The 56,722-nt window shown below is 43.5% G+C and overlaps 4 protein-coding genes and 2 pseudogenes across 4 annotated transcripts; all 6 read right to left on the bottom strand.

Annotated features, from left to right (window-relative positions):
• Positions 1-5,742: 5,742 nt before the first annotated feature.
• On the bottom strand, positions 5,743-6,796 carry LOC148755830 (olfactory receptor 2AT4-like; annotated as a pseudogene).
• Positions 6,797-16,525: 9,729 nt separating this feature from the next.
• Positions 16,526-17,579, bottom strand: LOC109444810 (olfactory receptor 2AT4-like). The gene has a single exon (XM_019726482.3). The coding sequence runs from the start codon at positions 17,543-17,545 to the stop codon at positions 16,574-16,576; it is 972 nt and encodes a 323-aa protein (XP_019582041.3). The 5' UTR covers positions 17,546-17,579; the 3' UTR covers positions 16,526-16,573.
• A 7,757-nt stretch (positions 17,580-25,336) lies between these two features.
• On the bottom strand, positions 25,337-27,164 carry LOC148755829 (olfactory receptor 2AT4-like; annotated as a pseudogene).
• Positions 27,165-36,480: 9,316 nt separating this feature from the next.
• LOC148755828 (olfactory receptor 2AT4) lies at positions 36,481-37,469 on the bottom strand. The gene has a single exon (XM_088789946.1). It carries the CDS (start codon positions 37,450-37,452, stop codon positions 36,481-36,483), a length of 972 nt encoding a protein of 323 aa, XP_088646072.1. The 5' UTR covers positions 37,453-37,469.
• A 6,977-nt stretch (positions 37,470-44,446) lies between these two features.
• On the bottom strand, positions 44,447-48,928 carry LOC109444815 (olfactory receptor 2AT4-like). The gene has a single exon (XM_074335764.2). It carries the CDS (start codon positions 46,950-46,952, stop codon positions 45,990-45,992), a length of 963 nt encoding a protein of 320 aa, XP_074191865.2. The 5' UTR covers positions 46,953-48,928; the 3' UTR covers positions 44,447-45,989.
• Positions 48,929-51,262: 2,334 nt separating this feature from the next.
• Positions 51,263-53,245, bottom strand: LOC141572439 (olfactory receptor 2AT4-like). The gene has a single exon (XM_074337129.2). The coding sequence runs from the start codon at positions 52,568-52,570 to the stop codon at positions 51,743-51,745; it is 828 nt and encodes a 275-aa protein (XP_074193230.2). The 5' UTR covers positions 52,571-53,245; the 3' UTR covers positions 51,263-51,742.
• Between the last annotated feature and the right edge of the window lie 3,477 nt (positions 53,246-56,722).

Genomic DNA, 56,722 nt, shown 5'->3' with positions numbered 1-56,722 from the left:
AAAAATATTAATGCTTTTTTACAATAGTAACACAAATGATGTTTATACTGTCAAAAATGACTGCCGTGTTTATTGAAAAAATTAAAAATTTGAATGAAAGACATAGAAGAAGATTTGAGCAAATAAGGAGTTTATCAAATAAGTGTGAGGGGTAGCATAATGCAAAAATTTATTGCTACATTTTTCAGGTAGCGATAATATTCCAAAATTTAAATGGAAGAATAAAGACAAACAAATAGGTAAGTAAATTTAATATGTATATAAAAGGTGAGAGGGTTCCTGAATTGGATAGGTAAAAAGATATGCTGCAAAGCTATAACAATAAAATAATATGGTGTTGGCATAGCTATAGGCAAATAGATAATAGAACAAAATAGATAACTCAGAAGTAGACAAGGTGTACAGGAATTTGAAATTGATAAAAATGCACTATAAAACAATGAGGAAAGGTAGATTTTTTAAGATGGGTTTGAGAAAAAAATGGCTTCCCATATGAAGAAAAATAAAACAGAATTCCTACCTTACATGTTAAACAGAGAGGAATTTCACATGGATTTAAGATATAAATGTGACGATAAAACTAAGAAGCTAGTGAAAGAAAATGTTGGGAAGACCTCAACAGTGAAACAGTGGTAAGAAAAGGCTACAAACTCACATACCAAAAGGGAAAAATATGTGATGAATTTGAGTATATCAAAATTAAGAATTTCTTTTTGGTGAAGGACAGATTACAAGTTTGGAAACATATTTGCAATATTTTAAGTTGCCAAGGAACAAACATAGAGAAGTTGTGAAAGCAATAAAATAATACAGGAAATCCAGAGTAAAAGAGTAAAGGTCCTCCATGAGTAATTCACATAAGGGGAACTACTGGCCTAGCAAGTATTTACAGAGATGATCCAGTAGTCATCAGAGAGACGTAAATTAAACAGACTGAGGTACCATTTTAGCCTGATAAGGATGGAAAAAAATGAGAAACTTGGGTAATACCAAATGTTGGTAAAGATGTGGGGAGATGGGAACTATATAGTCCATTACTGCTGGGAGTGTAAAGGATACAACCATTCTAGGAAACAATATCAAAATCCAGTCAATTCTTGTTATTTGTGGGAGTTACGTTCTAAAGAGTCACTGTGAGCACTGAATTAGCGGATACTGAATCATTCAGTCAGGTTCTTGTGAGCCTTTGGTCACAACATTTTCATTCAGCTGATCAAATACATAACTTGTTTTGTGTGTTTTTCTGTTTAAAGTCACATTATTTAATATATATTGTTGATTCAGCAATACTGAACGTGGCCAACAGCACTCATGCCTGAATGAAACTTATCTAACACATATGTTTTCTCCATAAGGCGGATCACAGATTTCGTGCTTAGGAGCCCTAAATGACACTTCAACACTATGCTTGGGTACCATTTTAAGCAGCAAAATTACAAAAAAAGAAAAAAGAAAAAAAAAAAAAGCTCAAAAATGGCACTAGATAGATCACGGAAAGGACACTCATCTATAGTATGAGCTGAAACAAGAAGGCAAAGTGTTGCCTTGTTAGATTTCAGCTGGGAGCCTGCACGTGGGTAACTCAGATATTTTGCTGCTCTGGGCATGTCCGTGAGTGACTCTGAAAATGCCATGAGTATTGTTTTTGGGGTTGATGAATAAGCAAATTTTCAAATACAGAATCTGCAAATAATGAGGAGGGATTATGTGTAGCTAAAGTTTATGCATGTCCTATGACTAACCTGACTCCTTTTTATATATATTCTAGGGAAAATCCTCCCTGGGTCCATAAAAGGACATACCCAAGGACATTTATGAAGTCATGTGATAGCAAAAAGTTGGAGGCAATTTAGGTGTCTTCTACTAGGAGAAGAGAAAAATAGATGTGATGAAATAATACTATGGAATATTATACATCAATTGGAACCAATGAAACTAGATGTATCAATCGCAACGTAGATCTAAAACACAGCACTGAGTGGAAAATGTAAGAAATTAACAGAGGTGTGTAACATAATTATTTCTGTAAATCAAAAGTGTGCATATATGCATAAAACAGCACTACATATTTTACAAAAATATGCATAGATTCATGGACATACACCCAACACATCAGAATTGGTGCTCAAGTGGGAAAGGGGAACAGGAGGGTAATTGGGAGAGGGTTACAGGTAAAGAGGAAGAATGAATAAAACAAGCAAGGAGCTTGCACAGACTAATGCACATAACGCGCTCAGAGCTCGCTTCTCCTAAGGTCCCCAAATTAAAAAGTGCCCTGATGGGAGAATTACCTGTACGCAGTGCTGAGGGACACATATGAATGGCATTTCAGTGTGAGGTGCCAGGGCAGGCTCCTCCCAGGAGATGATATTTCAGGAGAAGCCTGAGTAAGATATCAGCTGAAACAGACGAAAAGGAAGAGGATTTCAGGAAGAGAGAAGAGTGAGCTGTTGATGAGAATGAGAACTTGGTGTATTTGCAAAACTGAAAAAAGTTCAGAATTGCCAGCAGAGAGGCAATGGCAAGATTTGACGTGAAAGAGATAATTTAGGACCAGATCACAGCCTTTCATGTATGTTGAGGGTGGTAAGGTGACCAGATTTGTGTGTCAGAAAGCCCATTCAGGCCACTATGGAATGGAGGGCAGGGGGACACAGGCAGAGGGACCAGTGGAGCACCTGCTGTGCTCATTCAGGAGAGAGAAGGTGGTGACATCTGCACTAGGGTCAATGAGGTGGGGATGGAGAGGAGCGGATGCAGTTTAGAGATAGTTGAGAGATGAAATTACCTGCTCTCACTCAAATCGTCACAACAACCACGTGATGCACATAGGGAAATGACTCCTCTAAGTGTACCAGGCTTCGAATGCCTGCCCTCCCACCCCACTTTTTAAGGCAAACTGTTCCACTAGTTCTTGTGTCCCTGTTAAACCATGTGATTAAACTCTGTATATCTCCTTCCGGTGACAGCTAATTGGTCCAGAGCTGGGCATCTGACAAAAGGACAGCCAGCGCCTAGGCTACTCAGGGACTTATGACGTATGGCCTGGTTTGAAACTATTTTTTATTGTGGTAAAATATACATAACATAAAATTTACCATTTTAAACTGGTAAATTAAGTCCACTATACACACAGTCTGTTCACTACGTTGTGCGACCATTGCCACTGTCCATTTCCAGAACTTTTTCATCATTCAAAATAGACACTCTGTACACATAAAACAGTAACTCTCCCTTTCCTCCTCCCCACGTTCTGTCTTTATAATTTGATTATTCCAGTACCTCACATAGGTGGAATCACACAATATTTGTCCTTTGGTGACTGTTTCACTTAGCATAATGTCTTTGAGGTTTACCCATGTTGTAATGAGTCAGAATTTCATTCCCTTTTTTTTTTTTTTTAGGAGGGTGCAGCTCACAGTGGCCCATGCGGGGATAGAACTGGCAACTTTGGTGGTATTAGCACCACGTTCTAACCAACTGAGCTAATTGGCCACCCCAGAATTTCATTCCTTTTTAATTATATATTATATATTATATATTATATATTATATATTATATATTATATATTATATATTATATATTATATATTATATATTATATATTATATATTATATATTATATATATATAATCTCACATTTTGTTTATTTGCATATCTGTTGATGGACATTTGGGTTGTTTCCTGCTTTTGGCTATTGTGGATAATGCTGCTATAAACATAGGTGTACAAATATCTCTTAGGGCCCTCCTTTCAATTCTTATGAATATATACCATATACCCAGAAGTGGAATTGATGGATCATTTGGTAATTTTATGTTTAATTTTCTGAAGAGCCACCATATTGTTTTCCACAGTGCCTGTACCATTTTTTTTCAAGGGTTCCAATTTCTCTGCATCCTCACCAATGCTCGTTATTTTTCATTTTTGATAATAGCCATCCCAATGGGTGTGAAGTGGTATCTCATTATGGTTTTGATTTGCCTGATGGCTAATGATTGATGCTGAGCATCTTTTCATGTGCTTATTTGCTGTTTGTATCTCTTCTTCAGAGAAATGTCTATTCAAGTCTTTTGCCCATCTTTTAATTGGGTTCTTTGGTTCTTTTTGTTGCTGAGTTGTAGGAGATTTTTAATATATTCTGGGTATTAATCCATTATCAGATATATGATTTGCAAATATTATTTCCCATTCTGTGGGTTGTCTTTTCACTCTCTTAATGGTGTCCTTTGATGCACAAAAGTTGAAGCTATTTTTTAAGTTGGGAGATACAGAGAGACTGTGCCAATTTATTGTTGTTATTTCATCTCCATTAATGAAAAATGTTTAGGCAGAGCCACAAGGAAATAGTGAGTGGGGGTGGAACTAGCCTGGGATTCCGTATCACTGTGATCCACTCTCTACATGCTTAATTCATTGTTCCATCTGGAAGGGGAACTGAAGATGAAAGAATGTCATAAGGTTCATCCAGAGACACAGGAAACCAAAGCCCTGAATGGATCCTGAAACTGACACTGAAAGAGAAGTTGCACAAAACAGAACTTCAGTGGTGACGTGGGGATACTTCGGCAGTTATTTATCAGGTGGTAGTGGAGTAGAGAAAAAACAAAAAATTCCTCTCCAAGTCCTTAGGTTAAGTTCTAATAGCTCATGAAACTCAGAGGCAAGGTAATTTATTAAGGTCCCCTTTAGACCTTGAGAATTGTGGTCCTACTGAGGTCTAGATGTCAATTTCAAGCACTGAGGAATAGAAGCACTGCAGATTCAGTAAGGTTTAGACAGAAGAACATGAGTCCCAATTCCAGTTGCCCAGTGTCAGTACACAAGGAAACCTTCTATCATTCTGCTTCAGGAAGCCCTTTCTGACTATAACTGAGGATCTCTAAGACTGCTAAAAGCTGAGTCCAGGAACAAACCCTACCTTTTGTTGAATTGCATCATCAATTGAATTTTCATCTACATTGGGTTTATGCATTGGGAAAATGGTTCAAGTTAATGCTCTGGTTGGCGAAACCTTAGACCCGAGGAACTGGAGTGGGAATATCTGTGATGGGCCAGAGATGAAGCTATCGATCCCCGGGTTTTCCCCAAACACTTTTCACTGTACGTTCTATATGTCCCTGGATGGACCAACCCCACAGGTGTTCAAGAGGAAATGTGGCATAAGGGAAGAAAAGACAGAGCCTGGGCTGGCCACTAGGCCAGAAAGAAGAATTCCTAGGACTGTATTTTGAGAAAGAGTAGAGGTCATGGACACAGCATCCTCCTGATAAGGGGAAATTTCTCTACTTAGCTCCCCATTGTCATGGGTGGAAAAACTATGGTGTGACTGAGAATGAATGCTTTGTTGCCCACATGGGTTTGGTAAGGGACACCACTTACCTAAGCGTAAACTTGAAGAAGGGTATGCTCTTTAACGACATCATGAGGGTATAGAGACCAGAGGTAAATTTTCTGTGTAACAGGTATAGAAATATTGGTAGTGGCCATGAATTTTTCACGCAGCAAGGATTGAAATGGTAGCAGTGTCAGACGTTTTCTAAGTAGCTGTTCTAGCAAAAAGGGCAAGACTTATTCCCATTTATGTGTCAGCAGTCCAGGAAAAACCTAGAAATATTGGAAGAAGAGACATAAGGGAAAAGGCTGAATTTCTTCCTGGTCAAATACTTGGAGTCTCTGAGAATAAAAATCCTTTGAATTCATGGAAATGTGAACACAATTGTATTCATAGTCTTGTGAAATTTGGGATTCATAACTTAAAAATTAAATAGAAAAATATTATCCATTTTGTCTGTGAATTAGGGAAGAAAATCATTATTTTATCACAGTGGAGGAATACCTAAAACTATATTTTGAGAATTATTATTCTAACTCTCTGGCTGCCTGAATTCTCCATTTCCCCCTCTATTATTATTGGTGTTTGTGAGTAGACCAGTTACATCTATGAATCAAGGTTTCCTAGCATTCTTTGGGCCCCGGGGATGTGCCATTTCAGTGATGGCTGCTTTGACGTCCTTGTTCCTCAGCGTGTAGATCAGAGGGGTGAGGACAGGTGTGAGAATGGAGAACCACGTTGCCCATGACGTGGAAGTCCAGGGGCAGGTCAGCTCTATAGGCCACGTAGCCTATGGCAATGGATGAGTAGTAGGTGCCAACCACCAGGAGGTGGGAGCTGCAGGCGGAGAAGGCTTTTGAGCGCCCTTCTTGGGAGCTGATACGAAGCACTGAGGCCAGGATGTGGGCATAGGAGAGAAGCACCAGGAGAAGGGGCAGGAAGGACACCACCATGGCGATGCAGAAGCCCATGAGGGTCTGGGGTGTGGGGTCAGAGCAGGAGGCCTGGACCACGGCCAAGCGGTCACAGAAGCAGTTATAGATGTTAGCAGTGCTATCAAAAGCCATGTGGGAGGTCTGCACCACCACAAGTACATGGGCTTGTGGAGGCTGGGCTCTGCCACCACAGCCACCAGGATGAGGGTGGTACCCACCAGGATGAGCAGTAGAAGAGAAGAAAGACAGGAAGGTAGGAAGGAAGAGGGATTCTGGCAGAGAGGGGAAGCTGTACGGTAGAAGATGACCAAGTAGTCCTCTGATCTGCTACAGGCTGCAGTCTGCATGGCAGCTTAAGCTGGATGCCCAGTGGGTGGGTAGTGAAAACATCCGGGAACCGGGCATATCTGGAAACAGAACAATCAGTGATTGGGGAATGAGAATTACATAACGATCACAGTATAATTAATGTAGCCACATTTATTTACCATCAGGTTTACAAGAGAGATGACAGGCCCTGTCCTCATCCTATCCCTATTCCCTCTTTCCTTTTTTAATCAAATATGCAAAAATTACCAACGATACACAAAACCATGTGTTACATGCTCAGTATGTCCTAGACAAGTTCAATAAGACAGACAAGGTCTCCAACCTCATGTAGCTGAAATTCTGGGGGTAGAGAAAGACAGGAAGCAATGAATCATGACTTACTTAATTGCAATTGTGTTAAGTGTTGTGGAAGAGTTTCTGTGGCTCCTCTTTCCCGTCTCCCATGTGATCCTTTTGGGGGTATCAGATCTTAAACCAGCCTCTAAACTCCTTTCTCTTTTGGCATTTACTTTAAGTTTTTTTAAAGCAACATCTTTGTCACCACATTACTAGGGCAGGTGGATTTCTCCAAGGTTTACAGCAACATGCTGTCTTCCCACCATAATTATTAACCAGGGAACGACTCTTTTCGCTCTTGTTTTCTTGGTGCAGTGGTACTGTTTGTCTCCATCTAAGTTGAGTACTCTGCATCCCCTCTCTGGATGTGGGGCTCTGTGTCATGTTAAAGTGAAGGGAGTGACACTGAAAATGTTGTTGGAGGGAAGAGTTATTCCTGGCTGGAGTCTGAACTGATAATGAATTCTCCCACCATGGGGTAGCAACAGAGAATCCAAGACAGTATGTGTGTTACTCTATTGAACTTGCCTCCTTCATGGCTGTGGCTGTTTAAGCAGACACTCTTGTTGAACCACTGCATGCCCAGCAGTCTTCTGAAGTCCCTGGTCAGAAGTTGTCATGTGATCTGGGCAGGCCTGGGAGGTTAATAGAAAATAATCAAAGTGAATCACAGAGGACAAAAATAATTAGGAAAAAAAAGCACAAAAGCTGGGCATTTTAATGATGATGTGTCTTGGTGTTGGCCTTTTTGGGTTCGTCTTGTTTGGGACTCTCTGTGCTTTATGGGTTTGTATATGTATTTCCTTCGCCAAGTTAGGGAAGTTTTCTGTCATTATTTCTTCAAATAGGTTTTCAATTCCTTGTTCTCTCTCTTCTCCTTCTGGTACCCCTATAATGCAATTGTTGGTATGCTTGATGTTGTCCCAGAGGTCCCTTAAATGCTCCTCAATTTTTTGAATTCTTTTTTGTTTTGCTGTTGTGGTGAGTATTTTCTGCTACCTTATTTTCTACGTGCTGGTTGGATCCTCTGCTTCATGTAATCTACTGATGATTCCCTGTAACATATTTTTCATTTCCATTATTGTAGTCTTTATTTCCGACTGGTTCTTTCTCATGTTTTCCATCTCCATTTTGATGTTTCATATATCTTTGTTAGAGTTCTCCGTGAAATCAGTAAGCATCCTTATAACCAGTGTTTGGAACTCTGTGTCTGATAGATTGTTTGTCTCTATTTTGTTGACTTCTTTTTCTGGAGCTTTTTTCTGTTCTTTTATTTGATACATGTTTCTTTGTCTCCCCATTTTGGCTGCTTCCCTGTATTAAGTAGGGATGCTATGTCTTCTGGTCTTAGTAGAGTAGAGGGTATGCTGTGGGTTTCAGTGGCACAGTCTTTCTGGTCACCTGAGCCACACACTCCCAGTGTGTCCCTTGTGTGGGTTGTGTGTGCCCTCCTCTTATAGTTGAGACGTGGTTGATAATTGCACATCAATGTGAGGGACTGACCCTTGGGATCCCTCGTTGTGAGGACTGGCCTTCACTACAGTGGAAGGGTTGTTGTGGAGGGGCTGACCCTACAGAGCAGGATCTGACTCAGCAGGATTCTGGTGCCTGACCAATCCGCCGCTTGGGTGTGTCATTCTTGGAGGCAGCTGGGTGATGCTCCAGTTCATTTTGAAGCTTGCCACTGGGGGCACCAGCCCCAGGACCACCTTGGAGGGGATGTGCTATAGGTCAAGTTCAGCTTCAGCCAGTGCCCCACCCAGGGCCACCAGGCAGAATCCGCAAAGAAATCTGCAGCTGGCTGCCACCCTTGCCAGAGATTGGATGTACCTTGAGAGGCCAAGCTGCAAACCAAGGCTGACTGCCACTAGTGTCAAGCTTAGGGCTCCCCAGCCAAAGGTACAAGACATGCTCAAGCCAGATGCTGCTTGTCTTGCTTCCGCAAACATTTGAGAGGCCCTAGGAAAATCTTCTGCATGAACTAAGGCAGGTAATTTGTACAAAAAAGCCACTGGAAGCGGCTTGAGTGTGCCCGAATGTTGGGCAGGGTGGGGTCTCGAATAGCCAGGGTGTGGCAAACGAACAGCAGAGATTCAGATATGGCGGCAGCCTGTGTCACACTCAGGGAAGGGGAAGAGCTCAAGAAAGAAACAATGGCCTCCACCAACTCCTCCGTCCAGGAGAAAGCTGCCGTCCCAAGCCAGACAACTCAGTTTCCCACCATATGTCCCTGCTGCCTCTCCCGCTGCTGCCCCCGCACTGGTACTCAGAGTCAGTGATTCCATTTGTGGGTAAGTCCATGCACCACCCCTTCAAGAGGAGCACCTGGGAGTGCAGCCACATTCTGTCTCACTCAGTCACAATCTCTGCTAGCTTTCACAACCAGAAATTATGAGAACTTCTCTCCCTGGGACTGGGACTCTGGGCTCCTCTGGACTTCTCGCTCCTCTGCGGGGTGGGTGGAGGACCGCCACAAACGAAATATCCCTCCCGATCTTTAATGGTCACACGCAGGTATTGGACCAGCCCGTTCTGCATTTCTGCCACTCCGGCCGGTCTGGAGGTGGTTTCTTCTGCACATCCTTAGTTGTATGGCTTTGGTTCAGCAGGATTTTAGGTGATTCTCAATGATGGTGTTTTTGTAGTTTAGTTGTAATTTTGATGTGGTTGTGAGAGAAGGTAAGCACAGTGTTTACCTACTGCACCATCTTGGTATTCCCCCTCTAATTGCGTTATTGTTGATCTCTGCCTTTATGTCAGTGAATTTTGTTATATATATATATATATATATATATATATATATATATATATATATGTGTGTGTGTGTGTGTGTGTGTGTGTGTGTGTGTGTGTGTGTGTGTGTGTATGGGAGTTCCTATGTTGGGTGCACAAATGTTCACTAGGGTGATGTCCTCTTGTTGGATTGATCCCTTTATTATTGGGTAATGTCCTTCTTTGTCTCTTATTACAGTCTTTGTTTTAAAGTCTACTTTGTCCAATATAAGTATTGCTATCCCAGCTTTCTTCTCATTTCCATTTGTGTGAAATATCTTTTTTCATCCCTTTACTTTCAGTCTACACATATGTATGTCTTTGGATCGAGGTGGGTCTCTTGTAGACAGTATATGGTTCTTGTTTTCTTATCTACTTAGCTACCCTATGGCTTTTGATTGGAACATTTAATACATTTACATTTAATGTTATTATTGATAGGTACACAATTATTGCCATTTTGTCGTTCATACTTTTGATCTTTGTTTGTTTGTCTTCTCCTTCTGCTTAAAGAAGTTCTTTTCACATTTCTTGTAGTACTGGCTTGGTAGTAATGAACTCCTTTAGCTTTTTCTTGTCTGGGAAACTCTTTATCTTCCTTCAATTTTAAATGATGGATTTGCTATGCAGAGTAGTCTTGGTTGTAGGCCCTTGTTTTTCATTACTTTGAATATTTCCTGCCCATGCCTTCTGACCTGCAAAGTTTCTGCTGAGAAATCAACTATGCGATAGGAGCACAAAGCTATATGTAATTGGTTGCTGCCTGTGCTGGACCTGAAGGCCTGTGGGGAAAGCGTCACTGTGAACAGAGGCTGGCTGCCGCTAGTATTGTGCCTGGGGATGTTTAGCAAAAAGTCCAGGGCCGCCTAGGCCTGTTGCCACCTGTCAGCTGCCCGTAAGGCTCAGCTGTTGAAAGAAGCTCCTTAGGTATGTATACTGGGCTGATTGACCTGGTATTGAGCATGTCCCTGGTGATGCAGCACTACCTGGGTAGGGCGGGGTCCCAGGGAGTCATGAGGCATTGCCAGTGCTTCGGCAACACTAAACTTGGCCTGCATGGGAGCCCCTCCCAAGAGATACAGAAACAACAAACCCAGAGGCCAGCTTCAGACCACACCAGAGCACTACCTGGTTAGCCCACAAGCAGCACACCCAAAGGATGGTCTCAATAGGCACAAGAGCCTGAAGGGGCAAATCCCCCTCTGTGAGGTCAACCCACACACAGCAGCTCATACACTGTGGGCATAGCCAATCCTCACAGTCAGTCAGCCTGAGAGTCAATCCAACGTGATGTGCCAAAAGCGATCAAGGCTCAACTACAACAGGAGAACACACACAACACACTCAAGGGACACTCCTGGAGCACATGTACAGGAAATCAGGAGGACTGTGCCATTGGACCACACAGGAAGCATAATAAATAAGGCCACCCAGCAAAGAGTGAGAGACATAGGAGATCTACCTGGAAACAAACACAGACAGGCAACCAGAATGAGGAAACAAGGAAACACGTCCCAAATAAAAGAACAGGAGAAACCTCCAGAAATACAACTAAATGTTAAAGGTTAAAGACAAAGAGAGAATCTTAAAAGCAGCAAGAGAAAGGCAACTAGTGACTTACAAGAGAGCTCCCATAAGACTATCAGCTGATTTAATTATAACGTGTCTTGGTGTGCGTCTGTTTGGGTTCATCTTGTTTAGGACTCTCTGCACTTCCTGGGCTTGTATGTCTATTTCCTCGACCAGGTTAGGAAAGCTCTCAGTCATTATTTCTTCAAATAGCTCTCAATCCCTTGCTCCCTCTCTTCTCCTTCTGGTTCTCCTATGATGTGAATGTTGTTACAGTTGATGCTGTCCCACAGGTCCGTAAACTGTCTTTGTTTTATTTTATTCTTTTTTTTCTTTTATTGTTCCAATTGAGTGTTTTCTACTATCTTGTCTTCTAAATTGCTCATTCAATCCTCTGCTTCGTCTAATCTGCTGTTGATTTCTTTGAGTGTATTCTTCATTTCAGTTATTACATTCTTTATTCCTGACTGGTTATTTTTTTTTTACAGTTTCTATGTCCTTCTTTATGCTTACTATCTCTTTGTTGAAATTCTCACTAAGTTCATTAAGCATTCTTATGACCATTGTGTTGAACTCTATCACTGGTAGGTTGAACTACCACTACACACTCATTAGAATGTCTAGGATTAAAAAGACTGACAATATCAAATGATGATGAGCATGTGGAGCAACTGGAATGATAATACATTGCTTGTGGAAATATAATGCTTTGAAAGCAGTTGCAGAATGACTTTTGAATTAAACAAACACTTACCACATGACCCAGCAATTCCACTCTTAGTATTTCCTAACAGAAATGAAAGCATATCTTCTCACATATGCATCAAATTGTTCTTCAAAACTTTATTTATAATAGCCCCAACTGGGAACAACTCAAATGACCATCAATCAGTGAATAAATATGTTGTATATCCATACCTTGAAATACAATGAAATAATTCTAGTAATAAAAATCATGAAGTATTGACACATGCAACAACATGGATGTCTATTGAAAACATACTGAGCAGAATCCAGACACAAAAGAGTACATATTGTATGATTCCACTTATATGAAACTCTTGAAAAGAGAAATCTAATCTGTAACTACAGAGAGCAGATGAGAGGTTGTCTGGAGCCTGAGTTGAGAAGGGAAATTGACTGGAAATGGGAATAAATAAAATTTTGGGTTGATGTACATAGTCTATTTCTTGATTGTGGTGTTTGTTCCATATGTATATACTTTTGCTAAAACCCATCAAATTGTATACTTAAAATAGGTGCGTTCTATTACATGAATATATTACCTCAATAAAATTGATTTTTAAAAAATTACATGTACAGGGGAGGAAAAGAGGCTAAAACAAAGAAGTTATGGGTATTTTTCGCCTGGGTTATTGAATGGCAATGGATAGAGTCAATGAGACTCCAGGGATGAAATGCTAGTAAGCTAAGAGTATGTGGTAATGAGATAACATATTTGGCTATTTCCTGTGGTCTCTGGGATTATATTCCTACCAAGCAAAGGCCAAGCCTTAATGAACTTGGTAGCTATTGCCTAGAAAAATTTTAAGGGAATAAAGAATGTATTCATAGATGTGAGAGTTGATTATTTCTTATAGAGTGTGATTGAAAATCTCCACTATTAGATTGGCCACCAGGAAGTAAGTAAGAAACTATAGAGCTGTCATGGAATGCTATAACAGGAGAACAGATGACCATTCCAGAAAGAGATCACAAGCATTGTCAAATTGCATCCTGAGTTCATTCCCCAAATGCAGTGTGTTTTATAGTCAGTGTTAATTTCTTAATTGGCAATCTGACCATTGGAATATGGATATCCAAGTAGAGTTAGAGGAGTTGAGAACACCTGACACAGGCAGCCTGTCTGAAACGTATCCTACTCTGGCTCTCCCAACTCACACACTGGATAAACATGTAATGCTTCTCCTTAGGAGGCCATTTCAGGTGCTATGATTGTAATACAAAGGTGAGGGGGTGACGATGTGCAAAGAAATTTCATGGAAGAAAGGTGCCCGTTGCCCAATTTTAAGAGTTTACTTTTTATCAAGGTCTGTGACATGGGCCATTAAGGAAACAACAGTGGCCATCTAGTTTTTCCAGCACCATTTCTTAAAAAAACATTCTTTCCTGAGTGAAGATTCTTGGTATCTTTGCTGAAACTTGGTAAGTTATATTAATAACCAGTTATATTAAGACCAGAAAAGGTAGATTTCAGAACAAAGGAATTATTAAGTATAAAGTGGAACATGAGCTAATCATACAGGATTCAATTATCCAAGAGGACATAACAATCCTAACTATATCTGCTCCTACCAACAGAGCTTCCAAGTACATGAGGCAACAACTGATGAAACTGAGTTAGGAATAGACAAGTCCACAGTTATAGTTGAAGGCTTCAATATCCCTCCTCTCACTAATGGACTGAATAAGCAGACAGAAAATCAGTTAGATTAGAAGTGTTAACAGCACTATCAAGTAATTAGACCGAATGACGTTTATAGAAGAACTCTTCACATAATAGCAGAATTACACCTTCAAGTGCACCTGGAACATTCACCAAGAGAGAAAATATTCACTAACATAGAACCATTAAATAAAAGAGTAGAAATCACACAAAGTATATTCTCAAACCATATAGGATAAACTAGAAAACAGTAACAGAAAGATGTTGGGAAACTCCTCCAAATATTTTGAAATTAAACGAAACATTCTGAATAACTCATGGGCCAATTAGGAAGTCTCAAGGGACATTAAAAACACATTTTCAATGGAAAGAAAAGGAAAATATAACACATCAAAAATTGTAGGAAATTGCTAACACAGTAGTTACATGGAAATTTATAGAGTTAAATACTTATGTATTAGAAAAGAAGAAAAGTCATATCAACAATTTAATCTTCGGCATTAAAAAACTAGAAAAAGGGGCCGGCCTGGTGGCTCAGGCGGTTAGAGCTCCATGCTCCTAACTCCGAAGGCTGCCGGTTCGATTCCCACATGGGCCAGTGGGCTCTCAACCACAAGGTTGCCAGTTCAATTCCTCGACTCCTGCAAGGGATGGTGGGCATCGTGCCCTGCAACTAAGATTGAACATGGCACTTTGAACTGAGCTGCCACTGAGCTCCCGGATGGCTCAGTTGGTTGGAGTGCGTCCTCTCAACCACAAGGTTGCTGGTTCAACTCCTCCAAGGGATGGTGGGCTGCGACCCCCGCAACTAGCAAGGGCAACTGGACCTGGAGCTGAGCTGCGCCCTCCACAACTAAGACTGAAAGGACAACTTGAAGCTGGACGGCACCCTCCACAACTAAGATTGAAAGGACAACAACTTGACTGGAAAAACATCTTGGAAGTACACACTGTTCCCCAATAAAGTCCTGTTCCCTTTCCCCAATAAAAAAAATCTTAAAAAACAAAAATAAAAACCTAGAAAAAAGAGATCAAGTTAGGCCAAAAGTGTGTAAAAGCAAGATTATTACAAATATCAGAGCGGAAATCAATACAATGAAATAGAAGAACAACTGAGAAGAATCAATGAAACTAAATGCTGATTCTTTGAAAAATCAATAAAATTGATAAACCTATGGCCACTTTGACAAAGAAAAAAATAGAAGACACATTACTAATATCAGGAATGAAAGAGGGGATATCCCAGACATTACAAGGATAATAAGGGAACACTGCAAACAATTCCATGTTCATAAATTCTAATATTTGGATGAAATGGACAAATTCCTTGAGAAGCACATACTACCAAAACTCATTCAAGAATAAATAGATAATGTTAAAACTGCTATATCTATGAAAGAAATTCATTTTGTACTTAAAATTTTTTTCCCTAAAAGAAAATTTTAGACACAGATTGTTTCACAAGAAAATTCTACCAAATATTAAAGGAAGAAATACAATGTTCTATACAATGTTTTCCAGAATATAGAAAAGGAGGGAAAACTTCCCAACTCATTTTATGAGAGCAGCCAGCATTACCCTAATACCAAACCACACAAAAAGTTACAAGAAAGCTACCGAACTATATCCCTCATGAATGTTGATGCAGAAATCCTAAAAAAAAATTTATAAATCAAACCCAGCAATATTTAAAAAGGATAATACATCACAACTAACTGGAGTTCATCCCAGGAATACAAAATTTGTTCAATGTTAAAAAAATCGATCAATTAAAAACCCATCATATTACCAGAGAAAAAGAAAAATGTACTTAAATATAAACGTAACAAAATATGTGCAAGAGCTATAGGCTAAAAACTACAAAACTCTGATGAATAAAATCAAAGCAATGTTAAATGAATGGCGAGATATACCATGTTGATGGAGGGGAGGACTCAATATTGTTAAAATGCCAATTGTCCCAAATTTGATCTGTAGATTCATCACAATCCTAATTAACACCGCAGCAAGTTGGTTCAAAAATTTATATCAGCAACTAGAATAGCCAAAACAATTCTAAACGAGAGTAACACAGTTGGAGCATTCACACAACCCAATTTCAACACTAACTATAAAGTTATAGCAATCAAGACAAGTGGTATTATCGAAAAGATAACATATAAACAGTGGGACAGAATACAGAGCCCAGAAATAGACACAAATATAGTTAACTGATATTTGATGAAAGTGTAAAGGCAAACTCATAGATAAGAATAGACTTTATAGCAAGTAGTGCTGGAACAACTGGCTGTGTATATGCAAAAAAATTTTAAAAAATGAATCTCAACCTATACCTCATTCCTTATCCAAAAATTAACTCAAAATTGGAACAAGGATGTTAATGGCACTACAGTGTAGTTTTGATTTTTAGTCTTTTTTACAGTAGATTGAATATCTTTCATTGTAAAAAGGACCATTACGTTTTTCTGTCTCTTTACATAGTTTGTCTATTTTTTATTGGAATGTTAGACTTATTTTTCTAAATTTTTAGGACTCTATATGTTATGACCATTTATGTTTTCCTTGTGATATGAGTCTTGTTGTTTGTTTGTTTTCTGACTTTGCTTATAAAAGATTTTTGCCATAAAGATATTTTTTTAGAGAGGGTTTCTTGAATTAGTAAGTAGTGAAATTGTTTGTGCAATTTAAGATTTCCTATAAAGGTCAACCTATTCCATTGCACCAGGGGAAAAGCTCTGGACCCAAATGTGAGAATCATTGTTGGAACGGTCCACTCAATTTTCTTTTGCCACTCTATATTCATTAATTTATTCATTAATCAATATTTATTCAGTTCCTAATCTATGCTGGGCACTGTTATTTGGTGTCCTGAGAGCAGAATTAGCTGCATCTAAAGGCCAAGGGCTCCTATCCCAGATGAGCTCTTGAGACGTGCGATTTTGGTAATGGCTGCTTTGACATCCTTGTTTCTCAGAGTGTAAATGAGGGGGTTGAGGATGGGTGTGAGAATAGCATACGCTACATTACCCATGACGTGGAAGTCAGGGGGCAGGTCAGCTCTATAGGCCACGTAGGCTATGGCAATGGATGAGTAGTAGGTGCCAACCACCAGGAGGTGGGAGCTGCAGGTGGAGAAAGCTTTTGAGCGCCCTTCTCGGGAGCGGATGCGAAGCACCGAGGCCAGGATGTGGGCATAGGAGAGAAGCACCAGGAGAAGGGGCAGGAAGGACACCACCATGGCGATGCAGAAGCCCATGAGGGTCTGGGGTGTGGGGTCAGTGCAGGAGGCCTGAACAAGAACCAGATGATCACAGAAGCAATGGTAGATGTGATTAATGTTGTTATATGCCATCTGGGAGATCTGCACTGCTGCTGGGATGGGCAGGAGGAGGGCAGTGAGCCAGGCACCGGCTGCCAGTGCAGCGTTGGTCAGTGGGGTCATGAGGACGGGGTAGTGCAGTGGGCGGCAGATGGCCACATAGCGGTCATAGGCCATGACCACCAGGATGAAGGCTTCAGAGCATGTGAAACTTTGGAAGAGGTACATCTGCAATAGGCAGGCAGGGAAACTGAGGAAGTGGTCCCCAAGCAGGAATAGGGACAGCATCTTGGGGACAGTGGTCGTGGTAAAGAGGATGTCCAGAGCAGAGAGGTTGGTTAGAAAGAAGTACATGGGCTTGTGGAGGTTGGGCTCCGCCACCACAGCCACCAGGATGAGGGTGTTGCCCATAAGGATGAGAAGATAGAAGAGGAGGAAAATAAAAAACACAGGGAGAAAGAGGGCCTCTGGCAGAGAGGGGATGCCCACCAGGTAGAAGACCGGTGAGCCATCTACTGATCCGTTACAGGTTGTGGCCTCCATAGTGAGTCGGAGCTGGATTTCTGGGAGATAGGCAGCTGGAACATCTGGACACTGGGGATATCTGGAAACCATAGAAACAAAGGATTTTGGAATGAGATTCTATGATGTTTACTCTATAGTTCATATAAGCATAATGACTTCAAACCACCTCTAGCGGACTGAAGATGGGCTGTGTCATTCACTTTCATCATGTGAACCCCAAATTCCTACCTTTCTCCTTTGGTCAAATATTAGTTATTCATTAACTGATAATCTGCCAAATGGAAGTCATTATGCTGCACTCAGGTGATACAGTGATGAAAGTGAAGAAGGCGGGCAAAGTTCCCGTCTTCTTAGAGTTTGCATTTTACTGGCACAAATCAGATCTAAACAGGTGATTATTGAATTGCGATGGTGACAAGTGCTTTGGGAAGCTTTCCACTGGTCTTCACCCTAGCTGCTCTTCCTGCTCAGTACATGTTCCTGATAACCACTAGCCTGTGGCCGTCCCTAGTCCCAGCTAAGAAGGTTCTACAGTCATCTGGAACCGTAGGAGTCTTGTGAGTCGTTGTTGCCACAGAGGAACAGTTTTCCTGTGACAAGTGCCCAAGGCAAAAGCCCCTGTCCCAGAGGTTGTTCTCTCTTTGGTAAGGAAGGGGAGATGTGTGCTTCTGTTCTCAGAACAGGAAATCTTCAAGGGAGGGAGAACAATGACCTCCCTAATATGTTGGGGCTGTGCCTCTGAAGAAGCAATTCAGGAGCAAGTCCATGGTCACGTTTGTATCGTTGCCTCTTCAACCCTCATGATTCTAAGTGTACTCCCTCCCTGGTTTTTCCACAAATGTCGTGTTTCTCTTCTGATAAAACATGTCTCATGCCATTAAGCATAAAAATACCAAACCTGGACCTTTCCAGCCAGCCTTTATCTGTACAGACAGAAAGGGCAAAGGCTTGCCCGAGATCACACGACCTGTCAGTCACAGAGCCCTGCCCAAGTCCAGGCCTCTGACTCCCAGACTGGGGCGCTTTCTCTATATCATGTTCCCTAGAGAATCTGGAAGTGTCAGTTTTCATGTGGGGAGAGATTGGATTAAAGATTCTCATCTTTTTCTCTATTTCTAAGTTGACATTGTCAGAAACCACCATAACTTTCTATTTGTTCTTTGGTTTCTTAAGTGTGGTGGGTGGCCTCGTTCCTGTTAGGGAGTGGAGGCTAGTAAAATTTCTCTCTGAACGCCACATGGAATAGACCACTTCAGTGAAAGAAAAGTGTTCTAGAGGACAGCCCCCATTACCCAGGCAGGAAAGCAAAACTGTTGCACCTCAACTGAAAGGAGTTAACCCTCCGCTAACCAGGTTCCACCTACCTAGGCCAATCTCCAGGTTTCACTCATGCTCAAAGTGAGGAAAACTACAGTGTCCTGCATGTTGTTAGAGCTCAGAGAAGCCAGTTTTAGATTAAATGTCACTGAGTGAAGCTGAGTTGGGGTGTGAGGGGCAGAAATTCAGAACCAGCAAGTCCAACTGTACCTTCCTCCTCCTTCCTCTGCCCCACATCCACTCAGCATCTGGGGAGACAGATGCTAAGTCAGAAGTCCAGAAATAAAGTGCCTTCTCAAGGTCACACAACAAGTTCATGGCAGAGGTGGGTCTTGAATCCAGTGTCCTGGCTCCAACCCAGTGCTCATAAGAATTTTTGAGTGAAGATGATTCCCTGGCCTGCCATTCAAAACCCACCTTCTTGCAGCCTTATTTCTCTGTAGTCAAAGGGCAACTCCATGCTCTGGCCTTGTTCCTCTGCCAAACTCAGCCCCAAAATTCTATCCCCCAAGGGGCCTTCGTTGCACTTGGCTGGCCCAGGGGCCTCTTTTGTGGGCTCTCCCAGTTCCTGTGCATTCCTTTGTCATCACTATGGCCATACTGGGTTGTCCCTGTCTATTTATGCGTCTATGGCTCCACCAGACTGAGAGCACTCGCAGGCTTGTCCTGGGGCCTGATCGGTGCTATTTAACGAGGCACCCCCACTCTTCCCAGGGCCTCAGTGCTCCAAAGACAGGAGCCAGAATGCAGCTTTCCCCACTGGCTTGTTTTGTTGCTGAATTAAAAAACTGGAATGAAGGGGTCATTGGCAATTAACTAGTTTTTTTATTTTATTTATTTTTTGTCTTTTTAAATAACCTTTATTAAAACTTGAACAGGTCTAAGGACTTAGAATTGTAACAACAACTTGTTATTGATAAGTTGAGTATTGGGCATAATTTTAATAGAACTCTTATAGTTCATTTTGATCAATGTGTCATCTATTATTTTTGTAAACAATATTAAAATATATATGCTCCTTTTTTTATTAGTTTCAGGTGCACAAAACAATGTAAAAGACCTTTATCATTTATATCCCTCACACTGTGTCAACTCCATCACCCCATGGCAATTAATTAGTTTTAGCCTAAACCCTCTCTTATACAGGTGGGGGACACAAATGGGGGCTCAGAAATGGGCTGTGATTTGCCCAAGGTCACACAGCACGTGGGCCACAGCACCAGAACCAGACTGTCATCAGGGCTGGATCGTCATCTAGAGCCCAGGATAGCTCAGCGATGAGCCCAGGCTGCCCCACCTACTTGGAGCCACGGGCAGACCCGTCGCTGAGGTTGATGTGCTCCTCCCCACGGCACCAAGCACTTCCCTTCCCTTAACTTTTATTTTGGCAGAGTAGCCGCAGGCACCCGACAAAGCATGTGCTCCAGGTGCCATCCAGACAGGAGCCCTGAAACATGCTTCTGAAAGAATTCAGTGTTTGACACTTTTAAAAAGCATCGATGTAGCATCCTTGTGAAAATCAGAAATTCCCTGGACTTCTTTATGTTGATTTTCTGGTTTAGATGAACTAACTTTATTTTGAATACGTATTACAGGGATGTGTGTAATGCTTAAGGTACTACAGGTATTGTTAGGAGACAGTTTCCTTGGTCAGGATTATCTACCGGCCGGTTACAGGGCTGGTGGGGACAGAGAAGGACAGAAAGAACAATTACCTGACTGTCCTACCTGAGGCCACACTTCACGTTATCATCTCTCATCATCCAACCTACCAGGGAGTGGTTGTGCCCCTTCGACAAATCAGAAAATGAAGGTCAGAGAAGGACAAGCTCTTGTTCCAGGCCATGGCTGGTGAGGGATGAGAGCAGAAGTTGTTTTGGATTCAGCTGGCTGCAAAGGACTGAACCCCCCTGGCTACCAACAGTCCTGGCTCCTGGACCAGCTCTGCCGCTCAGTTACTGTGGCTTTGGGCCACTGAACCTCAGTTTTCCCATCTGTAAAATGAGGGCTTTTAAAGACATGATCTCCATCAGCTCAATGAAAATTTCTGAGTGTCCCCTCTGTGTTTGGCCCAGTGAGGCGTCAGAGATGAATGTCTTATGGCCCAACCCTTTTAGGAGAGAGAGCGAGGGCTCTCCCATTTCTCAAGCCCCTATTACATGCTTGGTTCCTTACAGTCATCGTGTCATTACACTTCACTACAACTCCCAAATCCATGCCATTCTCCCATGATATTTCCACTCTGCTGTTTGTTTGCATAGAAAAGGAGCAAGACATGTGTGAATTACAGAGTTTGGGTTCATTAGCTTTGGAGTCAGAAAGACCTGGGTTTCCATTCTGGTTCCATCCATCACGCTCCACTTTCCCTTTCTGAACTGCAGTTCCCTCATCTGTGACTCAGAACATTGACAGAGACCTCATTCAATGCTCCCCTTTTCTGTCCTGTTGTAGGCCTCGCCTCCTGGTGAGCAACTCGCTTATCAGAGCATCAGCCTCCTGCTTGTGACTGCACAACCCTTCCCGTCCTGCAAGGGTGTCTGTCCCGTGGTCATGCAGACTGTGTGTGCACACTGGGACTCTGACACTCACACATCCGGTGTGTGATCCCAGGCACCTCGCCGCGACTCTCCATGCCCCTGGCCTCCCTGAGCTGCCTGCCCACACCAGCCTTTGCCTGCTTCCAGGCTCTCCCTCCCTGCCCAGCTCACCTGCCAAGCCCATCCACCTTGGTGTCGTCTCTGGAGTCAACACACTTGGTTGGCTCTGGGGGAAGAGCCAGGTAGGGACTGAGACGGCCCATTAAACCCTGGAGCCTGGGCCTGCAAGGGCCCTCTCCCTCAAGTTGGCGCCCCCACGGGGTCTCCCGCCCGCCAGCTGGGGACAGCTTCCTGGGGTGGAGCTGGGGATTTGGCCCTGGGCTTTGCAGATAATGAAAGCAGCATCATTAACAACCCTCACGGGTCCCAGAACTTTATCACCAATGGGGCAGTTGGATTCCTGTTTTCCCATCTGGTCTCACGACAACCAGGGAAGACAAGCAGAGTCAGGATGGTTCTAACTACTTGACGTTTGAGGAAACCAAGCTTTAATGAAGTGAAGTGACTTTTCCATGGTCACATGAATGGGGGTGGCAGAGCTGGGATTTAGACCCAACGCTCCAATCCCAGTTCAGCGGTTCAGCAGCACATTGTCTAATGGCTGAGACCTGAGTTCTTTCAGTTATGTGACCTTGGACAAATCCCAGGACCTCACGGAGCCTCCTTTTCTTATCTGTAAAAACGGGATACCAATACTCCTTAGCTCATGGGCCACTGGGAAGGCTAGGTGCTTGGCCCAGTGTCTCCCACAGAGCAAACATTCAATGAGTGACAACTATTATTTTAATAAACCCAGGTGGTAAAACCCTAGACATGATTGGGTATGCTACTGCTGTTGTGCAATGAGGAACTTGCAAAGGTTCCGTGGAACGATTGTGAGCTGGAGGTCTGTGCCCCAGCCCCAGGCAGGGCCAAAGCCGCGTCAGAGACCATCCCTGCCTCATGCCAATGCTCTCCTTCCACTCCAGAGCTCTCTATATCTGACTTTGTGTAAGATTTTAAACAATGTAAAACATTTCACAAGTAATGAGTAGATCTTATTCTAAAATACTTAAATCAATACAGAGCTTTAGTGAGTAAAGAGTAAAAGTTTTCTTCACCCCAGCCCTTTCCCGCATTTCTCTTTCCCTCCCCAGAGGTGATCACTGTTACTGATTTGGTGTGTTCTTTCCAGGCCTTCGCTAAACATGCACATGTGCACTGGCGCATGACTCTGTATGTGTGTGTGTGTGTGTGTGTGTGTGTGTGTGTGTGTGTGTGTTCTTTTAACATGAATTGAATCCTTTTGCACTCATTGCATCACTTATATTCTAACTTCATAAGTCGTGGACTCTTTCTATGTCTGATCCACTTCATTCTTTTATCTGGTATCTGGGGTTTCATCGTATGGATAATACAGTGCTTGTCTAATCATTTCCCTGCTGATGGACATTTAAGTTGCATCCAATTATTGCTATTATGAATAATATGGTAACTAACACTTTTAAACATGCTTTTTGGGGTACATGTGCCCGGATATTTCTCTGAGATAGACAGATCCTTAGAAGCAGAAGTTGTGGGCCAAGCAGTCAGCACCTTTTTGACTGGAATAGGGTGTGCACGTGCAGGGAGCGACGCAGCTTTGGGCCTCGAGTCTTGAGAACACGGGCCCACAGCAATGGCTGAGCTGACGGTGCTACACGAGTGCCCCCTGCTGCGCCCAGAACCAGAGGAAACCGTGCGTGTGCCGTTCGGTCCAGCCCGCAGAGAAGACTTCCATCCTAGAGCTCTACTGACTGTACACTTACAAACGGCAGGGTGCAAGGTGACTAGGCCATTGGTGACGGAGGACAAAACTTCATGGAAACCAAAAAATGGTACCCCCTCCTGATCTAATAAACATGATGGAGTCGAAGATGGTTTTGAAGGTTTCTTTCAAGGAGCTACAATAGGTGGAGGCAACAGGAATAGAGGCTAAAATTCACTAAAAATGCCTTGTTTCATGATTTTGACTTAAATTGATCATAATTGTGACTTTATGAAGATTCTCATTACTCTTTGCTGAAATATTCACTCTCTGCTAACTCCTTTGCTTAAAGGTCCATTTAAGCTCTGCATCTTTATCACAATTTTCTAAGGAAGATTTTCTTCCCTTTAATATGTGCCACAAAAAGGTCACTGCCTGCTCCATTCACTTTTCGGAGAATGGTTTTCCTGTCTGCCTGTTTTCGGTGGTGGTGATGGTGGGAGCGGCTATCCCTGACCCCTTTTTGACCCACGTGAAACTTGAAAGGGACTGAGTGTTAAAGTCCTTTGGTTTCATTGAGTGTAAATTCCATTTTTGGATGCTAAAAATCAGTCTCTCCTGACAGGTAGCAATAGGATGCCACACCACATCCTGTCAGCACTAGAATGAAACCTCTCCTCCAATGGAAGCAGCTCAGGGTTTCTGTTCAATGAGTCCAGAATCCAAACAAACAGTACCAGGAGCCATAGGTCAAAATATTTATGGCAGCCATGTTTACCTTGAATTAAATATCACCCTCTGTGCTCCCACCTGGCCCTGTGCTTCTCTCAGAAACAACACTCGAAACACTGCCTATTTCTGCCCATGTCTGTCTCCCTCACTAGACTGTGAACAAATTGAAGGCAGAGACTAGCCTGATTTATCTCCGTGTCTCTAGCTTCTACTGCATGGTCTAGCACCTCCCAAACACTCAGTAAAGGCTTCTCAAATGAATGACCAAATGGGGAAAATTCTATTTAGCAGCTTGATGCTTACTGCGAATGTGAAAACCACCACAATCCACTGTACCCATGGGAATACTTGGACCAAGCACAGAACTACTGTTGCAGACTGTGCCCAATGGAATGATGCCTTGTAAGAGTTTATTATGGAATATTATATTCACATGAAGCGAAACCGTATAAAGCCTAAATACACAGTTTAATTGTAAAGGAAACCCATGTCACATCATCAGGGGAGAATGAAACATGACAACACTTCATAAGGCCCTGGGTGCCCCTCCCTGATTACAACCCTCTCCCTCTCCTACAGAAATCACCATGATTCTGGCTTTTATAATACATATGCCTTCTGTTTTCTCCATAGTTTATGACAGCTGTGTGCGTGGATAAAATATATAGTTTAGCGTTGCCTGTCTTGAACCTTTCTATCACTAGAATCATGCTGTGTATATTCATTTAAGTCTTGATGTTTTTGCTCAGCACGATGTGAGATTCCTCCATGTTGTTCCATGTACTTGTAATTCCTTCATATTTCATGTGTGTGTACTGTTAACCTTTTACAAACATGTCACAAATTAGAGAAACGCTGCTGTTCTAGATCGTAGAGTATGTGTGTCTTCAACAGTATAAAATAGTGATAAGTGTTTTCCAAAATATTTGCAGCAGTGAACATTCCCCGTCAATGTATAAGAGTTCTGACGACCCACATCCTTGCCAACCCCAAATTAGAATATCAGAATTTAACATTCTAGCCAGTGGAATTGGCTTCTAGTGGTTTCTATTGTTATTGTAATTTGCGTTTCTTTTACTAAAGAGGTTGAGCACTTTTTCCTCTATTTATTAGACATTCATTTATTCTCTTTGTGAACTATTTTGCTCATTTTTCTAATGGCTTGACTCTCTTTTCTAATTGATATCAAGTAATTCTTTATATAGTCTAGCCATGAATCCTGAGTCCTTCAATTGGTTAAATGCATTGAAATATTACTTCTTTTGTTCTGTAGCTTTGTTTTCCCCTCTTTTTATGGTGTCTTTTCATGAATGGAAATTCTACATTTTAATGCAGGCAAACTTTTTTTAAAATTAAAGTTTATTGGGGTAGAATGGTTAGTAAAGTTACATAGGTTCAGATGTACAATTCTGTAACACATCATCTGCATATCACACTGTGGGTTCACCACCCAGAGTCCATGCTCCTTCCATCACCACATATTTGATCCCTTCTACTCTAAAACAGGCAAATTTATACTTTCTTTCTCTAGGTTTAGATCTTTTAAAAAGTCTTCTTTAAGAAATATTTCCTCATCTCAGGATCAGGACTATAGTTTCATATATAGTTTTATAATTATGCCTTTCATATTTAGGCCTTTAATGAGATTGATTTTTGTTTTCTTGAGGTAAGGGAAATTTCATTTTTTGATCTATAGATACCTGATAGTACCAATACCACTTATTATGTGTCCATTTCCACACTGATCTGCAGTGTCATTGCCCATATATATCAATTGTCCATATATTGAAGGGTCTGTTTCCGGACTCTGTTCTGTTTCATTGATCTCTATGTCTATCTGTGTCTTAATAACTAACCTCTCTGTGCTCTCAACTTTATTATCATTTATACTTATTAATATCGAAATATCCATTTGCCACTTTTAAGAAGATACTTTTATATTTTACCTGACATTTAAGTCAGTCTAATTGGTTTCTAGTGGTATCTAGTGATATCTATTGTTATTGTGATTTGCGTTTCTATTGCTAAAGAGGTTGAACACTTTTTCCAGTACTTACTGGACATTTGTATTTCTTTCCCTAGAAGGGTTGATTTAATAACCTAGCCAATTATTAATGAAAATGGAAGTCCCAATGGCATATTTTTGGCCCAGCTGTAAGTCATTCTTTCCCTCAGAACACTTGCTGATGTCATTCTCTGCACACTGGTATTCTGGGAGCAGAATTAAATACATCAAAGGACCAGAATGCCCTTGGCCCTGGGGACGTGCCATTTCGGTGATGGCTGCTTTGACATCCTTGTTCCTCAGAGTGTAGATCAGAGGGGTGAGGACAGGTGTGAGAATGGAGAACACCACATGGCCCATGATGTGGAAATCCAGGGGCAGGTCAGCTCTATAGGCCACGTAGGCTATGGCAATGGATGAGTAGTAGGTGCCAACCACCAGGAGGTGGGAGCTGCAGGTGGAGAAGGCTTTTGAGCGCCCTTCTCGGGAGCTGATGCAAAGCACCGAGGCGAGGATGTGGGCATAGGAGAGAAGCACCAGGAGAAGGGGCAGGAAGTACACCACCATGGCGATGCAGAAGTCCATGAGGGTCTGGGGCATGGGGTCAGAGCAGGAGGGCTGGACCACGGCCAAGTGGTCACAGAAGCAGTTATAGATGTGAGCGGCGCTATCAAAAGCCATGTGGGAGGTCTGCACCACTGCCGGGATGGGCAGGAGGAGGGCGGTGAGCCAGGCACCGGCTGCCAGTGCAGCGTTGGTCTGTGGGGTCATGAGGACGGGGTAGTGCAGTGGGCGGCAGATGGCCACGTAGCGGTCATAGGCCATGACCACCAGGATAAAGGCTTCAGAGCAGGAGAAGCTGTGGAAGAGGTACATCTGCAGGAAGCAAGCAGGGAAGCTGAGAGTGTGGTCCCTAAGTAAGTGTAGGGATAGCATCTTAGGGACAGTGGACGTGGTAAAGAGGATGTCCAGGGCTGAGAGATTGATCAGGAAGAAGTACATGGGCCTGTGGAGGGTGGACTCTGCCACCACAGCCACCAGGATGAGGGTGTTGCCCACCAGGATGAGCAGTAGAAGAGGAGAAAGACAGGAAGGTAGGAAGGAAGGGGGATTCTGGCAGAGAGGGGAAGCCGTACGGTAGAAGATGACCAAGAAAGTAGTCCTCTGATCTGCTACAGGCTGCAGTCTGCATGGCGGCTTAAGCTGGATGCCCAGTGGGTGGGTAGTGAAAACATCCGGGAACAGGGCATATCTGGAAAACAGAACAATCAGTGATTGGGGAGTGAGTATTGCATAACGACCACTGTATAATTAATGTAGCCACATTTATTTACCATCAGGTTTACAAGAGAGATGACAGGCCCTGTCCTCATCCTATCCCTATTCCCTCTTTCCTTTTTTAAACAAATATGCAAAAATTACCAACGACACACAAAACCATGTGTTACATGTTCAGTATGTACTAGACAAGTTCAACAAGACAGACAAGGTCTCCAACCTCATGTAGCTGAAATTCTGGGGGTAGAGAAAGACAGGACGCAATGAATCACGACTTATTTAATTGCAATTGTGTTAAGTGTTGTGGAAGGGTTTCTGCGGCTCCTCTTTCCCGTGTCCCATGTGATCCTTTTGGGGGTATCAGATCTTAAACCAGCCTCTAAACTCCTTTCTTTTTTGGCATTTACTTTAAGTTTTTTAAAGCAACATCTTTGTCACCACGTTACTAGGGCAGGTGGATTTCTCCAAGGTTTACAGCAACATGCTGTCTCCCCACCATAATTATTAACCAGGGAACGACTCTTTTCACTCTTGTTTTCTTGGTGCAGTGGTACTGTTTGTCTCCATCTAAGTTGAGTACTCTGTATCCCCTCTCTGGATGTGGGGCTCTGTGTCATGTTAAAGTGAAGGGAGTGACACTGAAAATGTTGTTGGAGGGAAGAGTTATTCCTGGCTGGAGTCTGAACTGATAATGAATTCTCCCACGATGGGGTAGCAACAGAGAATCCAAGACAGTATGTGTGTTACTCTATTGAACTTGCCTCCTTCATGGCTGTGGCTGTTTAAGCAGACACTCTTGTTGAACCACTGCATGCCCAGCAGTCTTCTGAAGTCCCTGGTCAGAAGTTGTCATGTGATCTGGGCAGGCCTGGGAGGTTAATAGAAAATAATCAATCACAGAGGACGAAAATAATTAGAAAAAAAACACACAAAAGCTGGGCATTTTAATGATGATGTGTCTTGGTGTTGGCCTTTTTGGGTTCGTCTTGTTTGGGACTCTCTGTGCTTTATGGGTTTGTATATGTATTTCCTTCGCCAAGTTAGGGAAGTTTTCTGTCATTATTTCTTCAAATGGGTTTTCAATTCCTTGCTCTTTCTCTTCGCCTTCTGGTACCCCTATAATGCAATTGTTGGTACGCTTGATGTTGTCCCAGAGGCCCCTTAAATGCTCCTCAATTTTTTGAATTCTTTTTTCTTTTGCTGTTGTGGTGAGTGTTTTCTGCTACCTTATTTTCTACATTGCTGGTTGGATCCTCTGCTTCATGTAATCTACTGATGATTCCCTGTAGTATATTTTTCATTTCCATTATTGTATTCTTTTTTTATGACTGGTTCTTTCTCATGTTTTCCATCTCCATTTTGATGTTTCATATATCTTTGTTAGAGTTCTCCGTGAAATCAGTAAGCATCCTTATAACCAGTGTTTGGAACTCTGTGTCTGATAGATTGTTTGTCTCCATTTTGTTGACTTCTTTTTCTGGAGCTTTTTTCTGTTCTTTTATTTGATACATGTTTCTTTGTCTCCCCATTTTGGCTGCTTCCCTGTATTAAGTAGGGCTGCTATGTCTTCTGGTCTTAGTAGAGTAGAGGGTGTGCTGTGGGTTTCAGTGGCACAGTCTTTCTGGTCACCTGAGCCACGCACTCCCAGTGTGTCCCTTGTGTGGGTTGTGTGTGCCCTCCTCTTATAGTTGAGACTTGGTTGATAATTGGACATCAGTGTGAGGGACTGACCCTTGGGACCCCTGGTTGTGCGGAGTGGCCTTCACTACAGTGGAAGGGTTGTTGTGGAGGGGCTGACCCTACAGAGCAGGATCTGCCTCAGCAGGATTCTGGTGCCTGACCAATCTGCCGCTTGGGTGTGTCATTCTTGGAGGCGGCTGGGTGATGCTCCAGTTCATTTTGAAGCTTGCCACTGGGGGCACCAGCCCCACGACCACCTTGGAGGGGATGTGCTATAGGTCAAGTTCAGCTGCAGCCAGTGCCCCACCCAGGGCCACCAGGCAGGAGCCGCAAAGAAATCTGCAGCTGGCTGCCACCCTTGCCAGAGCTTGGATGTACCTTGAGAGGCCAAGCTGCAAACCAAGGCTGACTGCCACTAGTGTCAAGCTTAGGGCTCCCCAGCCAAAGGTACAAGACATGCTCAAGCCAGATGCTGCTTGTCTTGCTTCCGCAAACATTTGAGAGTCCCTGGGAAAATCTTCTGCATGAACTAAGGCAGGTAATTTATACAAAAAAAAGGCACTGGAAGCGGCTTGAGTATGCCTGAATGTTGGGCAGGGTGGGGTCTCGAATAGCCAGGGTGTGGCAAACGAACAGCAGAGACTCAGATATGGCGGCAGCCTGTGTCACACTCAGGGAAGGGGAAGAGCTCAAGAAAGAAACAATGGCCTCCACCAACTCCTCCATCCAGGAGAAAGCTGCCGTCCCAAGCCAGACAACTCAGTTTCCCACCATATGTCCCTGCTGCCTCTCCCGCTGCTGCCCCCGCACTGGTACTCAGAGCCAGTGATTCCATTTGTGGGTAAGTCCATGCACCATCCCTTCAAGAGGAGCACCTGGGAGTGCAGCCACATTCTGTCTCACTCAGTCACAATCTCTGCTAGTTTTCACAACCAGAAATTATGGGAACTTCTCTCCCTGGGACTGGGACTCTGGGCTGGGACTTCTCGCTCCTCTGCGGGGTGGGTGGGGGACCGCCACAAACGAAATATCCCTCCCGATCTTTAATGGTCACACGCAGGTATTGGACCAGCCCGTTCTTCATTTCTGCCGCTCCTGCCAGTCTGGAGGTGGCTTCTTCTACACCTCCTTAGGTGTATGGCTTTGGTTCAGCAGGATTTTAGGTGATTCTCAATGATGGTATTTTTGTAGTTTAGTTGTAATTTTGATGTGGTTGTGAGAGAAGGTAAGCACAGTGTTTACCTACTGCACCATCTTGGTATTCCCCCTCTAATTGCATTACTGTTGATCTCTGCCTTTATGTCAGTGAATTTTGTTTTATATATATGTGTGTGTGTGTGTGTGTGTGTGTGTGTGTGTGTGTGTGTGTGTGCTCCTATGTTGGGTGCACAAATGTTCACTAGGGTGATGTCCTCTTGCTGGATTGATCCCTTTATTATTGTGTAATGTTCTTCTTTGTCTCTTATTACAGTCTTTGTTTTAAAGTCTATTTTGTCCAATATAAGTATTGCTATCCCAGCTTTCTTCTCATTTCCATTTGTGTGAAATATCTTTTTTCATCCCTTTACTTTCAGTCTACACATACGTATGTCTTTGGATCGAGGTGGGTCTCTTGTAGACAGTATACGGTTCTTGTTTTCTTATCTATTCAGCTACCCTATGGCTTTTGATTGGAGCATTTAATACATTTACATTTAATGTTATTATTGATAGGTACACAATTATTGCCATTTTGTTGTTCATACTTTTGATCTTTGTTTGTTTGTCTTCTCCTGCTTAATGAAGTTCTTTTCACATTTCTTGTAGTACTGGCTTGGTAGTAATGAACTCCTTTAGCTTTTTCTTGTCTGGGAAACTCTTTATCTCTCCTTCAATTTTAAATGATGGATTTGCTATGCAGAGTAGTCTTAGTTGTAGGCCCTTGTTTTTCATTACTTTGAATATTTCCTGCCCATCCCTTCTGACCTGCAAAGTTTCTGTTGAGAAATCAACTATGCGATAGGGGCACAAAGCTATATGTAATTGGTTGCTGCCTGTGCTGGACCTGAAGGCTTGTGGGGAAAGCGTCACTGTGAACAGAGGCTGGCTGCCACTAGTATTGTGCCTGGGCATGTTTAGCAAAAATCCCAGGGCCATCTAGGCCTGTTGCCACCTTTCAGCTGCCCGTAAGGCTCAGCGGTTGAAAGAAACTCCTTAGGTATGTATACTGAGCTGGTTGACCTGGTATTGAGCATGTCCCTGGTGATGCAGCACTACCTGGGTAGGGCGGGGTCCCAGGGAGTCATGAGGCATTGCCAGTGCTTCGGCAACACTAAACTTGGCCTGCATGGGAGCCCCTCCCAAGAGATACAGAAACAGCAAACCCAGAGGCCAGCTTCAGACCACACCAGAGCACTACCTGGTTAGCCCACAAGCAGCACACCCAAAGGATGGTCTCAATAGGCACAAGAGCATGAAGGGGCAAATCCCCCTCTGTGAGATCAACCCACACACAGCAGCTCATACACTGTGGGCATAGCCAATCCTCACAGTCAGTCAGCCTGAGAGTCAATCCAACGTGATGTGCCAAAAGCGATCAAGGCTCAACTACAACGGGAGAACACACACAACACACTCAAGGGACACTCCTGGAGCACATGTACAGGAAATCAGGAGGACTGTGCCATTGGACCACACAGGACGCATACTAAATAAGGCCACCCAGCAAAGAGTGAGAGACATAGGAGATCTACCTGGAAACAAACACAGACAGGCAGCCAGAATGAGGAAACAAGGAAACATGTCCCAAATAAAAGAACAGGAGAAACTTCCAGAAATACAACTAAATTTAAAGGTTAAAGACAAAGAGAGAATCTTAAAAGCAGCAAGAGAAAGGCAACTAGTGACTTACAAGAGAGCTCCCATAAGACTATCAGCTGATTTAATTATAATGTGTCTTGGTGTGCGTCTGTTTGGGTTCATCTTGTTTAGGACTCTCTGCACTTCCTGGGCTTGTATGTCTATTTCCTCGACCAGGTTAGGAATGCTCTCAGTCATTATTTCTTCAAATAGCTTCTCAATCCCTTGCTCCCTCTCTTCTCCTTCTGGTTCTCCTATGATGTGAATATTGTTACAGTTGATGCTGTCCCACAGGTCCCTAAACTGTCTTTGTTTTATATTATTCTTTTTTTTCCTTTTGTTGTTCCTATTTAGTGTTTTCTGCTCCTTGTCTTCTAAATTGCTCATTCAATCCTCTGCTTCATCTAATCTGCTGTTGATTTCTTTGAGTGTATTCTTCATTTCAGTTATTACATTCTTTATTCCTGACTGGTTATTTTTTTTACAGTTTCTATGTCCTTCTTTATGCTTACTATCTCTTTGTTGAAATTCTCACTAAGTTCATTAAGCATTTTTATGACCATTGTGTTGAACTCTATCTCTGGTAGGTTGAACTACCACTACACACTCATTAGAATGTCTAGGATTAAAAAGACTGACAATATCAAATGATGATGAGCATGTGGAGCAACTGGAATGATAATACATTGCTTGTGGAAATATTATGCTTTGAAAGCAGTTGCAGAATGACTTTTGAATTAAACAAACACTTACCACATGACCCAGCAATTCCACTCTTAGTATTTCCTAACAGAAATGAAAGCATATCTGCTCACATATGCATCAAATTGTTCTTCAAAACTTTATTTATAATAGCCCCAACTGGGAACAACTCAAATGACCATCAATCAGTGAATAAATATGTTGTATATCCATACCTTGAAATACAATGAAATAATTCTAGTAATAAAAATCATGAAGTATTGACACATGCAACAACATGGATGTCTATTGAAAACATACTGAGCAGAATCCAGACACAAAATAATACATATTGTATGATTCCACTTATATGAAACTCTTGAAAAGGTAAATCTAATCTGTAACTACAGAGAGCAGATGAGAGGTTATCTGGAGCCTGAGTTGAGAAGGGAAATTGACTGGAAATGGGCATAAATAAAATTTTGGGATTGATGTAAATAGTCTATTTCTTGATTGTGGTGTTGGTTCCATATGTATATACTTTTGTTAAAACTCATCAAATTGTATACTTAAAATAGGTGCATTATATTACTTGAATATTTTACCTCAATAAAGTTGATTAAAAGAAAAACTGCATGTATATGGGAGGAATAAAGGGTAAAACAAAGAAGTTATGGGTATTTTTCGTCTGGATTATTGAATGGCCATGGATAGAGTTAATGAGACTCCAGGGATGGAATGCTAGTAAGCTAAGACTATGTGGTAATGAGATAACAGATTTGGCTATTTCCTGTGGTCTCTGGGATTATATTACTACCAAGCAAAGGCCAAGCCTTAATGAACTTGGTAGCTATTGCCTAGAAAAATTTTAAGGGAATAAAGAATGTATTCATAGAGGTGAGAGTTGATTATTTCTTATAGAGTGTGATTGAAAAGCTCCACTATTAGATTGGCCACCAGGAAGTAAGTAAGAAACTATAGAGCTGTCATGGAATGCTATAACAGGAGAACAGATGACCAATCCAGAAAGAGATCACAAGCATTGTCAAATTGCATCCTGAGTTCATTCCCCAAATGCAGTGTGTTTTATAGTCAGTGTTAATTTCTTAATTGGCAATCTGACAATTGGAATATGGATATCCAAGTAGAGTTAGAGGAGTTGAGAACACCTGACACAGGCAGCCTGTCTGAAATGTATCCTACTCTGGCTCTCCCAACTCACATACTGGATAAACATGTAATGTTTTTCCTTAGGAGGCCATTTCAGGTGCTATGATTGTAATACAAAGGTGAGGGGGTGACGATGTGCAAATAAATTTCATGGAAGAAAGGTGCCCGTTGCCCCATTTTAAGAGTTTACTTTTTATCAAAGTCTGTAACATGGGCCATTAAGGAAACAACAGTGGCCATCTAGTTTTTCCAGCACCATTTCTTAAAAAACCATTCTTTCCTGAGTGAAGATTCTTGGTACCTTTGTTGAAACTTGGTAAGTTATATTAATAAACAGTTATATTAAGACCAGAAAAGGCAGATTTCAGAACAAAGGAATTATTAGGTATAAAGTGGAACATGAGATAATCATACAAGATTCAATTATCCAAGAGGACATAACAATCCTAAATATATCTGCTCCTACCAACAGAGCTTCCAAGTACATGAGGCAACAACTGATGAAACTGAGGGAGAAATAGACAAATCCGCAGTTATACTTGAGACTTCAATATCCTTCCTCTCAGTAACGGAATGAATAAGTAGACAGAAAATCAGTTAGGTTAGAAGTGTTAACAGCACTATCAAATAATTAGACCGAATGACGTTTATAGAAGAACTCTTCACATAATAGCAGAATTACACCTTCAAGTGCACCTGGAACATTCACCAAGAGAGAAAATATTCACCAACATAGAGCCATTAAATAAAAGAGTAAAAATCACACAAAGTATATTCTCAAACCATATAGGATAAACTAGAAAACAATAACAGAAAGATGTTGGGAAACTCCTCCAAATATTTTGAAATTAAACGAAACATTTTAAATAACACATGGGCCAATTAGGAAGTCTCAAGGGACATTAAAAACACATTTTCAATGGAAAGAAAAGGAAAATATAACACATCAAAAATTGTAGGAAATTGTTAACACAGTAGAAAAATGGAAATTTATAGAGTTAAATACTTATGTATTAGAAAAGAAGAAAAATCATATCAACAATTTAATCTTCCACATTAAGAAACTAGAAAAATACATCAAGTTAGACCAAAATGTGTAAAAGCAAGAATTACAAACATCAGAGAAGAAATCAATACAATTGAAAACAGGAAACAACTGAGAAGAATTAATGAAATCCGGGTTCTTTGAAAAATCAGTAAAATTGATAAACCTATGGCCACACTGTCAAAGAAAAAATTAGAAGACACATTACCAATATCAGGAATGAAAGAGGGGATAGCCCAGACATTACAAGGATACTAAAGGAACACTGCAAACAATTTCATGCCCACAAATTCTATAATTTGGATGAAATGGACAAATTTCTTGAGAAGCACAAATTACCAAAACTCATTCAAGAATAAATAGATAATGTTAAAACTGCTGTATCTATTAAAGAAATTGATGTCATACTTAAAAATTTCCCTAAAAGAAAATTTTAGACACAGATGGTTTCACAGGAAAATTCTACCAAATATTAAAGGAAGAAATAACAATGTTCTATACAATGTTTTCCAGAATATAGAAAAGGAGGGAAAACTTCCCAACTCATTTTATGAGAGCAGCCAGGATTACCCTAATATCAAACCAGACAAAAAAATTACAAGAAAACCAACGAACTACATCCCTTATGAATGTTGTTGCAGAAATCCTAAACAAAATATTCATAAATCAAATCCAGCAATATTTAAAAAGGATAATACATCACAACCAACTGGAGTTCATCCCAGGAATACAAAATTTGTTCAATGTTAAAAAAATCGATCAATTAAAAACCCATCATATTATCAGAGTAAAAGAAAAATGTACTTAAATATAAACCTAACAAAATATGTGCAAGATCTGTAGGCTAAAAACTACAAAACGCTCATGAATAAAATCAAAGCAATGTTAAATGAATGGCGAGATATACCATGTTGATGGAGGGGAGGACTCAATATTGTTAAAATGCCAATTGTCCCAAATTTGATCTGTAGATTCATCACAATCCTAATTAACACCCCAGCAAGTTGGTTCAAAAATTTATATCAGCAACTAGAATAGCCAAAACAATTCTAAACGAGAGTAACACAGTTGGAGGATTCACACAACCCAATTTCAACACTAACTATAAAATTATAGCAATCAAGACAAGTGGTATTATTGAAAAGATAACATATAAACAGTGGGACAGAATAGAGCCCAGAAATACACACAAATATAGTCAACTGATATTTGATGAAAGTGTAAAGGCAAACTCATAGATAAGAATAGACGTTATAGCAAGTAGTGCTGGAACAACTGGATGTGTATATGCAAAAAAATTAAAAAATGAATCTCAACCTATACCTCACACCTTATCCAAAAATTAACTCAAAATTAGAAGAAGGATGTTAATAGCACATAAGCGTAGTTTTGATTTTTAGTCTTTTTGTACAGTAGACTGAATATCTTTTCGTTGTAAAAAGGACCATTACGTTTTTCTGTCTCTTTACATAGTTTGTCTATTTTTATATTGCAATGTTAGACTTATTTTTCTAAATTTTTAGGACTGTATATGTTATGACCATTTGCCCTTTCCCTGTGATATGAGTCTTGTTGTTTGTTTGTTTTCTGACTTTGCTTATAAAAGATATTTGCCATAAGATATTTTTTAAGAGAGGGTATCTTGAATTAGTAAGTAGTTAAATTATTTGTGCAATTTAAGAATAGGTTGATAAAGGTCAACCTATTCCATTGCACCAGGGGAAAAGCTCTGGATCCAAATGTGAGAATCATTGTTGGAACGGTCCACTCAATTTTCTTTTGCCACTCTATATTCATTAATTTATTCATTCAACAATATTTATTCAGTTCCTAATCTATGCTGGGCACTGTTATTTGGTGTCCTGAGAGCAGAATTAGCTGCATCTAAAGGCAAAGGGCTCCTATCCCAGATGAGCACTTGAGACGTGCGATTTTGGTAATGGCTGCTTTGACATCCTTGTTTCTCAGAGTGTAAATGAGGGGGTTGAGGATGGGTGTGAGAATAGCATACGCTACATTACCCATGACGTGGAAGTCAGGGGGCAGGTCCGCTCTATAGGCCACATAGGCTATGGCAATGGATGAGTAGTAGGTGCCAACCACCAGGAGGTGGGAGCTGCAGGTGGAGAACGCTTTTGAGCGCCCTTCTCGGGAGCGGATGCGAAGCACCGAGGCCAGGATGTGGGCATAGGAGAGAAGCACCAGGAGAAGGGGCAGGAAGGACACCACCATGGCGATGCAGAAGCCCATGAGTGTCTGGGGCGTGGGGTCAGAGCAGGAGGCCTGAACAAGAACCAGATGATCACAGAAGCAATGGTAGATGTGGTTAATGTTGTTATATGCCATCTGGGAGGTCTTCACCACTGGTGGGATGGGCAGGAGGAGGGCGGTGAGCCAGGCACCGGCTGCCAGTGCAGCGTTGGTCAGTGGGGTCATGAGGACGGGGTAGTGCAGTGGGCGGCAGATGGCCACATAGCGGTCATAGGCCATGACCACCAGGATGAAGGCTTCAGAGCATGTGAAGCTTTGGAAGAGGTACATCTGCAGGAAGCAGGCAGGGAAACTGAGGAAGCGGTCCCCAAGCAGGAATAGGGACAGCATCTTGGGGACAGTGGTCGTGGTAAAGAGGATGTCCAGAGCAGAGAGGTTGGTTAGAAAGAAGTACATGGGCTTGTGGAGGTTGGGCTCCGCCACCACAGCCACCAGGATGAGGGTGTTGCCCATAAGGATGAGAAGATAGAAGAGGAGGAAAATAAAAAACACAGGGAGAAAGAGGGCCTCTGGCAGAGAGGGGATGCCCACCAGGTAGAAGACCGGTGAGCCATCTACTGATCCATTACAGGTTGTGGCCTCCATAGTGAGTCGGAGCTGGATTTCTGGGAGATAGGCAGCTGGAACATCTGGACACTGGGGATATCTGGAAACCATAGAAACAAAGGATTTTGGAATGAGATTCTATGATGTTTACTCTATAGTTCATATAAGCGTAATGACTTCAAACCAACTCTAGCGGACTGAAGATGGGCTGTGTCATTCACTTTCATCATGTGAACCCCAAATTCCTACCTTTCCTTTTTTGTCAAATATTAGTTATTCATTTACTCATAATCTACCATATGGAAGTCATTATGCAGCACTCAGGTGATACAGTGATGAAAGTGAAGAAGGCGGGCAAAGTTCCCGTCTTCTTAGAGTTTGCATTTTACTGGCACAAATCAGATCTAAACACTGATTATTGAATTGCGATGGTGACAAGTGCTTTGGGAAGCTTTCCACTGGTCTTCACCCTAGCTGCTATTCCTGCTCAGTACATGTTCCTGATAACCACTAGCCTGTGGCCCTCCCTAGTCCCAGCTAAGAAGGTTCTACAGTCATCTGGAACCATAGGAGTCTTGTGAGTCGTTGTTGCCACAGAGGAACAGTTTTCCTGTGACAAGTGCCCAAGGCAAAAGCCCCTGTCCCAGAGGTTGTTCTCCCTTTGGTAAGGAAGGGGAGATGTGTGCTTCTGTTCTCAGAACAGGAAGTCTTCAAGGGAGGGAGAACAATGACCTCCCTAATATGTTGGGGCTGTGCCTCTGAAGAAGCAATTCAGGAGCAAGTCCATGGTCACGTTTGTATGGTTGCCTCTTTAACCCTCATGATTCTAAGTGTACTCCCTCCCTGGTTTTTCTAGAAATGTCGTGTTTCTCTTTTGATAAAACATGTCTCATGCCATTAAGCATAAAAATACCAAACCTGGACCTTTCCAGCCAGCCTTTATCTGTACAGACAGAAAGGGCAAAGGCTTGCCCGAGATCACACGACCTGTCAGTCACAGAACCATACCCGAGCCCAGGCCTCTGACTCCCAGACTGGGGCGCTTTCTCTGTATCATGTTCCCTGGAGAATCTGGAAGCGTCAATTTTCATGTGGGGAGAGATTGGATTAAAGATTCTCATCTTTTTCTCTATTTCTAAGTTGACATTGTCAGAAACCACCATAACTTTCTATTTGTTCTTTGGTTTCTTAAGTGTGGTGGGTGGCCTCGTTCCTGTTAGGGAGTGGAGGCTAGTAAAATTTCTTTGTGAACAGCCACTCGGAACAGATCACTTCACTGAAAGAAAAGAAAAGTGTTCTAGAGGACAGCCCCCATTACCCAGGCAGGAAAGCAAAACTGTTGCACCTCAACTGAAAGGAGTTAACCCTCCGCTAACCAGGTTCCACCTACCTAGGCCAATCTCCAGGTTTCACTCATGCTCAAAGTGAGGAAAACTACAGTGTCCTGCATGTTGTTAGAGCTCAGAGAAGCCAGTTTTAGATTAAATGTCACTGAGTGAAGCTGAGTTGGGGTGTGAGGGGCAGAAATTCAGAACCAGCAAGTCCAACTGTACCTTCCTCCTCCTTCCTCTGCCCCACATCCACTCAGCATCTGGGGAGACAGATGCTAAGTCAGAAGTCCAGAAATAAAGTGCCTTCTCAAGGTCACACAACAAGTTCATGGCAGAGGTGGGTCTTGAATCCAGTGTCCTGGCTCCAACCCAGTGCTCATAACAATTTTTGAGTGAAGATGATTCCCTGGCCTGCCATTCAAAGCCCACCTTCTTGCAGCCTTATTTCTCTGTAGTCAAAGGGCAACTCCATGCTCTGGCCTTGTTCTTCTGCCAAACTCAGCCCAAAAATTCTATCTCCCAAGGGTCCTTCGTTGCACTTGCCTGCCGAGGGGCCTCTTTTGTGGGCTCTCCCAGTTCCTGTGCTTTCCTTTGTCATCACTATGGCCATACTGGGTTGTCCCTGTCTATTTATGCATCTATGGCTCCACCAGACTGAGAGCACTCGCAGGCTTGTCCTGGGGCCTGATCGGTGCTATTTAACGAGGCACCCCCACTCTTCCCAGGGCCTCAGTGCTCCAAAGACAGGAGCCAGAATGCAGCTTTCCCCACTGGCTTGTTTTGTTGCTGAATTATAAAACTGGAATGAAGGGGTCATTGGCAATTAACTAGTTTTATTTATTTACTTATTTTTTGTCTTTTTAAATAACCTTTATTAAAACTTGAACAGGTCTAAGGACTTAGAATTGTAACAACAACTTGTTATTGATAAGTTGAGTATTGGGCAAAATTTTAATAGAACTCTTATAGCTGATTTTGATCAATATGTCATCTATTATTTTTGTAAACCATATTAAAATATATATGCTCTTTTTTTAATTAGTTTCAGGTGCACAAAACAATGTAAAAGACCTTTATCATTTATATCCTTCACACTGTGTCAACTCCATCACCCCATGGCAATTAATTAGTTTTAGCCTAAACCCTCTCTTATACAGGTGGGGGACACAAATGGGGGCTCAGAAATGGGCTGTGATTTGCCCAAGGTCACACAGCACGTGGGCCACAGCACCAGAACCAGACTGTCAGCAGGGCTGGATCGTCATCTAGAGCCCAGGATCGCTCAGCGATGAGCCCAGGCTGCCCCACCTACTTGGAGCCACGGGCAGACCCGTCGCTGAGGTTGATGTGCTCATCCCCACGGCACCAAGGACTTCCCTTCCCTTAACTTTTATTTTGGCAGAGTAGCCGCAGGCACCCGACAAAGCATGTGCTCCGGGCGCCATCCAGACAGGAGCCCTGAAACATGCTTCTGAAAGAATTCAGTGTTTGACACTTTTAAAAAGCATCGATGTAGCATCCTTGTGAAAATCAGAAATTCCCTGGACTTCTTTATGTTGATTTTCTGGTTTAGATGAACTAACTTTATTTTGAATACGTATTACAGGGATGTGTATAATGCTTAAGGTACTATAGGTATTGTTAGGAGACAGTTTCCTTGGTCAGGATTATGTACCGGCCGGTTACAGGGCTGGTGGGGACAGAGAAGGACAGAAAGAACAATTACCTGACTGTCCAACCTGAGGCCACACTTCACGCTATCATCTCTCATCATCCAACCTACCAGGGAGTGGTTGTGCCCCTTCGACAAATCAGAAAATGAAGGTCAGAGAAGGACAAGCCCTTGTTCCAGGCCATGGCTGGTGAGGGATGAGAGCAGAGGTTGTTTTGGATTCAGCTGGCTGCAAAGGACTGAACCCCGCCGGCAACCAACAGTCCTAGCTCCTGGACCAGCTCTGTGCTCAGTTACTGTGGCTTTGGGCCACTGAACCTCAGTTTTCCCATCTGTAAAATGAGGGCTTTGAAAGACATGTCCCCTCTGTGTTTGGCCCAGTGAGGGGTCAGAGATGGATGTCTTATGGTCCAACCCTTTTAGGAGAGAGAGCGAGGGCTCTCCCATTTCTCAAGCCCCTATTACATGCTTGGTTCCTTACAGTCATCGTGTCATTACACTGCACTACAACTCCCAAATCCATGCCATTCTCATGACAGTTCCACTCTGCTGTTTGTTTGCATAGAAAAGGAGCAAGACATGTGTGAATTACAGAGTTTGGGTTCATTAGCTTTGGAGTCAGAAAGACCTGGGTTTCCATTCTGGTTCCATCCATCACGCTCCACTTTCCCTTTCTGAACTGCAGTTCCCTCATCTGTGACTCATAACATTGACAGAGACCTCATTCAATGTTCCCCTTTTCTGCCCTGTTGTAGGCCTTGCCTCCTGGTGAGCAACTCGCTTATCAGAGCATCAACCTCCTGCTTGTGACTGCACAACCCTTCCCGTCCTGCAAGGGTGTCTGTCCCGGGGTCATGCAGACTGTGTGTGCACCTGGGACCCTGACACTCACACATCCGGTGTGTGATCCGGGCACCTCGCCGTGACTCTCCATGCCCCTGGCCTCCCTGAGCTGCCTGCCCACCCCAGCCTTTGCCTGCTTCCAGCCTCTCCCTCCCTGCCCAGCTCACCTGCCAAGCCCATCCACCTTGGTGTCGTCTCTGGAGTCAACACACTTGGTTGGCTCTGGGGGAAGAGCCAGGTAGGGACTGAGACGGCCCATTAAACCCTGGAGCCTGGGCCTGCAAGGGCCCTCTCCTCAAGTTGGCACCCCCATGGGGCTTCCCGCCCGCCAGCTGGGAACAGCTTCCTGGGGTGGAGCTGGGGATTTGGCCCTGGGCTTTGCAGATAATGAAACCAGCATCATTAACAACCCTCACAGGTCCCAGAACTTTATCACCAATGGGGCAGTTGGATTCCTGTTTTCCCATCTGGTCTCACGACAACCAGGGAAGACAAGCAGAGTCAGGATGGTTCTAACTACTTGACGTAGGAGGAAACCAAGCTTTAATGAAGTGAAGTGACTTTTCCAAGGTCACACGAGTGGGGGTGGCAGAGCTGGGATTTAGACCCAACGCTCCAATCCCAGTTCAGCGGTTCAGCAGCACATTGTCTAATGGCTGAGACCTGAGTTCTTTCAGTTATGTGACCTTGGACAAATCCCAGGACCTCACGGAGCCTCCTTTTCTTATCTATAAAAACGGGATACCAATACTCCTTAGCTCATGGGCTACTGGGAAGGTTAGGTGCTTGGCCCAGTGTCTCCCACAGAGCAAACATTCAATGAGTGACAGCTATTATTTTAACAAACCCAGATGGTAAAACCCTAGAGATGATTGGATATGCTACTGCTGTTGTGCAATGAGGAACTTGCAAAGGTTCTGTGGAAAGATTGTGAGCTGGAGGTCTGTGCCCCAGCCCCAGGCAGGGCCAAAGCCGCGTCAGAGACCATCCCTGCCTCACGCCAATGCTCTCCTTCGGCTCCAGAGCTCTCTATATCTGACTTTGTGTAAGATTTTAAACAATTTAAAACATTTCTCAAGTAATGAGTAGATCTTATTCTAAAATACTTAAATCAATACAGAGCTTTAGTGAGTAAAGAGTAAAAGTTTTCTTCACCCCAGCCCTTTCCCGCATTTCTCTTTCCCTCCCCAGAGGTAATCACTGTTACTGATTTGGTGTGTTCTTTCCAGACCTTCGCTAAACGTGCACATGTGCACTGGCGCGTGACTCTGTATGTGTGTGTGTGTGTGTGTGTGTGTGTGTGTGTGTGTGTGTTCTTTTAACATGAATTGAATCCTTTTGCACTCATTGCATCACTTATATTCTAACTTCATAAGTCGTGGACTCTTTCTATGTCTGATCCACTTCATTCTTTTATCTGGTATCTGGGGTTTCATCGTATGGATAATACAGTGCTTGTCTAATCATTTCCCTGCTGATGGACATTTAAGTTGCATCCAATTATTGCTATTATGAATAATATGGTAACTAACACTTTTAAACATGCTTTTTGGGGTACATGTGCCCGGATATTTCTCTGAGATAGACAGATCCTTAGAAGCAGAAGTTGTGGGCCAAGCAGTCAGCACCTTTTTGACTGGAATAGGGTGTGCACGTGCAGGGAGCGACGCAGCTTTGGGCCTCGAGTCTTGAGAACACGGGCCCACAGCAATGGCTGAGCTGACGGTGCTACACGAGTGCCCCCTGCTGCGCCCAGAACCAGAGGAAACCGTGCGTGCACCGTTCGGTCCAGCCCGCAGAGAAGACTTCCATCCTAGAGCTCTACTGACTGTACACTTACAAACGGCAGGGTGCAAGGTGACTAGGCCATTGATGACAGAGGACAAAACTTCATGGAAACCAAAAAATGGTACCCCCTCCTGATCTAATAAACATGATGGAGTCGAAGATGGTTTTGAAGGTTTCTTTCAAGGAGCTACAACAGGTGGAGGCAACAGGAATAGAGGCTAAAATTCACTAAAAATGCCTTGTTTCTTAATTTTGACGTAAAATGATCATAATTGTGACTTTATGAAGATTCTCATTACTATTTGCTGAAATATTCACTCTCTGCTAACTCCTTTTCTTAAAGTTCCATTTAAGCTCTGCATCTTTATCACAATTTTCTAAGGAAGATTTTCTTCCCTTTAATATGTGCCACAAAAAGGTCACTGCCTGCTCCATTCACTTTTCGGAGAATGGTTTTCCTGTCTGCCTGTTTTCGGTGGTGGTGATGGTGGGAGCGGCTATCCCTGACCCCTTTTTGACCCATGTGAAACTTGAAGGGGACTGAGTGTTAAAGTCCTTTGGTTTCATTGAGTGTAAACTCCATTTTTGGATGCTAAAAATCAGTCTCTCCTGACAGGTAGCAATAGGATGCCACACCACATCCTGTCAGCACTAGAATGAAACCTCTCCTCCAATGGAAGCAGCTCAGGGTTTCTGTTCAATGAGTCCAGAATCCAAACAAACAGTACCAGGAGCCATAGGTCAAAATATTTATGGCAGCCATGTTTACCTTGAATTAAATATCACCCTCTGTGCTCCCACCTGGCCCTGTGCTTCTCTCAGAAACAGCACTCGAAACACTGCCTATTTCTGCCCATGTCTGTCTCCCTCACTAGACTGTGAACAAATTGAAGGCAGAGACTAGCCTGATTTATCTCCGTGTCTCTAGCTTCTACTGCATGGTCTAGCACCTCCCAAACACTCAGTAAAGGCTTCTCAAATGAATGACCAAATGGGGAAAATTCTATTTAGCAGCTTGATGCTTACTGCGAATGTGAAAACCGCCACAATCCACTGTACCCATGGGAATACTTGGACCAAACACTGAGAACTACTGTTGCAGACTGTGCCCAATGGAATGATGCCTTGTAAGAGTTTATTATGGAATATTATATTCACATGAAGCAAACCATATAAAGCCTAAATACACAGTTTAATTGTAAGGCAAACTCCATGTCACATCATTCAGGGGAGAATGAAACATGACAACACTTCATAAGGCCCTGGGTGCCCCTCCCTGATTACAACCCTCTCCCTCTCCTACAGAAATCACCATGATTCTGGCTTTTATAATACATATGCCTTCTGTTTTCGCCATAGTTTATGACAGCTGTGTGCGTGGATAAAATATATAGTTTAGCGTTGCCTGTCTTGAACCTTTCTATCACTTGAATCATGCTGTGTATATTCATTTAAGTCTTGATGTTTTTGTTCAGCACGATGTGAGATTCCTCCATGTTGTTCCATGTACTTGTAATTCCTTCATATTTCATGTGTGTGTACTGTTAACCTTTTACAAACATGTCACAAATTAGAGAAACGCTGCTGTTCTAGATCGTAGAGTATGTGTGTCTTCAACAGTATAAAATAGTGATAAGTGCTTTCCAAAATATTTGCAGCAGCGAACATTCCCCCTGTCAATGTATAAGAGTTCTGACGACGCACATCCTTGCCAACCCCAAATTAGAATATCAGAATTTGACATTCTAGCCAGTGGGATTGGCTTCTAGTGGTATCTATTGTTATTGTAATTTGAGCTTTTATTACTAAAGAGGTTGAGCAGTTTTTCCTCTATTTATTAGACATTTGTTTATTCTCTTTTGTGAACTATTTTGCACATTTTTCCAATGGCTTGACTCTCTTTTCTTATTGATTTCAAGTAATTCTTTATGTAGTCTGGCCATGAATCCCAAGTCCTTTAATTGGTTATATGCATTGAAATATTACTTCTTTTGTTCTGTAGCTTGGTTTTCCACTCCTTTTATTGGTGTCTTTTGATGAATGGAAACCCTACATTTTAAAGCAGACAATCTTTTTCTTTTAATTAAAGTTTATTGGGGTGAGAATGGTTAGTAAAGTTTCATAGGTTCAGATGTACAATTCTGTAACACATCATCTGCATATCACACTGTGTGTTCACTACCCAGAGTCCATGCTCCTTCCATCACCACATATTTGATCCCTTTTACTCTAAAACAGGCAAATTTATACTTTCTTTCTCTAGGTTTAGAGCTTTTTAAAAAAATCTTCTTTAAGAAATATTTCCTCATCTCAGGATCAGGACTATAGTTTCATATATAGTTTTATAATTATGCCTTTCATATTTAGGCCTTTAATGAGATTGATTTTTGTTTTCTTGAGGTAAGAGGCAAATTTCGTTTTTTGATATATAGATACCTGATAGTACCAATACCACTTATTATGTGTCCATTTCCACACTGATCTGCAGTGTCATTGCCCATATATATCAATTGTCCATATATTGAAGGGTCTGTTTCCAGACTCTCTGTTCTGTTTCATTGATCTCTATGTCTATCTGTGTCTTAATAACTAACCTCTCTGCGCTGTCATCTTTATTACCATTTACCCTTATTAATATTGAAAAATCTATTTGCCGCTTTTAAGAATATATTTTTTATATTTTATCTGACATTTTAGTCAGTCTAATTGGTTTCTAGTGGTATCTGTTTATTGCAATTTGCACTTCTCCTATTGTCCAGTACTAATTGGACATTTGTATTTCTTTCCATAGAAGGGTTGATTTAATAACCTACCCAATTATTAATGAAAATGGAAGTCCCAATGGCATATTTTTGGCCCAGCTATAAGTAATTCTTTCTCTCAGAACACTTGCTGATGTCATTCTCTGCACACTGGTATTCTGGGAGCAGAATTAAATACATCTAAGGGCCAGAATACTCTGGGCCCCGGGGACATGTCATTTTGGTGATGGCTGCTTTGACATCCTTGTTCCTCAGCGTGTAGATCAGAGGGTTGAGGACAGGTGTGAGAATGGAGAACACCACGTTGCCCATGACGTGGAAGTCCAGGGGCAGGTCAGCTCTATAGGCCACGTAGGCTATGGCAATGGATGAGTAGTAGGTGCCAACCACCAGGAGGTGGGAGCTGCAGGTGGAGAAGGCTTTTGAGCGCCCTTCTCGGGAGCTGATGCGAAGCACCGAGGCGAGGATGTGGGCATAGGAGAGAAGCACCAGGAGAAGGGGCAGAAAGGACACCACCATGGCGATGCAGAAGCCCATGAGGGTCTGGGATGTGGTGTCAGAGCAGGAGGCCTGGACCACGGCCAAGTGGTCACAGAAGCAGTTATAGATGTGAGCAGTGCTACCAAAAGCCATGTGGGAGGTCTGCACCACCGCCGGGATGGGCAGGAGGAAGGCGGTGAGCCAGGCACTGGCTGCCAGTGCAGCGTTGGTCTGTGGGGTCATGAGGACGGGGTAGTGCAGTGGGCGGCAGATGGCCACGTAGCGGTCATAGGCCATGACCACCAGGATGAAGGCTTCAGAGCAGGAGAAGCTGTGGAAGAGGTACATCTGCAGGAAGCAGGCAGGGAAGCTGAGAGTGTGGTCCCCAAGTAAGAGTAGGGACAGCATCTTGGGGACAGTGGACGTGGTGAAAAGGATGTCCAGGGCTGAGAGATTGATCAGGAAGAAGTACATGGGCTTGTGGAGGCTGGGCTCGGCCACCACAGCCACCAGGATGAGGGTGTTGCCCACCAGGATGAGCAGGTAGAAGAGGAGGAAGATGAGGAAGACAGGGAAGAAGAGGAATTCCTGTAGAGAAGGGATGCCCACCAGGTAGAAGATGGGTGAAGAGTCTTTTGATCCATTACAGGCTGTGGCGTCCATGGTGGGACAAAGCTGCGTGCCTGGGTGACAGGCAACCAGGACATCTGGAAATCAGAAAAACCAGGAATTTGGAATGAGAATTCTGTATAGCTCACTGTACATTTATTGCAATCCGAATCATTTATGACCAAGTCTAGAAGACTGGTGGCACCATTGATTCTTCCATCTTAACCCACAGTTCACTCCTTTCTTCCATCAACTATTTAGTAAGCACCTACAATGCATAAAGCTGTGAGACGGTAAACAAGGCACTCAAGGCCCTCACCTTCACAGGGCTTAAATTATCGTAAAAGAGTGGTATGTTTAAAAGCCAATCACACAGTAAATTATCTAGTTACAACTGTGACAAATGCACTGAAAGAGCTTCTGCTCACTGTCTACTCCATGTGAGACTATCTTTTGGACGTCAGATTTTAGAGGAACTCGTAGATCCCTACGTTCCTGTATTTTCTTTTGCTTTTGCTTAAACTTCTACTAAGTGACATCAGTGGGAAGGGCTGAGTTTTCCAAGGTTTCCTGCAACTTGCTGCCTGTTCAGTCTACTCATCACCCTGGGAGTGGCTTCTCTCTCATCTTCCGGTGCAGCAGCTCTGCCTTACTCTCTCTCTCTACTGAGTTCTCTGGGTGCCCTCCCACTCAGGTTTCAGTGATGGAAGGGAAAAATGCCTTCTGTGGGACATCTCTCTTCCTGATGGAGTCCAAATTGAGGGTGGATCTTCCCGCCGTTCAGATTGAGTCCTGGGTCTATCATCTTCCTTCCTCCTGGCTGCTACAGCTCAATGGGTGTTCTGTTTAGTTCTTTTATGCCCACTCTGCCCATGGCTTTTCTAACACCAACTCTGAAGAAGCCCCAGGGAGCTGTCGTGAGCTCCATTGTTGCAAGAAAGGACCCAGAGACCTGAAAGCTATAGCTTCCCGGAGACAAAAGAACCCCATATAGGCGGCTGTTCACTAACTGTGTGCTGGGTCAACTCCGGGACTGCTGGCCTTGAGCTGAGGCAACACTGGCGAGTTCCCGCTGCGGGATGAGCTTCTGATGAGTGGTCCAGGTAGCTCCGTGTTTCCATCTGCATCACCGCTGTTCGAACCCCAGGGATTGCCACAAGCAGTTTCCTATTGAATTCCTTGGAACTACATCTACCTTCTTTCTTATCTAAAGCAAATGCAAAACAAACTAACAAAAAACACCTCTCATGCCCTAGAATCGTAGACTGTCAGAACCAGAAAAAAGATTTCTTTAAGTCTTCAATTCCAACCCGATTCTTCCTGGTTGTTCCTGGTTTGCTCTGTGATTGATTTGGATTATGCAGCCTGGCTTCTAGATTTGGAAGTGGTGACTGGCAAATGCTTTGTCTTAAATGAGCCTGGAGAGACAACCATCCTGTGTGTCTTCCTTGAAAGAGAACCTCAGATGTGAATCCGATTGTCTCATTTTAAACGGTTAACGCTCAGTTAAACAGAACCCCATTCCGACAAGTTCAGTTATGGATTTTTCTGCACACCCGAAGGGACGTAACTGGCACTGCCCTGGATATTTCTGCTCTCGGAGAGACAGTCATGGCTGATGGTTCCAGGTGAGGCACAGTAGGGGGCTTGAGGGGCAGAAATGCAGAGGGCCAAAGCCAGAGGGGTCCGTCAAGTCCAGCTGCCCCTCTCCTGCGTCCTCTGGCCCACGGCTTTGCGGATGGATGTAGGGATGCCAAGACCCTGGTGGAGAGGTGGTACATGGCTTTTCACTGCCAGGCGGTGCTGGAGTATCTAACAGGCAGACCAGGCACGTGCTGGGTCTCCACAAGGCAGGACACCAAAAATACTTCCTGAAAGAATTTCACGTTTGATATTTCAAAGCACCATTCCACTACATCATCATAGAAAATATCTGAATTTGGCTGGACTTTCTTACACTTATTTTACAGGTTAGGGTTCTTGTTACACTTTGAACTACATACTACATCTGAGCGATATAGTCCTGTGAGTCTGGCCTAAAGGATTCAATCAGGGCCCCTGACCCCCAGTTCTACATCCCCCTCCCCACATCCATGCCTCTGTCTCTCCACTCTGGTCTTTCCTGAGATTTGGCACTTTGCCTCCAGTCCACTCACCTGCCAAGCCCTGTCCACCTTGGTGTCTTCTGTGATGTTCCCTTTGTGTCTTCCAACATGGTCTGGCAGGGAAGAGCCAGGCAGCTGCTGAGCCCGTTAAACCTTTTAACTCCTCCTTTCACCCAGGTCAGCTGGGGCCCTCTCCCTCGGTGTGGGGTTCCTTGGGGCACTGTTCCCGCCCACTCTTCCCCCTACCCCACCTGTGTCACCTGTGGTGCAAGGGGGTTTGCCTCTGGGATTTGCTGATAATGAGAACAGCATTGTTAACAACCCTCATGGTTCCAGAACTTTACAACCAACAGGACAACTTTTACTGACATTATTCCATCTGGTCCCTAGAACAGCCAGGGGAGACGGGCAGCCCAAGACGAGGAAAGGAAGGTCCAAAGACGTGAAATGACTTACTAATGCTCATGCTGATATTTAGTATCAGAGCTACAAGTCACGTCCAGGGCTTCATTCCCAGGCCTGCGTTCTTCAGGATTCCATCGTGGGGAAGGGCCTGGGGTCTAAAGCGAGAAAGCCTTAGATTTGAAAGCCAGTTCTAATATATTTTAGCTGTGTCCCTTTAGGAAATTTACTTAACTTCTCTGAGTCTGAGTTTCTCCATCTGTAAGAAGGAACATAATAATATGAGCTATCTCACAGAGTGTTTGAGAGGATTTAATAAGACGAGGGACATAGGGTACGTGGAGTGAAACACAATTATTTGAAAATTACTCCAGGAGTGTTGTTTGTATTACCTGGCAGTTGCCAGAGGAAAGTCTGCTTGCATAGGTTTAATTTCCCATGAGACTGTGGGTGTCCATCTCCCGAAAGAAAAAATGCATTTTTTATGGTTTCTCAGGGTCTCTAGATGCTGAACAACAGTCAACAGCTGGCATCTAAGCTTAGACTGCTTAGTACCCAGTAGTCAGTTTGTTCTGCTTATGGAGCCACTCTCTCCCTCCCTTCGCCCACAAAGGGGAGCAACAGGATCAGGGCCTTATGCCTATATCTTAGTGTTTATGTGTGTGAGCTCTTCGCAGCCAACACAGCTGCTAGCGTAGAGGGCAAGCCACCAATTGTGTCTACTGCAGTCTAGCCCTTGAACCTTTCAGATTCATTCACTTATCACTTAACCCTTCTTCAGATCCCAATCTTATCACAAGAAGTTCACTGTTTGGACATAGGGTTTCCAGGATTCTGATTAGTCACAATTTGGGGGGAAATCTCTAAGAGAAAGATTAGTGGGTGCCAGAGGGTAAGGGGGGTGGGGGGTGGGAGATGAGGGTAAGGGGGATCGAATATATGGTGATGGAAGGAGAACTGACTCTGGGTGGTGAACACACAATGGGATTTGTAGATGATGTAATACAGAATTGTACACCTGAAATCTATGTAATTTTACTAACACTTGTCACCCCAATAAATTTAATAAAATAAAAAAAAATAAAAAAAGAAAGAAAGATTAGTGGGGTTAACTAGAGCTCCTGCTACTGTAGTCAGTCCCAAGGCTGCCAGTTACACTCCTGAGGTCCCCTACCACCCATTCTAGATTTCTCTCTCTTTCCCTTCACATTCAATCACTTCAGTTAGTCTAGATGGAGTCCCTTCTGGCATGACTTAGACCCTCATCCCTGGTAGTTCTGAGACTGGTTATTATGCCTCATCAGACCACGCTGCTTTAATTGCCCCTTTACAGTTAAACTTGGTCATGGAAGGAACACCAAATGCTCCTGTGCCTGAGGGCCAACATCCCAGCTCCCGTTACGGAAGAGTCGTCTTACTTTCTCTTGAAGATCAGGGCCAAATATCCTCACAAATATGTAACTCCTTTTTTTTTTTTTTTTTTTTGACCTTTGTCTACTTGCGCAGTGGGCTTAAAATGACCAGGTAGCCGTTGTAGCTTTCAATGTAGTGAAACTTACTGTGTCTCCTATGGAGTCAGGACTGCTTAACACACAAAGGCTAAAGTCATTAGGACGGAAGAACAGATTCTCTCAAATGGGTCACTGTGGGTAATGGTAAGTGGAGCCACTCTAACTTCTACCCCCTGGTTCTTGGCAGGAAACCTGCCTTTTTAATGGGCAATCGAGCTGAAATGGATCCTTCCCATTGGACGGAACTATGGACCCTGTTACCACTCCCTCATTGTAGAAGCTAGTAGTTTTCTTACGCAATCATTGCAAGCCTCCCACCCCACCCCCCCAACTATAGTGCTGATACATGAGTACTCACTCACAAAGAAGAGATGCCAATGCCAAAATTATAATAACTTATAGGGGGAAAAATTTGACATTGAATTCAACGCTAACTTCTTGGCTCCCACAACCTGGTTCTCTCTGTCTTATCACCTTATATTATTTCTCTGGGTCTGACTCCCTCACTAGACTATGAACACCTTGAGGGCAGCAACTGTGTCTGGTTTGTGTCTGTCTCTAGCACCTAGTAAAGATTTTTATGAATGATTGCATGATCAACTTTTATTAATCACATTAATGATTGATAAAAATTGTGAAAACCACAATTATTCTATAGCATCAGTGGGAAGCCTCCTTGATCCAGTATTTGAGGACCAGGCTTTAGTTGTCTGCTGAACTGAATGAAGCCAAGTTAGGCTACTGTAATTTATTTACAAATACTTACTGTGTTTCTATTTAGTACTAGGCACTGTCATTGGTGTCCAGGGAACTGAATTGATTGCATTTAAGGATCAAGGGACCCAGAATGCCCTGGGCCCCGGGGACGTGCCATTTCGGTGATGGCTGCTTTGACATCCTTGTTCCTCAGCGTGTAGATCAGAGGGTTGAGGACAGGTGTGAGAATGGAGAACACCACGTTGCCCATGACGTGGAAGTCCAGGGGCAGGTCAGCTCTATAGGCCACGTAGGCTATGGCAATGGATGAGTAGTAGGTGCCAACCACCAGGAGGTGGGAGCTGCAGGTGGAGAAGGCTTTTGAGCGCCCTTCTCGGGAGCTGATGTGAAGCACCGAGGCGAGGATGTGGGCATAGGAGAGAAGCACCAGGAGAAGGGGCAGGAAGGACACCACCATGGCGATGCAGAAGCCCATGAGGGTCTGGGGTGTGGGGTCAGAGCAGGAGGCCTGGACCACGGCCAAGTGGTCACAGAAGCAGTTATAGATGTGAGCGGCGCTATCAAAAGCCATGTGGGAGATCTGCACCACCGCTGGGATGGGCAGGAGGAGGGCTGTGAGCCAGGCACCGGCTGCCAGTGCAGCGTTGGTCTGTGGGGTCATGAGGACGGGGCAGTGCAGTGGGCGGCAGATGGCCACGTAGCGGTCATAGGCCATGACCGCCAGGATGAAGGCTTCAGAGCAGGAGAAGCTGTGGAAGAGGTACATCTGCAGGAAGCAGGCAGGGAAGCTGAGAGTGTGGTCCCCAAGTAAGAGTAGGGACAGAATCTTGGGGACAGTGGTTGTAGTGGAGTGGATGTCCAGGACTGAGAGATTGATCAGAAAAAAGTACATGGGCTTGTGAAGGGTGGGCTCTGCCACCACAGCTGCTAGGATCATGGTATTTCCCACCAGGATGAGCAGGTGGATGAAGAGGAAAATTAAGACAAAGAGGAAGAGGGTTTCAGGCAGAGAGGGGACGCCCACGAAGTAGAAGACTGGGGAGGAGTCCTCTGGTGCATGACAGGTGGCTTTCCTGGTGGGTCAGGGCTGGATGTTGCAGACAGACACTGGGGACATCAGCCCATACCTGGAAATCAGAACAGTCAGGAAAACCTTAAGTAGAATATGCATCTTTTTCTTTCCAACCATGAATCTCAATCTCGACAGTTTTTTTGTGTCTGGAATTTCATTGCACAACTAACATGCCTAGTATAGTGAGGTGTCTAATGAACAATGGTTGAAAGAGCTGGTCCTGTCTGGTGGGGGAGTTAGGTGAACACAAATATGTGAAGGGCTGTCCAAAGACAGGAACAACACTTAGAGAGATAGAGCAGTGTTAGCAATGCCAGGGATCCAGAGTTCATCCCCACATACAGAACATGTTTCTTACAATTAGAACTATCCCAGGAGGCAAAAAAGTGGCTTGAAAATGAGTGAACTAGAGGTATGCAAGGCTGAGGTCTTTTTGGCTGAAATGCTACAGAGGAGGTTTACTATTTGGATAGGAGTTAGATTAAAGACCTTTAAGCAAGCTTCTAACCCTGGATCCTTTAAAAAAAAAAAAGAATAACATAAGTGAACCACATCAATCGGATTCAGAGTTTGAGGGGCAAATTTCTTCTATTTGAGAGAAAAAGTTGAGAAGCATCCATTTATGTTCAATTAAAAATCAATTTAAAAATCAAGTAGTTTCTTTATTAATTCAAGTAGCTCCTTTAAGGATATCTGATGTGGTAGCCTCGTTCCCTCTACCATAGGTGGAGGAACACTCCGTGGATGGTAATGTCGATGCAACACTTCCCAGATTTTGCCCACTGTCAGCACCAGAATCAGTCATTTGGCACAAGCCCATCCAGTCCAGCTCTCTCTACACAGCAGTTCCTACATGGAGTTCTTTAACCTGAGACCTTGTGAAGACAACAGGATGACTGGCTGTCATGCAGGGACTCATGCGGGGTCTCAGCTCCCACTTCCCACATAGGAACGCAGGATATGGTGAGGCCAAAAAGGAACACCCACGGAGCCATAGATAGCGGAGTCAGACCACTATAGTCTCGCTGGCGGCTGGGTTGGAGACACAGGAAGCAGGAGCCACACTATCCACAACCTGCTGTCCACTTCTCTCTGCCAACCCACCTCACTTGCTAACTGCAATCCGCTGTGCTAACTGCAATCCGCTCTTGCTAGCCCAGCCGCCATCTTCTTGCTAGCCCCCATTTGCTGCTAGCGTAGCCACAGCAGTTATATTAGTGGCAATGGCTCACTGGTTACAGCTGACGGCCAACTAGCCACAGCTGATGGCCATTTACTACCTGAGCCAGCACCTTTCCACGTGAGGGCAAGAGCCTGGAAACTGCACTCCTGGCTCTGTCCCCACAATGGCTGAGAGTGACAAAGCTAAACCCAGGAATGAAAACTCTAAGCACTTTATTCTAGGGTTCCTTTGACTCTACTTATGTACCTCTGAGCCCAGATGATTGTCAATACCTCTGACAAAAACTGCCAGCTCACTGGCACTAAGGAACTGGTGGAAACTCCTCTTCAGGGATGGCTGAAAGAATCATTGCTGTACAGCTCTGGATTCAATTTCTCTTTTATGCCCCACTCCATTCTCATTTCATTCCTGGGCTAGGATGTTGTATCTCTTGAATCAGTGTTCTCTGTCTATATGTCCATTCACTTGAGGATTCCCTTTCTGGGATATCTTCTTGTGGTATTGGTGGTGGTGGGGGGGCCCTCTTCCTCCAAGGAGCACTCCAGGATGCTGTCTGCTTAACCCAAAAATGGATTAAGCTGCTGCTGGGGCTCTCGGTCTGTCTCAGTCTAACCTGGGTGCCCTGTGACCTGCTTTGTATCCTCTCTTTGTCATATCCAGGGACCAACTATTCTGATTTGGCCAGAAAGTCCCATGTCTCTGGAAATCCCTCAGTTCCCAGCAAACCCGGATGTTGGTTACCTTACGAGGGTAGAGGCATTGCATATACCTTTGGTAGAAAGAGTCATTTCCCGGATGGGATCCAAATTGAGGATGGACTCTCCTCCTACTGGGAAAAAACAGACTCCTGGGGCTGTCCTGGGTCATTCAATACATCTTCCTGCCCCTGGCTGCTGCAGGTGTTACTGTTTAGCCATTTCATGCCCACACCTTGGAGCCTTCCTTTTCTGTCCCCAGTTCAGAGGGCACCACAGAGAACTGAAAAGTGTCAGAACCAGTGCCAGGAGAGAAGACCAAGCTCTCTGCAGAGAGTAACTGTGCTCCCTGGAGGCTGGTGAAGAAGGTTACTGTGCATCCGAGGCAGCCCAAGACCCCCGAAGTGGGACTTTCCAACCCACAGAGCTGAGCTGAGGGAAATACTGACTTGCCCTTCACCTTGACTAAGCAATCCAGAGCCAGTCTATGTTGGCAGTCAGATCACTGCCTCTCCATCTCCACAACCCCTGAAGCAGTTCCACTAGGTTTTCCAAAGCCACCTCCAATTTCTCCCTCTTCTAACAAAACATGCCGCAGAGTACGTAAGAGTGGAAATGGCCCTGTGGATAATTGAGGCCCTGATCCTTTCTTTACACATGAAGAATCAGGCCAGGGTCGAGGTGGGGAGCAGCCCTAGGTCAGCAATAGATCAGTGCCAGGGTTGGTCCTGGAAACCAGGCCTCCTGGCTCTGACCTTGGACTCTTTCCATCAAGGTAGGCCACTGGGACAATTTGGAGGCTCTGGTTTCCACCTGGGAAAAAATTAGGCCAAAGGTTTTATTTTCCACTCTCCATTTCTTTCGCTGATGTCAGAGACAACTATAAATTTCTGTTCTGTTCTGCGGGCGTTTTCAAACAGGTTCAGATGGACCGGTTACTAAATAGAGGTTCTACATGGCTAGAGAAATATTCTTTTCAAGAAGTGACTTAAGGGAAAAGGTCATGGCAGCCATGGCCCCACGTCCTGAGCAGCCATACTGTACACCTGATGTCTGGTAAACCCAGCTCATAATACACCCTCGACAAACATTTGGAAGTAAATGGATTAATGAATGAAAGGTGAACCTGAATTAAACCAAACGTCTTTCCATAATGGACGAGTGAGCAGGGATTTTTATTTTCTCTTATTTTAGCATCTAACGTGACACAAAACCCATTTCCCTGAACATTGCTGCAATTCTGACAGGCTGTTCCTTCCATTGACCAGGCCCCTGAAGCTGGTTTTGCCAGGTTTGCTGGGCAATCACAGAACATCAGAGCCAGAAGGGACCTTCAAATGCAAGCAATGTAGTTCAATCCCCATTTCCCCTCATTTTTCATTAAACATAAATAAATAAATAAATAAATAAATAAATAAATAAATAAATAAGAAACACCCAGAGAAGGGAGTGCCTTGATCGCAGGGAGTTGGTGGCAGAGCTGCACTAGAAGCCAGACTCCTGGCTCCCTGCCCAGGAGTCCTAAGGGGCCACTGTCATGCGGGAGACCCTGCTCGCTGCACCATTTGTCGTGCGGGGTGGCCTGCAGGGTCTCTGCTCCTGCTCCCCACACAAGAACGCAGGATATGGTGAGGCCAAAAAGGAACACCCACGGAGCCATAGGTAGGGGAGTCATACCACTATATTCTCTCTGGCGGCACTATACTCTCACTGGAGGCTGGATCCACACTGTCCGCAAACCGCCATCCGCGCTTGCCAGCCCTGTCGCCATCTTCTTGCTAGCCCCCATTCTTCCTCCCCCTTCTCTCTGCTAGCGTAGCCGCAGCAGTTATATTAGCCGCTAATTGGCTAACTGGCTACAGCTGACGGCCAATCAGCCACAGCTGACGGCCATCTACTACCCGAGCCAGCACTCCTCCACGTGAGGCCGAGAGCCTGGAAACTACTTTCTGGGGCTCTGTCCCCACAGCCACCATGGGAAAGGCATTGAAATGTCTCTGTCTGGTGGACAAGATCATTCTGGGTGTTCTCGTCCTGTTTCCCTCACCTGCCTGGGGGGTCTTTGGGGCTGGAGATTGGCGCTGACTCGTGTGGGGGCAGAGCCCCAGAAAGTAGTTTACAGGCTCTCGGCCTCACGTG

This window comes from Rhinolophus sinicus, chromosome 14, assembly GCF_057876585.1.
Source record: "Rhinolophus sinicus isolate RSI-liver-muscle chromosome 14, RSI-T2T, whole genome shotgun sequence".
NCBI lineage: Eukaryota > Metazoa > Chordata > Mammalia > Chiroptera > Rhinolophidae > Rhinolophus > Rhinolophus sinicus.
The sequence above is the reverse complement of the archived record's forward strand: the minus strand, read 5'-3'. Positions and strand labels throughout refer to the sequence as shown.

Coding starts and splice junctions, on each gene's coding strand:
- LOC109444810 (XM_019726482.3), bottom strand. CDS start 17,545: ATGGAGGCCACAACCTGTAACGGATCAGTAGATGGCTCACCGGTCTTC.
- LOC148755828 (XM_088789946.1), bottom strand. CDS start 37,452: ATGGAGGCCACAACCTGTAATGGATCAGTAGATGGCTCACCGGTCTTC.
- LOC109444815 (XM_074335764.2), bottom strand. CDS start 46,952: ATGGACGCCACAGCCTGTAATGGATCAAAAGACTCTTCACCCATCTTC.
- LOC141572439 (XM_074337129.2), bottom strand. CDS start 52,570: ATGATCCTAGCAGCTGTGGTGGCAGAGCCCACCCTTCACAAGCCCATG.